The sequence below is a fragment of the Tetrao urogallus genome (assembly GCF_951394365.1).
Source record: "Tetrao urogallus genome assembly, chromosome: 1".
NCBI lineage: Eukaryota > Metazoa > Chordata > Aves > Galliformes > Phasianidae > Tetrao > Tetrao urogallus.
Genome location: NC_136813.1, coordinates 29,617,026 through 29,689,114, shown reverse-complemented (window position 1 = coordinate 29,689,114; position 72,089 = coordinate 29,617,026). Strand labels below are relative to the sequence as shown.

General features: G+C 39.7%; 1 protein-coding gene across 1 annotated transcript; it reads right to left on the bottom strand.

The window, feature by feature from the left end:
- Window positions 1–30,608: 30,608 nt before the first annotated feature.
- On the bottom strand, window positions 30,609–71,057 carry EPSTI1 (epithelial stromal interaction 1; the record flags this gene model as incomplete). The annotated part of the gene is made up of 12 exons (XM_079535620.1): window positions 30,609–30,707; window positions 30,795–30,900; window positions 31,887–31,960; window positions 34,810–34,893; window positions 38,646–38,739; window positions 49,448–49,521; window positions 54,105–54,188; window positions 54,920–54,993; window positions 58,650–58,733; window positions 60,305–60,363; window positions 70,590–70,708; window positions 70,962–71,057. The coding sequence occupies 12 exons, from the start codon at window positions 71,055–71,057 to the stop codon at window positions 30,609–30,611; spliced, it is 1,047 nt and encodes a 348-aa protein (XP_079391746.1).
- Between the last annotated feature and the right edge of the window lie 1,032 nt (window positions 71,058–72,089).

The following is a 72,089-nucleotide window of genomic DNA, read 5'->3' as shown; positions in this document are numbered from 1 at the left end:
GTTAACAACAATGGAGAAATTAACTATTGTGTGACAGAGAAAATAAAAGAGATCAGGAAGGCTACAGACATCATGCCAGCACAGGGACACCCTTGAGGGACTGCAGTCATGAGTGATCCATGCTGCAGCAGGGACACTCTGAGGGACATGGTCTGAGGTGACATGAATCTGGGGAAGGGAGAAGATAAATTTTGACAGATGTTAATGTAAATTAAAAAAAAACACAAATATTTCTTTCTCAATACCCAGACTGGTTTCTGAATGTTTGCTTTGGCCAGTGATAAATAAATTAAGGTCAGATTCCCCAAACAGAGATCTCTTGCCTGTGATAACTGTCCTACTGCACCTCAATCTTGGGTGGGCAATGGTATCCAAAGGTTAAGTAATGATGGTAGTAAGGAAAATGAGGACAGTATAAGAAACCATGGATACAGAAGAATCAAGATAACACAAACACGAATGTATGTACTAGACACAATATAATAAACAACCAAAAGATTAAGCCACATTCAGTCATCCATCCAGAAAGACAAAAATTCTTCTGCAGTAAAACTCACATTATTTTGAACCTTTAACTATAGTGGTGAAAGCTCAGTAGATTCCTAAAATGTGACTGCAGATTTTTGTTTGTTTCTTTAAAAAAAAAAAAAAAAAAAAAGCTATTTTTGATTTATGGTTATATATATATTTATATATGTACGTATATTCTTCTGAAAAGAGGAGAAGCTGCTCTGCAGACTAAAAATCATAGAATCATAGATCTGCTCAGGTTGGAGAAGACCTTAAAGATCATCAAGTCCACCTGCAACCTAACCATACTACCCTAACAACCCTCTGCTAAATCATGTCCCTGAGCACCACATCCAAATGGTTTTTAAACACATTCAGGGATGGTGACTCAACCACCTCCCTGGGGAGCCTATTCCAGTGCTATCCAATGATAACCAGCCTAAACCTCCCCTGGCACAAGTTGAGGCTGTAAATGTTTAGAAATTAGTTCTAAGAACCCTTATGATAAAAAAAAATCTGTCTTCCCCCCTCATATCAGCAGGTTCTGCTCCTCAGCTAGTGACAGAACTTCTGTTGGTTCCCTTGCACAAGAACCATCAGGTCAGCTTGCAACCCACCCTGCTCAGCACCTGCTGATGAATCACACAGAATCACAGAATGGCCAGGGTTGGAAGGGACCTCAAGGATCACAAATCTCCAACCCCTCTGCCACATGTAGGGCCATCAACCTCCATATTTAATACTAGACCAGGCTTCCCAGGACCCCACCCAATCTGACCCTGAAAACCTCTCAGGATGGGGCATCCCACGATGAGAAGTGATGGAGCCCTGAAGACTGCAGGAGTCTTTGGTCTGATCCCATGAAGGAGACTAGAAATGGACCAGCAATGCAATGAATCCATTAAGGGAGAAAAATTTATACCTAGGAAAAAATGACCGAGGTGACTGCTAACAATACATATGAGGAAATTTTGAATCGCTCTGCAGTGCAATGCCATTTTTTTTTAATAATATTTCTGTTCACCTCTTAAGACCCAAAGTGATATAATTCTTTAATCATGACAGTTTGGCACCACATCTAAATTTATGGCTAAATGTAACTTTCATTGAAGTCAACCCCCTGCTGGCATCCCAGTGGCCATGAAAAGAAAATGTTCTCTTTCAGTGGAGAAAAAAAGCAAAGGTGGCTGCAAGAGAATAAATGAGCTACTTATCAAACTGCATTTTAAGTAGGTATTTTTAAAGTTATAGGATATTTTAAGTGACTTACTGCCTTTCTACTCTGTCTTACTAATTGGTTGTTCTTGGTGAGGCCCCATATGGAGTATTGCGGCCAGGCCTGGAGCCCCCAGGACAAGAATGATGCAGAGCTCTTGGAAAGGGTCCAGAGGAGGACCACGAAGATGATCAGAGAGCTGGAGCACTTCTCCTATGAAGAAAGGTTGAGGGAACTGGGCTTGTTTAGCTTGGAAAAGAGAAGGCTCTTTTCCTCATTGTGTCTTTCCAATATTTGAAGGAAGCATATAACAGGAGGGGGAATGGCTGTTTACGAGGGTGGACAGTGATAGGACAAGGGGGAATGGTTTTAAACTGAGACAAGGGAGGTTTAGGTTAGATATTAGGAGGAATTTTTTCATCCAGAGGGTGGTGATGCACTGGAACAGGTTGCCCAAGGAGGCTGTGGATGCCCCATCCCTGGAGGCATTCAAGGCCAGGCTGGATGTGGCTCTAGGCAGCCTGGTCTGCTGGTTGGCCACCCTGCACATAGCAGGGGGTTGAAACTGGATGAGCATTGTGGTCCTTTTCAACCCAGGCCATTCTATGATTCTGTGAAATAAAAAGGAAAATTAAGTAAGAAAGAGCATAAATACTGACCAGAGAATTGATTTGATTTCTCACAGTATGGTCATGCTGTGGTTGGTTAGACACCAGCTCAAAGATGTGCAACAGGCAGGACTCTTAATGTACCCCTGGCACAGAGAGAACATTTCAGACTATAAACCATGAGAGTACACGCTGTTGACCATTTGGTGCTGGGTTAGATGATGAGATAGTCAAGCAGACTTAACTGTAGAATCTCCATGCCTGGAGGCATTCAACGCCAGGTTGGATGGAGCCCTGGGCAACATGATTCAGTGAGTGGCGACTTCGATGGTCTTTGATGTCCCTTCCAATCCAGGCCATTCTGTGATTCTATGATTCTATGAATCTGAGAGGGAAAGCAGAGAGCTTTCACCTGTGTGATAATGAAAAGGGTCACACAGAAGCTGTGTGAAGTGACATTGGTTAAAGTTTTGGAGTACCTTTAAATAACGTGGTCTACTGAAACATTAGAGTGAAATAACCTGTGGAGGGCTAGGGCAGCTGTATGTGACATTTCATTTCATTTCTGGATAGCAGGAAGATGAATTGCAGTGCCCCCAGCCTGTACATTTCCATTCTCATTTCTCCCAGAAATGAAATATCATGTAAAGAAACTTATACTTTATGGCTTAATTTCCATCTGCCCAACAAGCTAATCAGAAACATAAAGCAATTCTACAATAAAACTGTATGTGTATTATATAACAGCCATATAATTCTTAACTTTTCCTCTATTTTTGCCAAAGGATCGATGGATAACTGAAACACATCAGGAAATATTTTGTTTGCTTATTTCCTAAAGAAAAACAGAACCACCCAATTGATAATAAAAAATTGCATGTACTTTCCTTCGAACGCATTCTGGTGCAGCAATTAAGTATTGAGTGAACAATAAACTTCTCAAGACAAACATTTTACAGCCCAAAGATTTGCAATGGATATGGGGAGCTTTAGATTGGATACAAGAATTTTTTTAATTTTTTTTTTTTTTATGATAAGGTTATTGAGGCACTGACACAGGTCGCCCATAGAAGTGGTGGATGCCCCATCCCTGGGGCACTCAAGGTCAGGCTGAACAGGGCTCTGAGCACCTGGCTGTAGGTGTCCCTGTTCATTGCGGGAGAGTTGGACTAGATGGCTGTTAAGGGACCCTTCCAATTCAAACTTCTGTATGATTCAGTGATTCTAAGACAAGTGAGTCACAAAATGTGCCTGTATGCTAGGAGAAATCTACAACATCATCACTGGAAGAAGCATGAAACAATTGATGTGACCCTTCAATTCCTAGTGCTTTCTCAGAAGCACTGGGGAGTATTGGCTATTGTTTCAAAGGAGGAAATTACTTCATTAAAACCTGTGGAAACCAGCATTTTCAAAGCCTCTCGAGTACTCATAGGTATGAGAGCCCATCTCCAAGGTGCACAACCCTTGGGTTTCTACAACTCATACCTCACTACAGAAGCTTTCCTTGCAGCCCTGGAGTTTGTAGTGTGGCTGTAGCCTCTTATACATCGAAAGAGTCACGGACACATCAAATTGTCTGCTGGATGCTCTACTTTCTGCATTGCTTGGGCCCTTCTCTTGGGTAGTCCATTTTCATGGTGTATTCTTCTGACTGTTACTGACAATTTCACTTGGCCAGGAATAGTTTCTCCAGGCTGTGTTGTTTGCTAATCAATAAGACCAACACGGAGACGTAGTGCGGAAATGAATTGATTTCTGTGAAGAGAGAAGAATGTGACTGATTATTGTGAAGCCACCTGCCTCCACAGCCGGATTGAAACATCTCCACTATTCGCTGCTATGTTTAGCAGAAAATTACTCAGTATGAAGGCTTTTTTTGCGAGCATTGCAAATGCTCGGCATGAGAGGTTGCCTTATTCAGAGCATAATCCTTTGACTGTGGCTTTTGTAGATATACTGCCATCAAAGTAGGTGCTTCTATGGAAATAGGAGGTGTGTGGCTCACCCCACGTGTCTGGTTTTTAGGACAACCTGCAGGCCTGACACTATCCTTATTGTAGACATCTTGGGTGTATGCTCTAGACATGGGAAATAGTTTTCAAAGAGCATTTGTCCTTGATGAGCCTCAAGGTGCTTAACCAAGGCTGTCACAGCTCTCCTTTCTCCCAGATGGGAAAACTAAGGCAGGGAAACCGTAGTGACTGCCTTTGATCGATCAAGAGAGCAATGCAGAGGCTGAAATTGAATCCAGGTCATTTGCAAAATGCTTTCTAGGTGCACTGTTTCCCACTGTCTGCCCTTGTTTGTATCTTCAGTTCTTCTGGGAAGTCATCTGCTCTAAGAGAAAAGAAATGATGGATCTCACCTGAGACATTTTCAAAGCTAGTCGTGTTGTCTTCCTCAGTCCCAGACCTGCCTAGCTGAGGATGTTCCTGTTCATTGCAGGGGAGTTGGACTAGATGACCTTTAAAGTTCTCTTCCAACTCTAAGGATTTTGTGATTCTGTGAGTCTACCAAGCTGAGCCAGATGCTCAATGCAGCTCCTCTAGGCCACAGTGCGTTGAATTGCATATTTAGCTGGTTAATATTAGAGTGAATGATAGTTGTGCCTGTAACAGATTTATTCATAACATCTTGATGCTTATTTGCATTTTCTAGAGTCCTCATGGTTTTCAGACAAATTCTCCCTTCTTTCTCTGCTCACTGAAAAATTAAGCTTTTAGCTTTTTTTCCAGGATCAGCGCATGTCTGGGATTCCCTGAATGCACTGAATAAATCAGAGTGATTTCTCTAGTGTTTTCAAGCACCTGTCTCTGCAATATGATTGCTATTCTGATACACAGAAAAAGTTGCCACCTCAACATTAGTCTCACAGTTGCTTTATTTTTACGCAGGCTGCTTACCTGTCAGTCTGGAGAATACCCTGTTTGCCTGTCACTGTAAAATATTTGCCATCTTCCTTCTCCTCTTCCACACATTTCCAAACAGACACACAAAGAGACAGGAAGAGCTTCACTTGCTTAAGTGAAAATATCTGGGACTGTATGGGGAGGGAGTTGAATACCTCACATTTCAAATAACTTACAGCTCAGATTTCCCTGCCTGAAGTCCCTTTGAAGTTCTTTTTTAATTGGATTGGACTCAGAAATTAATTATCATGATTCTCAGCAGTTAGAGAGCTCTTTTCCGCCTCTGAGCCTTGCTCAGATGTTAATGAATTAAGGACAGTTTGCATCTAATTTGGAGTAGGTGACTAAACAGCTCCGAAAAAAACAGTGTTTCTTCATACAGTGTCTCATTTTGTTGCTGCCGGGGGAAGTTCCTGCTGGGGGACGGCTGGCATTTAAGGTGCTGTGCAGCGAGGATATGTCCTTCTGCAGCACAAAGCCATTAGATTTTGCTCCGAGCGGGTTTTTTTTTTGGCAGGATGCTGGAAACAGTTGAGCTCGGTCTGTTCCCTCAGCGCAAAGGCAGCTGCACCGAGTCACTTAGAGAAAGAGCCAAAAAGCACGGCTAGCATGTACCAGGGTAAATGGGCATATTAAAGTGCTAAATATATTCAACCATAGACGATGGCTCGTTGCTGGTGGGTTAAAGAACCTTCTGCTTGCTGAGGGATTTTATTTGACAGCAAGGTTATAGTGAAACGCAGAAATCCAATATCCTTTCTATAAAATACAGAAGGAGGGGGAAAAAAATTAGGCGGACTAAAATTATGACTTAATATCACATTTAGTTTGTCCTTTGCTGGGATTGGTAGGCTGCGTTTCAAAGCTTTATAATTGATATTGCTCATAACACAAGGGAAAAAGAGAAAGAGGGCAGGCTATAAACTAAAAGATTGGAGCTGTAAGACAAGCATATTGTAAAGTGACAATAGGGAATAAGGTGGTTAAAGGGATCACTAGATGGCAGTCAGCTCTCTGGCAAGGATAATTGAGGAAGGGAGCTCCAAGCTTGCGGAGATGCAAAAAAGGCAAAGGAGGAGAGCAGCTGTAATGTCATACAATTACTGAAATGATGTCAGATTTGCTTTTCTTTGCACCAGTTGCCCCAACGCTCTCAAAAGTGATCTCACTGTGCCAACAGATTTACTCACATGAGAGAGCAGGTGTGATTTCTCTATGCACACGCAAATAAAGGAAGAGAACGGAAAACAGGTTGTGAGGTTTTTGTTTGGTTTTTTAAGGAGGGAAAAAAAAAAGGAATGAAAATTGTCTCACCGAGTATTTAAGGCTTGCTCTGGGATGTGAAAATATGGCAGTTCTAACTCAAGCCCTAATGAATTTTTAGATACAGACTGCACGCATTAAAGTTACTTATTCACACAGCACAAGAGCAGGAGTGCTGTATATTATAGCCAGGCTGAACACAGTAGAATGTCTGCCCGCAGAGTTTATTAATGTTTTTTTTATTATTTCTTCTGCATTGTTCGCGGTGCTTAAGGCTGTGTAAACTTCTGTGGAGAGGGAGAGTTATCCCCAGTTCGTAAATCAGTATGAGAGAATACATTAAAAGGAAACTGAATTACGAGTCACCACAGCATTTCCCTGCCATGCGCTTGTCTGAGAAATGCAGGGATTTGGAAGGCAAGGAGCACCTATCAAAGAACAGCTATGGTTTAGGTTATCTGCTGTTTTCCAGTCCATACAACTGTTTCTTCCACATTAACATTCCTACAGAAATGCAGCAAACATAACCCAGTTGATCATAGTTTTCTGAAATAACTCCTAAATGTAAGGAACCCAGGATCATGTGAACTCCTATATACAAGCAACAACCCCAAGATGACATTGAACAATGTGCTCCCTCATCTAGAGCAAACATTTGTAATGTTATCGAGGCTATATTTTCTAACTTATGGGGTTATGACTTCTATTAGATGGCTGCAGTTTGAACTGGGAATTTATCGGTCATGCCCCAAATCCTCCCAGTTGGCATTGCCATGTATAAATATCTACAAATATAAATTTGTTAATATTAGCCCAACACTTTTTACTGTTTTAAGACCAATCCTGCTTTCCTCAGTGAAGTGAGAAATAGTTCTTTTTAGAGGTCCATTTGCTTATGCTTAATGACTTAAAATGATGGAAAGCTTACACATTTGTCCTGTCATTTCCTTCTTCTGCATTACTCCGATAGGCATCACTCTGAGACAGTGATTTACAGGCAAAAGGCCTGAAATCTGCTAGCACCTTGAAGGAAGAGTACACGGAGAAGACATGTTCCTGAGAGCACAACTTTCCTCAAAGGTATTATTTTGGAACTAGGGGAAAAGCTCTTGACTTGCAATATTTGCTGGCTCTTTCTCCTTATTTTTTCATCATGGCTATCCCTTTCTTTCTTCTATCCCTGGCAGTGTGATTTTTTTCAATTTTCCTAATGTTTAGTCCTTGGTTCTTTTTTATACTTTACCAGATGGCTCACACGTACATTCTCCTTATAAAAGGGCTTGTTGAATGGGTGCTAGTTCACCACCTCAGCTCCTCAACAAACAATCAAGAGGGTAAACCATCAGCCTGTTACGAATAAATTTTTCAGACTTTATGCCTATCACATTTTGTTCCTCTGAGCTTTGACCTTTTTAAATCTCATTTTCTCAAACACAGTAACTCCACGATCAGACAAGATATCCATGACATCTTTTCCAATGCTAGACACAGAGATGGTAACATCTCCCCACACCTCTATGCAAGGCATCCATCAGTCTCCCCATGAGGAGCCAGCCACTCAGGAGTTAGAAGGACATCTCGAGGAGATAATGCTTTGCTGTTTACCCAACACAGACAAGGTCTTCTTAAACTTCCTGCTGTTTAAGACAACTATCTTGTTTCTTAGGGCTCCGTTCTGTATTTCTAAAGAGATGTCTTTGTCAGTGTTTAAATAATTAATTTGAGAATTTTCAGCGCACATTGAAAAATCTTGCCTCGAGGATTTGCTGTGGTCTTTCTGTGTGTGGTGAAACTCATCCCTGAAATTTATCTGATGTCTTGACCACATTCCCATTACTAATTCCAAGGAATCCTCTGTGCTCTGTCAGTTGAGAAGCCTTGATATTCTGCTTCTGTAATTCCAGGGAGCTCATTTCATCATTACAAAAAGAACAAATCATTCGCAGTGTTTCTGACATAAAATGCTGTTGAACTGCAATTCAAAGGAAAAGGAAGAAAATGCTTTGGCTCTTCATTCTGACTCTGCATGAACATTTTTTTCAAGATGTTGAGATTTTCAATGCAATTGAAACTCTGGGTGAGTTTACATGAGTATTTTAATTCAGATCAGCATTGTACTTTTGAAACAAATCTCTGTGTGCCATTCACCACACTTCCGCTCACATTTCATAATGGTTTTGGAGCATGTTCTTTTGTGATGAAGCTAAAATGCAGGAGGCACTCTTGTAGTATCTCCAGCATGCTCCAATCACGAATGGGCTGTCAGTCTGTAAGGCCTGTAGTCTAACCTCCTGAAATAAGGATAGCAAGATCAGCAACTGTATTGCTCTACAAATACGATCCTATTGAGCAAAGCTCTTCCCTGATGTGACATGGCCATTGTATCCTATCAAATCTAACAAAAGCATACATATGAACACACCCAACTTCTCAAGTAATGTCATTGCTTGTCTTTATTTTTATATTACTGCACACACAAAAAAAAATCCTTTTCTAACCCCAAGCAGGCATCTTGATTTTCACAAAGTTAGGTTCCCTACAGCTTAATCTCACTTTTATGGATAGCAGTACGGAGTCATCTACTTGCTCCCATTGAAGACAAAACAGAGGACCTGAGAGGACTAGGAGCATCTGGACTGCTAGATACTGCTGACATTTCTGGTGCATTTTCATCATTCTCCATTGGCACATAAACAGAAGAGAAATATCAAGGTCTCAGGATTTTCAATGGATCCATGTCTGCCTGCTGTCACTGTTTAGCAGTGGACATCCAAGCTTAGCTAATCACAGGAGACTCTTTCCAGAACCAACAAAAGACATGGTATTCCAGAAAGCATTTAGACTAGTTTGCATTGGAAACTCATCTTTGGATAAAATTCATTGCCCAACAGATTCACTTTTTTACTACACTAGAAGGAGACAAGAGTGATTTTATGAGAGCTACCTATCCTGGTTTTAGAAGCAGGTAAATTCTATCTGTAGTCCAGGTGGAAAGAGATAAAATTAAGGTTTCAGAGAAGCAGAAAATTTAAGTTTGAATTTAAATTACTATGAATCTCGGCATTAACAAAATAAAAATGCCCTCAGTGATGAAAAGCTCTTCAAGTAATAGGTCAGGAAAGCAATTTGTTTATTTTTTCTATGAAAGAATTTAACTGAGATGAGTATTGTGCACAATCAGAGTAATATGTATGTAACAAGCAGTAATCAGTTAGGAGCTCTGTTCCTCGTCTCATTACAGAGAAAAAACATACCTAGGGCTAGCGCTTAATATCATTTACTTACAGTGACTTTCAGCTTACTGCAGTCATGTTAAAACAGTGAGTTCTTTTATCTCACCTTTCTCCATTTTATGGTGAGGATAGGAAATTTGTTTTCCTGGTGGTGTATCATCTATTTCATGCCTTATAGTTCTCACTTTTGCCTGTACAGATGCTTAGCTGAGCAATAGCAAAGCAGCTCCATCTCTTCCTTCTTCCACATTTCTGTAATGGAGTGAAGAACCGGGGATAATTCTTGTCATGGGACTGGGATTTGTGCATGTCAATATATTTTATTAAAAACAGTAGCTTGCTCCCTCTTATTCTGCAATAAAGTTGAACCATATATCTCAAACTGGTAAAAGCAGACGAGGACATTAAGTTTCACTCATAAAGGAAAATCTCACTGTTGCCTTTTTTCTGCTTAGTGGTATGGTTTCCAAATTATATCGGGTACCAATTCTTTGCTGCCAATATAAATACTGCTCCTATCTCTGCCAGATATCTTTTTTCTCCTTCCTTTGTCCTTTGTCCTCCTGTAAGTCATACAGATGAGTTTGTAAAGCTTTCTACAGCATTTTAACCTGCATCACAGAACTTAGTAAAAAACTGCAATTCTGCTAGTTGGTGCTGTGGGTAAGTAAAACAAGACGAAGAGATGCCTTGTGAAAGTATATGGGCTTTTTTGACCAACTTCTTTTAGTGCAAGCATTTTATAAGATCTCCAAAGATAGGCTTCGGAATGAAGTTTTATCTCCCAGGGATACAGAAAAGTCATGCAAAAGCTCTGAGCCATCCTGCTCATAGCTATTGTTATTAAGGGCTTGAAGGGCACTTAATTTTCATCTCTATTTAGTTGTTTACACTGGCTCCTTTTTCTTTCCTTTGTGTTCTTAACTTTCATTTCTTTGTTTCTTACTAGAACTTCCTTGATAAATTTAATATTCTTCTTCCTGATCTCCTTCTCATGCTATTATTAGGTTGGAAGAGCACTTGTTTCTTCTAAGCATTTTACTCAAACCATAATACACAAAAATCTGATTATTTCATTATTCTGGATGTTTTGCACTCTAATAATATAATCAAATTGGTTGCTTGTTTTTTCTTTCTTTTTGTTTGTTTCTCATGATACTGTTCCCAGATGGCTTTTATCCCAAGATACAGGTGTTTGGAAGCAGGTTTCCTAGGTTATGCATCTGGTGCCTCCTTGTCACAATTTCAACACAAAGCTGCTCCTTGTGTCAGCTGAGGTTAAGCTTCCATACGCTGTTGGTCTTGCATTTCTGCAGAGCGCCAGAACAAAGACAACCAGGTCCTTGTGCTGCAGATCAAACTAAGAACTGATGTTAAATCTCTGCCCTAAAGAGTCAATCAATAGCTGTTTTTTTTTCTTTTTTTCCTTTTTTAAAGAGCAGAGGCAGAAGCATTCAGTGCTCACTGATTGGCTCAGTTTCCTGACATATGGATGCCTCCTAGCTACCCCAATGGCAGAGTGGGCTGGCAGAAGACCTAATTCCAAAGCCATAGGCTCACTGATGGCACAGGCTCTTCCCTGCTTTGGGGGAGCCCAAGGGGTTACAAAGACCTGCGCTTCCACCAAAAAGCTGCCCCTCAGAAGGCAGAGCTGTATTTAAAGGCCTCTTGGATTAAATTGGTCACTGTAATCTCTGAAAACAATTGTTGTCTCTGAGCTGAAAGATTTTGACAAGCTGTGTTCTTGGTGTTAAAGCCTCAGCAACCAGTAATGAACCATTCACCGTCAGCAAAGATGAATTTATGACTGTAATAATGGTTATACACTTACTGTTAAATATTTCTAAATGGAACTTGTGCACATATGGAATAAAGTCAGTTTTGTGACATCTCTTAGCTCTGGTCCAGTTTCATTAACTTTTATTTTCCTCACCTGTTTCCAGGGCCATTATTATCAGCCTGGGGGCAGGCACTTTTGAAACATTCACTGTAATTACAGCACAATACGAATGCCGCCTCTTGTGATATTTATCTGCAGAATACTAAAAATAAATAAATAAATAAATAAAAATAAATTAATATATTGAAAATAAATTCTGTTTATAGCATACCGCTTTCCCAACTGTAGAAGATTTCAGCAGTTCATATATCACACATTTACCACCTTTTTAACATTTAAACAGAGCCTGGAATTTATACCCTTTGATGACTCACCAGTCCCTGCTGCACAGATGTAATCATCACTCAATAAGAAGTGGAAGAACTGAGCGCATACAACCAGTGCTGCAGTGCTGACCTCAGTGGCAGAGCTGAACAAAGTGGATTAATAAATACCAGTGTGATCTATTCCAAGAGACAGACGTGGGCACTCTGCAGCAGGCTGGGTCTGATCCGCACACGTGTGAAAGTGAGACTGACAGATACTTGGTATAGAAGCTCATCATAAAGCTTTATAGCAGACTTCTACCAGCCCCTTAACACTTGAGGAATGCAACCTTTGATAAATGAATGATTAACCATTTGCTGGGAGCCTGGGGAAACCACTGAATAAAATATGTTTTGGATGTCTTTAGCTAAGTCTTGGAACAGAGTATCACCTTTAACAGGTGAACTGTACCTTACTGTAGTGGGAAAACAGTTCATAGGTCATTAGCAAGGAAATGTCTGAGGAAAAGAGTAACTCTTCACTGCTGGGAGCCACTAGCATTCAGAGCTGCTGGCCTTTTTCCCTGACATGTGGAAGGGTTGTATGTAACAGCCAAATATTTGGCTCCATAGCTCTGCAGTTAATGTCCTTCTGCAATTAAACACAGTGAGTGGGTTGTCTTCCTCTGTGGGCTTTAGCTGTAACTGAGATCAGGCAATGGCTTGGCAGATCACTGACCCTGCTGGGCATCTCCATTATCTCCTTCAGTGGTGTGCGCAACAACAGCTTTGGCTCTGGTACCCACACCAGATGCACAGTTGGTGTGTCTAGGAAGTGTGAGGAGAGGGGATTAGAAAAGCCAAGGCACAGATGGAACTGAACTTGGCAAGGAATGTTAAAAACAACAAGGAGGGATTCTATAACTACATTGGCCAGAAGAGGCAAGCCACAGAGAGCAAACTTCCCTTGGTAAATGAGAAAGGAAAACTGGCTATGACAGATACAGAGAAAACTGAGGTACTAAATGAGTTTTTTAGCCTCAGTCCTCACTGGCATCCAGGATTCTTGTATTTCTCATGTCCCTGAAGCTCACATCCCTGGGCCTCTCGGAAGGAAGTGGGAGAGTAAATCCCCCCTGCTGTAAGGAGGGAGCAAGTCCAAGACTGCCTCATGCGAATGAATGTGTACAAATCTATGGGGCTGGATGACATGCACCCTAGCCTCATAAAGGACACTCATCTCATAAAGGAGATGGCTAATGTGGTTGCTGAGCCACTCTCCATCATATTTGAAAAGTCATGGCTATCAGGCAAAGTCCCCAGGGACTGGAAAAAAAGGAAATATCACTCCCATTTACAAGAAAGAAAGGAAATGGGACCTGGGGAATTACAGGCCAATGACCCTCACCTCTATGTCTGGGCAGATCATGGAACAGATCCTCCTAGAAGACATGTTAAGGTACATGAAGGTTAAGCAGGTGACCCGAGACAGCCAGCAGGTCACGCCTGACCAATCTGGTGGCCTTCTATGATGGGGTGACAGCATTGGTGGACAAAGGGAAGGTGACTAGTGTCATCTACCTGGACTTATGCAAGGCCTTTGACATGGTCCCCCACCAAATCCTTATCACTAAATTGGAGAGGTACAGATCTGAGGAGTGGACTATTCAGCGGATAAGGAATTGGTTGGAAGGCTGTAGACAGAAGATTATATTGAACGGCAGTATGTACAGGTGGAGGCTGGTGATGAGAGACGTCCTCCAGGGATCTGTTTTGGGAGCAGTGCTCTTCAACACCTTCATCAATGACACTGATGATGGGCTTGAGCGCACCCTCAGCAAGTTAACCAATGACACCAAGCTGAGTGGGGCAGTTCACACATTCGAAGGAAGGGAAGCCATCCAGAAGGGTTCCAGCAAACTCAAAAGGTGGTCCTGCATGAACCTCATGAGGTTCAACACAGCAAATTGCAAGGTTTGGCACTTGGGTTGGAGTAACCCCAGTTAGGTATACAGACCGGGAGAAGAGCTCCTTGAGAGTATCCCTGTGAAGAAGGACCTGGGGATCCTGGTGGATGAAAAACTGAACATGAGCCAGCAGTGTGCTCTTACAGCTCGGAAGGCCAATGGTATCCCGGGCTCCATCAGAATAGGGGTGGCCAGCAGGGACAGGGAGGTGATTGTCCCTCTCTACTCTGCCCTTGTGAGCCTCCGTTTGGAGTACTTTGCCTATGTCAGGGACCCGCAATACAGGAAACGTGGAGTTGTTGGAGAGAGTTCAGAGGAGGGCCACAAAGAGGATCCTGGAGCACCTCCCCTACAAAGTCAGGCTGAGGGAGCTGGGCCTATTCAGCCAGGAGAAGAGAAGGCTGTGAGGAGACCTCATTGCAGCCTTCCGGTATGTAAAAGGGGATTATAAAAAGGGGGTCAATCCACTCTTTACTCGGGTAGATAGTGATAAGACAAGAGGGAAAGGTTTTAAGCTCAAGGAGGGAAGATTTAGGTTGGAAATCAGGGGAAAGTTCTTTACTATGAGTGGTGAGGTGCTGGAGCAGGCTGTCCAGAGAGCCTGTGGATGCCCCATCCATGGAGGTGTGCAAGGACAGGTTGGATGGGGCCCTGGGCAGCCTGGTCTAGTGCCAGATCTGGAGGTTAGTGGCCCTGCCTGTGGCAGGGGGGTTGAAACTTGATTCTCCCTGGGGTCCCTTCCAGTCCAAGATATTCTATGATTCTATGATCCTATGATTCCCAAAAGGATGCACTGAATCAAGTCTGTTGCCAGCCCAATAAGCCAAAAGGGTGGCTGCAAATTCCCCCAGCCCAACTGGAGCCAGGTGTGTGGTTCCTTCGTGTTGGATGCAACCCAGCTGCTGAGGATTGCTCGCACTGAGATATGTAATTCGTGTAGAGTTTAAAGGACCCAATTCCACTGTGGCTATGCTGATTTACCCCTCATGATGATCTGACCACATATATATTTATTTAAAATGCTGTCAGATTCAAGGTATCTTAGAGCTCTGTGTGGTCTATATCACCTTTAGGATGAAATAGGGTATCAAGTGACATAAACCTTAGTACTGGCAGTGGATATTTATGACTGTTACCATCTCCTTCAAACAGATGCCTGGCCTGGAGTGAAGAAAGGTGGCTCAGTGGTAAGAAATACTTTCAGTTATTGCGAGATGATAAAGTCTGTGTACATCATCTTCTCCAGCATGACCCTGACAAGATGCCTGGTAACTGAGATGTGTCAGAGACATCTCTGCAGGCCAAACAAAATTGTCACTTCGGCAGAGTCCCACTTACTCAGCTGGATGGTGCTTCTCCAACTCCAGCACAACCACAATAACCTGAACATTTATTTTAATGCATTTGGTCCACGGAGTAATTTCTTTCTACAACTCAAAGTATGTGGAGGTCAGTTCTAGGATGATGACACCTTCCTGGGGCCAGAGAAGCTTTAGAGCTGGCTGGCTGCTCACATACTGTTCGCACAACCACTTCACTTCAGCTTCAGGCTTCTGCCTTTCCCCTGCTGTTGTTTTCTCCACACCAATCACCCTCATTCTACTCCAGGATTTCCTCCACTTTTCCATATTTCCTTTGTTTAGCTAATCCGCTCTAATTAACTCTGAAATAATTAAATAATTAAATAATCACATAGGAGATTTAGCTTGTTGTTCGCCAGTGATCACTGTGTTCATATACTACATCCCTTTTTCCCTTACCCTCTGCTTGGTCTGTTCAAACAAAATGTTCTCAGGTCTCTAATGAATAATGACGCACAGCATTGTGTGCTGAAACAATGGGCTTCTACTCAGTTGACCCTTTAATACCCTTAAGCTACACTGTCACAAATATCAATGTTTCATTTCAGCTGGTTGCAGGACATTGTGCTAAGCAATACCAATGAGCACTGAGAGCTCTACTTTAAGTTGTGATCCTCGTATTTGCCTCAAAGGCTGATCTGTGATAACTGGCAGTGAACTGTGGAGTGTAGGTACTGTAACTCTGTGGAAAAACCCTGTGCTTGTTTGAGAAAGCAAAAAAAGGCCCCAGATTTATAGTTGGTACTATGGGAATATACTGCAAGTAAATCACTTTTCTTGGTGTATAGTCTCTTCTGTTTGGGATTCACATCAACTGTAAATTTGTAATATTGTGGTGGTCACTGGACTTCTCTCTAAAGTGAGCAAAGAAAGACCTTCTGAGTGGCTGGTCCATCTTGGGTGTGAAAAGTCCCCTACCAGAAGGCTCCATAGATCCATTCATCATACAGTTGAAGTGTAGGAAATCAAATCTTCTCTCAGTGAAGATGCTCTTAAGGACGTAATATGCACTGCTTTTATAAAACTTGGTGATCTGTAGGATTTGTCTTCTCTTTTCCTTTCCACATGCAAATTACAAACCTAATATGAATTCAATTTGTACCAATTCCATGTTTGTGTTCTACCTGCCTTTTCAGTTTGTTCTGCCTCACAACATGAAGAGATTGCTATAAAAAGTCCTGTTACCTACGTTAAACTGAAAATTTAATTTTAACAAGCAAAAATAAAAGATTTCTCCTGTGAATCAGTTTTGCAAAATCTTGACACAGTGGCATGGTTTTGATACTTGTTTATGTGCCCACATCTCCAAAGTCATAAAAGATGTCCATTTTGCATGTCTACTTGGTGACAACACCTGAGAGGTAACTTTCTGAAGCCCCAGGTGCTGCCTGTCCTACTCAAAGTCAACAGGAGCTGCAACTTCTAAGGCAGGAATCACTTGTAATCTATTTATTCAACTGTTGAATGATTGAGTTTCTTTCATATCAGTTTAACTTACTTCAATTCCAGTGTTTCCTACTGCCTGGAGACAATTGCTGGGGTACAAAGAGCAAGCAATGCATTCTCCCAGATTAACCAGAAGAAGCAGAATGAATCAACTTCATACACTTTTTTTTTTTTTTTAAAGGAGAGCTAAGAGAGACATTGATTTGAAGAGTAAAGCAATTGGCACTTAGAGTTTTGATCTCACATACAGAAAGCATAAAAGTTCAAGAGAACAGATAATTCATCAGAATTGATTCAGTATGACAAGGTAATGCAGAACTTCTGAAAAGTCACATAAAAAAGGTTAATACCCAAAATTCTCCAGTCTATATAGTTGTTAGACTTCAACCTTTCCTTCCCTCTGGAGGAAGTGAAAAAGAGTTTGTTGGTTTTTTTCCTCTCCATTTTATTCAGGGTAAAAGAAATTGGAGAGAAAAGGTGGAATTTACCTAAGAATTTACCCTATGTTTTACAGCTTTGTAGTTTCAGTCTGTTTAATTTATTCCTCTTTAAAAGATTCTGATTAGTTCAATGTATCAAGTCTTTTTGATTTATTTAAGTGGGGCTGGGTCAAGTATACGAATAAGCAGTGCAACTCCTGGGATTGAAGGCTGAAGTCCCTGCTTCACTGAGCAGATCAACAAATCAAATACAAATTAAGACACAAGCACCCTTTTACATAATTTTTAAAAAAGAGAGTGCATCAATAGCAATAGAGTTTGCTCCCCCCAGGAGCTGAACAAAACTAATAGCATAGGGTACCTTGCATTAAGGATACAATTGTAGGTTCTCAAGGTGGGAGATGCCTTTTTTCCCAGTGAAGGTGTTGGAATGAGTAAATGAGAAAACTTTTGGCTGTAAGAGAGAGGATGTTCATGAAGAGTAGTACTGACTGTTTTCCTCCTGGCTGCTGGGCCATGGTGCTCCTCGAAGCTCTGAAGTGACCACAGGAAGACAGCTTTGGTGTTAGGGACACACCTTTATTGTAACTTTGTTTTTACTTTTGCAAACAAGGGTCTAACCTTTTCCTTGGTACAGCAGATACGGAGGGTTGATGCTAAAAGCTTATCTGTTGTTAGGATCAAATTGTACAAACGTGAGATACTCAGCTTATCAGATGGTCACCGGCCATGTACCACAGCTTGTGCAAACAGATCCTCTGGGAACATACGTAACACAGGAGGTTTTGGGAATCATTGGCTTTGTAATATGTCTTGGTTTCACTGAGGCCCCAAAATGCTCCTGCAGGGTATCCATGGGCTGTGCCTCCTTCGGGCCTCATCCACTGTTGCACCACTGGTTTCTCCACGGATGCACAGAGAGATAGCAGGAGGGTTGAAACTAGATGATCATTGCGGTCCTGGGTTGAACCCAGGCCACTCTATGACTCTATGATCTGCTCAGTGTGGTGCCCATGGGCTGCAGAGGGACAGCTTGCTCCTCCATAGGCCTCTCCTGGAGTGCAGGAAGCTTGGCTCCATGCCTGGAGCACCTCCTGATCTCCTTCTGCACTGATCTTGGTGGCTGCAGGGATGTTTTTTTTCCAAGTCTCTCTCCTCTCTCTCAAAACCTTTCCATGGAAGTCTAAAACAGTCTCCAGTTAAGGGGCCACAGTCATTACTGAGGGCTGCTGCAGCTCAGTGCTTATCTCAAGGGAAACACCCTACTTCATGCAGAGACCAAAGAACCTAAGACAAAAAGCACCAGCAAAGGAACTCTGCCATCTCCACAGATTATCTCAACAGTAAACACGGTAACACAGAGGATGCAAGAGTGCAAAATCCTCATTTTTGGTAATAAAATAAATTATTATATATTTATGGGAAACTGACAGATGGCTATTTCCCATTTAGAATTAGGAAATATATATTTTTTATTCCTTTAGTAAAGTAGAAAACTTGGAACATTCGGCTGCAGAAGTATTGACTGATGAGATTGTTAAACTGCTATTTTCAAAGCAGGATACTGACTATGTCCTCTGAGATATGGTGACTGTTCAGAAGATTGAACAGAGAAGACAGGAAACAAATATTTCAATATTTCAAATGGAGAATGTGCTGAAAATGTAAGTATAGCTCTGTCAATTCAATGCTTACCCAAGACAAAATTTCAGGAGGGCACAATGTATGTATGTGCTCAATAAAGAATTAACACTGAGAAGCATAATTGATGCCAGAAACATGGCTTAATTAAAGATAAAACATTAAACAGAAATCAGATTCAGTTTTTGTGAGATTTCCAATCTGACAAGATGTGATTTTTTTTTTTAACACAGCAGTTGCATAAGGCCATATCATTTTCTCATTAAAAAGGACTATTCAGAATTCAGAATGTAGGTAAGCAAATTAAAAATTTATTAGAGAGATTTTAAAATATTAAACAAGAATGATCTTTCAAAAAGGAACATTTCTGGTATAGTTTTCTATCCAAATTTAGTTTAGTGAATTCATGTGTTGGGAACAAAGGCAAGATAAATTTGTGGTAAAGGCTGCGGTTGGCACTAAATGAATGAGAAATAAAGATAGCTTTTATAGAGATGTCCAGACTGTGGAAGAATCTGGGCTTACGTTCTTTTAATTAAAGAGCTAGGTACAATGATCAAACAGCTAGAAATGGGGAATGTGGGCTGTAAGTGAAATAAAAAATGAATTAATGTTGGCAAGAAAAAAAGAAAACACTGTCTTCTTTAAAATTAGAACAGACTGGAGAGAGTTCAGATAAGATCCCTACATTGATGCGAAATTTGGAAAGCCTTTAATGAGAAACTGTATGGGCTCAAGCGAATTTACTCTTATCTTCATGCTTGCTTTACTATACAGTCCCAGCTACAGTGAAGTTCTCACCATACCAATATTGCCAGTACCCACGGAGCTCCTGCCAAGGATTGCTGAGATGGCTCATTTAAGGCTAGGATAAGAAAAATAGTTTATTCCAGGTAATGTGAGGGTCTTAAGGAGTCCTCCTCCACAGGTGAGAGAGAAAAATGAGCGGTTCAGATCTCTAATGCACTAAAGCTGGCATCCATGGCTTTGCAGAGCTACCCAGAAGTGCCCCAGGAAGCAGTGAAAGGAGAGCCTCCATGTGCAGAGCTGGAGAGGATCAGGACTGAATGTTCCTGACAAGAAAGGAGGCTGAAGAATATGTGTTGACTCCAAAATCTAGCCCAAAAGAAATAATATGAGATACTGATTCAATCCACTGCAGGGACAGAAACCATTAAGAAATTTCAGAAATGCAGAATTGCTTTAAATAAGATAGAAAAAATGAAATAATGTTGGTAGCAGTTAAAATTAATTTGGGCGTTTTTTCATTATCTCTGCAGAATGACAGAGCTCTTCCTTGGTTCATGAGTTGCAAGTGGAAAATGAGGAATGAGGAAAGAAAGGAATGCAGAAGATGAAAATAGCTATGGACAAATTAAGAGCTTACAGAGTCATAGGAGAGGTGAGATCATTTGGAGCTGAACTAGTTTAAATCCCCCTGCTCAGCGCGGTTACTAAAGGAAGTTTCTTGAGACTGTCCAACTATATTTCGAATTTCTCCAAGGAGGGAACTCAACAGCCTCTCTGGGCAAACTGTGACAGTATTTGATCACTCTAACATTAAAAATGTGGGTTTTTTTGGTGTTTGTTCGGGTAAAATTTTCTGTAGATTAACTTGTGCCCATTACCTCTCATCCTGACACTGAGCACATTGAAAAGAGCTTTCCTCTAGTCTTCTTTACTCCTCTTTTTCCAACACTTACACACAGTGCTAAGATTCCTCTGAGCCTTCTCTTCTCCTGGCTGAACGCTTCCAGCTCTCAGCCTTTCCTCGTATAAAAGATGCTCCAGTCTCTTCACCATTTTCTTGGACCTTTGCTGTGCTCACTTCAGTAAGTCTTTCTTTTACCGAAGATTCCAGCAGCCCAGATGTGTCCCACCTCTGCTGAGTAGAGAGGAGTGATCACCTCTGCTGGTAATGTTCTTTCTAACACAATCTCATACCAAGATGGAAGGGGAAGGGACAAGTAGAGTACAAAGGGAGGAGTCGGGAAAAAGCACCTGCCTCTGGGAATGATGACAGAATTAAAAATAAAATAATAAAGTGAATCAGAAAACAGCAATCATATTTTGTCCATTTGTTCTTGGACAAAGTGTAGTGAAGAGAGTCCGCTGGTAACTAGAGTCAAGAGTGCCAAAGAAGAATCTTATTTAATCATCTGGTGAAGTAGAGATTTAACAAGAGAGGTGGCTTGACTGAAGAGAAAGGAGAAGGAAAACATAACAGAAGGAGGAAAAGAGATTTCTGCCAGACAGCTTGTTCTCAAGAAGACAAAAATATGTGGAAGTATAAAGCACTGAGAAGGGAGCTCTCACGGAAGAGCAGAGTGGTGGCGTGGGGAAGAGCAGGAACATCTAGCTCTTGGGATAGGCCATGTGTCTTCTAACTTCCCGTGAATTTCTATTTTTTCATGTAAAAAAGAAGACATCACAACACAAATGCTGAGAACTACACTAAAGGGCCTGATGGTTGAGATATTCTCCAAGAAGAGATCTTGATTTATTCAAGAAGAAGTGTGATTTGAACACTGGGTACCATAAGATGTAATCTACAGATTAATTCCCTCTCTAGCAGAGAGTAATATTCTGCCTCAGTTTCAAAACAAAAAGATACACTTAATAGCAAATCCTAGAATAAAAGCTGAACAAAGACTGAAGGTTGAATGAAGCTGTCCTACTTCAGTGCACACTGAAAAAATCAGAGTCCTAACAACAGGAAATGCTTTAATGCACTAGGCAGCTGCGTAAGAAAATTCAATAATGAAATATTGAAATTTGGCAAGTGTCAACTAGGAGTCAGGTAGATACTTTTGCCAGTTGGGACACTGGAACAACTTTTAGAAACTTAAACGGAGAATCAGTCCTGTAGGTCCTTAAATAATCATTGCATTTCTTCATGGGAAGGTAGTTTCTGATTTAGACAGACCATAAAATCTAAACATAGGAATCTTGCTGTCAGCTTGTATTGAATTTTAGAACAGCTGATTGTAATGGTTTAGTCATTCTGTTTGAGTAAATTTGTCTCAGCATGGAAAAAGCAAGTGTATCTTGTAACTTCCAACATCACACCATTCTCTGTTGGAAGGCTGATTTATCAAAGTGCAGATTATCTTCAGGCAACAATTTTCAAAACAAACAAACAAAAACCTTCTATTGTCTGCTACAAAGTAATAACTTTTATTTCTACTGTACTGCATAACAGATAATTAATTTTGTCAGTGTACTTTGTAACTAGAACAATCTAGTGTTTTCATCTGAAATCTTTACCAAAGACTTATTCCGACAGATTGATAGCAAACACACCCAGCTATTACTTCCTAACTCTTGACTGACATGGTGCCATTTTTCCAGCCCAGAGTCTCTTGTTTCATTATAACCCCTTTAAAAATATATTTACTTTCCAGATTTGTTTTTGTTAGGATGTATGTGTGGGAAGGTGTTACTTCTGAGATACTGAAAGCCGTCCAACAGGATAAGAATTGCAGATTCCAGGTATCTTGTTAATATCAATTTGAGGATAAATGTAATTTCTTATATCTCCATTGTAGGCCATGGCTCTCAAAGACATTTCACTCTTCATACAGATGTGTCTGTTTTGTTCAGAAAGATAGAAGAGGGAAAATTGAGATACTTTGTCATTAAAAAGAGCTGGAACAGTTAATGTCTGAAATTATAGCTAAAGTTTGTAGATATCATTTCAAATAAGAGACTGAAATGCTGGATAAGGGTACGCAGTTTGTGATCCAGTTTCTTCTCTGAAGACGGTCAAAAGAAAGCAGACAAGCTTAATGGAAGAGGTTACGCAAGGTGACTTGCCATTACTGTTCCTGAATGTGAAAGTAGCAGATGAATAAAAAGTTCTTCTTTCTCTTCAGAAACAGAAACATAGCAACATAATCACACTGAATTTTAACTTCTCAGTGACCGCAGTGACTTCCACTCAGCAATTCTCAATCAGATCTAGGGCTATGGTAGTCCAAGTGTGGAAAGGCTGCAGGTTCACTACTTCAACAAGACCACCTATAAATATTAGTCTAATCAGACAACAAGGATCTGATTTAAGCAGAGGCATGTCCTTTAAAATATATGTGCATGCATATATCCTACTCTACAGACATCTAGCCCAAGACCTAATAACTGACAAAGGACGTACTTGGGAGTGAGATGTGAATTCAATTTTCAAAGCAGAAGTCCAATAGCAGGGAGAAGTACCATTTGCAATTGAGAACCATTCTTTAGGTATGCAGAAGTTTTTCTAAGGAAGTTTCCAGTGTCAGGTGCCTGAAAAATGGCTAAACTGCAGAACATTAGGGAAACCTCCTGCACTTTGAATCAACCTCAGCTAACTAGTAGTATGAGAGGGTAGAGTAATTCCCTGAGGCAGAGATAACCAAGGGCAACAACAGAGAATCCCAAAGGAGAAAGAAAACACAGCAACATCACAGGTTCAGAAGAAAACTTCAGGTGACGTATTATGACATTTCCATGTTGCAAGGGCTATGGAAAACCAGTGTGTGTGGCATGCCTGAATACTGAAAAAAATATTGCTTGGGAAACTTTTAATTTTGCATAAAACGTACTTGTAAATGCAGTGGATGCTTCTTGTCTGCATGGCCCATCTAACACACTGTGGATCCTTCTTTTTCATCAGGACTATCTAGGTCGTGAGTCTGACTTTCAGAAAACATTAAAATGTTGCTGTTTGCAAAAACAAGAATATGGAAATAAAGTTCCATTAGACTAGAGAGAAAAGAAGAGTAAGAAACTAGAGATAACTAGAGATTGTAATACTTCTCCCCATTCGTATAACAGAAGTTAACAAGGTAAAATAGGGAAAGTGAAAAAATGATGCATAAAAGATTGAATGCAGTGTAAAAGTTTCCAGTATTAAAGTTTTATTTCTTTAATGTTGTACTTTTCTAAACACATTTTCAAAATAGCCCATCTATAATACACACACTTGCTTCTCCTTGACTCTCTACTGTTTAACATACATTAAAAAGTCCCACAAAACCCCCAAAACACAAAAAGCAACATCAACAAAAAAGCAGCAGCACTTTGCTCCCACAAGAGAGCACTATTATTTTTTTTGCTGTTCAAGTCACTGGAAATTTGAGGCTGGGCACAGTAAAAAAGTAAACACAGATATTTCTGCAGCTTCTGCAACATCTTCTTTTTGTGAGATCCTAAAGGCTAGCATAATTACATTCTGCAAAAGGCAAAACAATTTAAGAAGGAAAAAAAAAAAAAGACACATTCACTTATTAAAAATTAATTAGGAATTTCATAACCAGTTGCCTCAAATATGTGTGAATAATGACAGCTAGAAACCAGTCTCTGCAGATTACTCACGAAGTGGGTGTGAAGATGCAATCAGGCTAGGAAAAAAATCACACGGATAAAAGAGGGCTTTCTTGGAGCTTTTATAAGGTCATTTGGCCAAAGCCAGATAAAAGAGAATATTTCTCTAGTATTCTGTAACAAGAGGAAGAAAACAGAATTAAAAATTATCTTTTGCAGCAAAACCAAAAAAATCAAAGTCATACCAGCCTAGGATTAAGTCCACTGGAAAATAAAGTCTCCATTTTTTTTTTTCTGACAGGTTTTAGCTTTTAATTCTGTAAAGCACTCATGAAAGGATTTCTACCTTTTTGTAAATTAAATTCACAAAACATCCCAATTATCTGCAGACGTATTAATAACTCTTTGAGCAACATATTAACGTAGCAAGCTGAAATGTGTTTTCAAAATGTTAAAATAAAGATTTAATAAGTACATCCGTCCATAATTCTTATACACTTCATATGTAAATATATAATTGGTACTGTAGATATTGTGTAAAACAACAAAGAACTCAGTATGTCTGACTCCTTCAGCTGTCCACAGTTTCCAAAACCTAACAGTATTGTGGGCTGCCAGAGATGGTCATTTTTTCCCCTGTGGGGAACTGAATTTATCTATTGATTGTAATTTCCATGGCGAATTTAAGTTACTTTTTAATAACAATTTTACTCTTCATAAAACTGAAAAGATGACTCATGTGAAGCCAATTGCATTATTTAGATACTATTTTTAGGATACAACCCTGCTACGAAAACACTAACTAAAATAGTGTTGGAGTGGAAAATGAGGAAGAAATTGTACAGGAAATTAAGAACAGTCCTTTCACAGAAGAATCACGGAATCACAGAATCACAGAATGGCCAGGGTTGGAAGGGACCTCAAGGATCATGAATCTCCAACCCCCCTGCCACAACAGGGCCACCAACCTCCACGTTTAAGAAGGGCTAAAAGCAAGTGGTTTTTAAAAGTTTATTTCATTTTTTAATTCCTCTTTCAAAGTTCTAGCTTTCAAACAAAGTTCAAAGGCAATTCGAGTGCCATATGCCAGTACCTTGCCTTAGAAGTCCTCAAGACTACAAGTGAAGGCTTTGCACAAGTCTTTAAATCAGAACTGGGAATAAGGGTATGGAACCCCTTTCAGAAAAGTACATACATGCGCTGAGGTTTGTGTAAAGGTCATTTCTTTGATGCAATACTGGTGTTTCACTGACAGTCTTTATTGATACTAACAATCTCCATTTTCATGCATGGGAAACAGCAGGAAGAAGTAGCCCAAAACAAAGCTTTCCCTTTCACTGTCTTTCACTTACAATCATAATTATGTTGCAGAATCACCTTCTGCATTTCCAACCATATTCCTCAGCTGCCGAGTTTTATCCACTCACAGTCCACAACACAGAGAATGTGACTTTATTGAGGTTTTGGCACTAAATATCACCATATCCTGAGCAAACACTTTCAATGGCATCAGTGCTTCCTTTGACTTGAAATACACGTTCTGCAGTTCTTTATGAAAGAACAAGTTTCAGATTTGGTACGCACCATTGCATAGCTCTATGCACACAGTTGGAAAGCCATTATTTTAAGATGCCCTCTCATAATACTTGAGAATTAAACTACAAAAGCCTTCACAATGAAACAGCAAATATGAATCTAAATTAATACCAGCATTACTACTGACAACTAACAAATCTTGTATTCTTACCTTCTGGCAACATTAATCTGTTATTCCAAGTAGTTTGACCCCTAGATGAATAAAAATACATTAGTACAGTATAGTAGAATGAGACACTTATGTTAGGAACTAAGGTTACGTGGGTCTTTCCTGATTACTTGGTATCCTTTGCTGTCTTTTAAAACTCTATTTAAAATATAGTGTAAGTTCTTACGTAAGAAGATCCCAGTTCCAGTAATAAATATTTATTTGATTTGAACTACATATGAATAGTGGGATATACTGACTTGGAAGATAAGCTTGGTTCTGCTTAAACAAATCAATCTAAAAGTGTTCTAAGTATCTTAGATGCCTTGATCCTTTCTCAGTCTCACACAACTTGAAAGAGTGAGAAGTTTCTTTTGCTCCTCCCTAGACTCCCAATAATCTCTTTCAGGATGAAATTTTCAGAAGAAAGAATGATTGAGCTCAAAGTCGAGCCAGACAGAACACATCTGATTATGCTGATTGACTGCTTTGTCAGAGGCAGGTCATTAACTCATCTACCTGGACTTACTCATCTTAGGTCCCTCAGCTAATGCTTCTGCTGAGCAGTTTTTTATTTTCCTTCATCATTCTGCTTGGAAAGATTAGCATATTACTCTCAACAACTATCACAACAAAAAATAGTTTTAAGAGAAAAATCAAAGTCTTTCTAAAACATACTGCATATAGACTAAGCAGGCTAAAGCTAAATTAGCAAACTTTTCTTTGCAAAAAGATATTTAACCATTGTGGATGGCAAGCCTGCTGGCAATAGGTAGTAATTACATTTATCTCCATATGTTGAGTTTGTTTTGCCCATTCTAGTAATTGGCAAATATTCTCCTTATCTCAACCCTTGTGTCTTTTTTCACCATATTTTCTCCCCGTTCTTTTGCAGAGGGGGAGTGAGAGAGTAGTTTGGCAAATCTGAGTTGCCCATTGGTGTGAAACCCCCACAACAACATGCTCTCAGATTGGTAGCAAATACCATAAATCTTGACACTCTCGAGTGATGCTCCCATGGAGCATGTTGGAAGAAACAAAACAAGTGCTATTGCACAAGCCATGTTCATTTAAAACAGTTGTATATTCAAGCTGTGTTATCTCTGTCCAGCATCCACTGAATTTCTGTTCTCTGTAAGGGAAAGGAAGAGAATGTCCCATTGCCCTGCACCTATGTATTCAGGCCACAGTTGTTTCCCCTTCTAGATATCTATATTAATGTATCAACTAAAGGAGTAGAGTCAGCATGTGAGAGAGCATTTCTCACTCATATGCCTGACATGGGGTTTATAAGAGACATGGAACAGGAATGCGCAATATGTCACGTTGTCTTCTAGATTCTGAGTTTACTAGAGCTTAGAGAGTTCCAGCATGACATCCAGTACTTCATTAAAGAAGAGCAGGCACATAAATTTCATCTACTCACCATGGGAACTATCTCCATTAACAGAGTAGACAAAAGAGTCCTTCACATTGCTCACTTTCTACTCAAAAAACAAACAAGGGCTCTGTTACAGGCCTGCCATGCATTAGCACTTGGCCTCTGCAAATGCCGCAGTGCTCGAGCAAGGAAAAATCTCAAGGGAGTAAATATAAAAACATGTCACTGTTTTAGTTATTCTTTTGTAAAAATAGAAGTGTTTTCATATTTAAGTAAAACTGTTCATTTATGCCACCACAGTGAACAGATATTGCCTCAGTTATATGCCCCAGCTGAGTAAGGACTCAATCTTATTGATTAAACTTTGATGTTGAAATGACAAACATTATCTTTTCCTCTCCTATCCTAAAAGGTTTATACTTATGTTAGAGTCAATGGCTGCACAAAAGACATCAATATTTTCCTGATAGCATACAGGAAGACTCAAGACTTTCCCAAAGGTGCAGTAGCTCAACACAGAGAAGTGGAAACATTAATTTGGCTTCTCATTAAAAAAGCAAAACACACAACCACCCGGAGAGCACCTTGATATTTATAACCAAAAGGTGAGAAAAGAACTACTTTCATGAAAATACTTCGTGAAATAACAACATCAAAATATTCCTAATAAAACAAAATCTGTCTGGAAGGCAGAGGAATAACGAAAATTGGTTTGTTAACGACTAGCGAACAATGGGGCACAGCAACTGCTCTCTTCTCTCCTGGACAAACATACAACAATAAATTTACCCTCTCCTCTCTTTCCACGCCAGTCCTGATATCCGCTGTTCAAAAACTGCTACAACCAGCCACTGTTTTTCACAAAATGCAAATAAACTGAATTATCTGTGAGACTTTTACACTCTTTTCAAATTCAGTCAAGATTGGCCAGCAGGTTGGAGACCTAACTACATGTATACAGAGTGATCACAAAAAAGCCATTTCCATAGGAAACCAGGCTAATAGAAGTAATAATGAAAAATATAGCAGTTACATCAACAATGGCACAACATTCAGCTTCTGTAAGCATGGAGCTGTTGTGACTGTGAAGAGCTCAGTCAGGAAAAAAGAAGCAGGAAAGAACAAATATTTCCTCTTAGGTGCCACTACAAAGAAGGAGCAGGCTCAAAACTTACCTGCAGGTCTTAACTTTGGGAACCTTTTTCTTTTCTTTTCATCTTAGTTTATAATCTGAACTGCTTCAGTTAGCTCTTTTGTAATGCAAAACACCATGTTTCAGGCAACGATTTGTAAGGCACCTTTGGAGTTCAGCTCTTTTTGCTTAAAATCCCAAGGGAAGGGAGAAGAGCCTGTATATAATCAAAGACACCGAGGTTGCAGCCTCCAGCCTGTCTAAAAGAGATTCTTGCTCTTGTTACCAATACTTATTTTAATTCTTCTCCTTTATGGCATCTTCTTAAGTACTTTATTCTTTCCGTACTTTGTTCAGTCTTCTGAACATTTCATAGTGAGGTATATATGAAAAACACACAATCTAAGTGCTACCCAACATAAGGCAGGCTCCTTGAGAACTATTCAGTAAACACGCAGAGTAGGAAATCTATTACTTCTTCACATAAGGATTTGTTGTAATTATGTTGATGCATACATATTAAAACACATTAAAAAGAAAAAAAAAAGATTGGCTGTAGACTTTTCGGAGCTGTCTGCTATTAAAACTATGCCTGGGCTGAGTGCACTAGTGCAGTGGTACTGCCACGCATCTTGGGGAATAGCACATGTGGTAAAGCACTAAAGGTACAACCTCACTCCTTCTACACCCAGAGAAGCTCTCAGTAGGGACAGCGGATGGATGGAGATGATGGAGTTCAGAGATTGGAGCTGTTGGCTGTTACAGACTTTATTTTACCAGGCAACAGTTTACAAATTGTGATAAAGGATACAAAGTAAAGTAAAAAGTACAATTTCCACCCTTGGCTAAGCAGGCACCATCCAGCAGACTTTACCTTTCGCCCCTTTCTAGGCGCTACTTGCTTCTGTCCTACCTGAAGTCTAACACTGCTATTTTCAAAAAAATCACTCAGGCCTGCTATATAGAGTACTCTCTTATTCACACTCTTTTACTATGCCTGGATATCTACAGTTCAGTTTCCCAGCAAGAGCCAAGACCCTAGACAACTGGTTCTTCCAGCAACTACCATCAGACACAATGGGAGACTGAGCTGACAGATCCTGTCCACTCTCAGCAAGACCAAGAGAACTGCTCTGCACAGTTCTGGCTTCAGTCTGAGGTTTCTGAGCCCTCCACCAAGCTTGCCCATAGGTTTTAGTGAATAAGAGGCTCCTTTTCCTGTTTCAGTATCTGGAAACCTCTAGGAGCAAAACTATCTGCTTCTCTGTCATGCTTTGACTTTGTAGATGCTTGAAACCAAGGTTTTGTAGCATTCATCTTCCAAGAAACAAATCCACACTGAACAGTCCATCTCAAGCTAGGCAGTTTCCTCTGTAAAGCCATATTCACTAAATTTATTTAGACTTGTATCATTTTGCTACTCAGTCTTTGCAATTTTTAATTTCTACACTTTTGTCCTCTCAGCAATGGAATTTCACCCCAATAGAAATTTCCATAATGGAAATAACTGCATCAACTCTGACCGTTACATCACAACACTGACTAAGATGAAGGCTCAAACTTCCAGAGTCAGAACAAAGAAAACAACCCTTCTCTTGCAACACAGTAATGCCAGGTCCCATATCATTTTGAAGATCGTTGCCAATCTTGGCTGGACTGTACCACTACCCCCACTGCATAGTCTGGATTTGTGCCTTCTGATTTCCATCTGTTTGAGCTGATGAGAGATGACCTGCAGGGGCAACATTTTCCTAGCAACAACATCATCAAAGCAACCATGAAACAGTGGGTCATCTCCAGTGGTGCTGAGTTTTACAAGCACAATATGCAGACTCTTGTTCATTGCTGGTGAAAATGCACAGCTATGGTGGTGACTGTGTTGAAAAAACAGTGTTTTGTAGCTGAGAATTTGCTCTATCAAGTAGTGTTATTGTGTTCTTTGTATCTGTTGTAGATTCCATGGAAATAAATAGGAGGTATTGCTTAAACTGGGTATATAGGAGGTATATAGGAGGTATTACTTAAACTGGGTATGGTCAGGTCTTCCTTCCTTGCCATAAGTTTATTCAGGAAGGAATGAACAGCTATACTTCTCATGGCATTTTCCACCTCTATTTTCTATATCATATTAAAATGTTTACAGCCTTTCCAAATTATTAATATGAATTTATAGATCTCATTTAAAGATGTTACAAAAAAACCCATACAATTTCACTACTCTTGTTCTGAACTTCAGGAAGTATGTTGGATTTGGATCCTTGTACTACCTTCCATGAAAAGCAACCAAACTCTGCTGCAAGAACAGCTGTTACTTCCTCTTCCCATTTGAACAGATTATATTTAAGACAGGATTTCTTTTTGAAAGCTGCTGTAGCTGGCAGCCAACCTGGACTGTCATGCAGGCTAACTGTGCACAGACACATAACAGTATATGGAAAAAAGTCAATTTTTAAACAATCATATTGCTTTAGTGCTCTGCACTCAAAAAATTTACCCAGGCACCATCACTGCAGTAGTCCAGACTCCCAGAATATCCAGGTTGGCTGATGTTATTAGATTGTGTTTTCTTCTGAAGTCGGTCCAGAAAAGCATTATTTACTCTTGAAGTAGAAAGAAAAATGAACAGTGATTGAAGGTAGCTGAGGAGCTCACAAACTTTTGAAATGTAGCATTCTCTAAGGTGCTTTCCCTATTCTCAGTTAAATATACATCATTCTATACTTTTCAAGCCTGTGCTGAACAACCACAGCCTGTCATGAGATAGGATGCCTTCCATTTTCAGTTCACCAGGTGCATTCTTATCCTGTGATCAATCCATCATGATTAAAAAGCATACATCTATTGCTATGAAAAATGGAGTAAAAAGTCATCCTGCATACCACTCACTTGATCACCCTAGGTAGTCTTTCAGCCTTCATTAAACAAGTTTCTGTAAGTAGTGATTCCCTAATGAAACAACCACTTAAGCTTGTTACTAATATAGCCAAGCTGTCAGAAAGCACCTCTAGCATTTTCTTGTACTGCCTTCGGGGCTCACATTCAGGACATCAGGAAGAGGCTACCAAGTATGATAAAGCTGGAAGACTACCACCTGATTGTGCTCTTTCAAGGCAGGTCACAGGAAGCCGCAATTAGGAAATTATAAAATATTTTAAAAGACTTTGCATTCCTTGTGAAGATGTTGAAGGGACTGGGAGAACAGGTAGAGTTCCCAGCAGTATTCTTAGTTGGAGACTGCGATCCAGACAGAAGGAGAAGAGCAGACCAGTTGAATGAATAGCTGCACATAATATTTTACACCTATTTTTCTCCAGCTGTCTTTAAATTGTCTTGAATCTGCTAATAGTTCCTACCCTGTGCTGTACCCTGTGCTGATAAATAAAGTGAAAGAGGCACTCTGGGGCACACATTACTTTGAGCAGCTGTAATGGTGGATATTAGTGGTTTATCTGAAGACAAAGTTAAACCAGAGGCTATAACAGGGATCTTCAATGCAATAGTCTTCTTAAGCATGAATGCTTGCAATTTTGAGTCTCATTCCAGATAGAAAGTAAAGTAATGTATATTCTGAGATTTTGCATCATACCTCCTCTGTTCATCTTGATGTGCTCTTATCCTGGCTTCTTCCTTCTGCTTTTGTTTTGATTCCATTAATTGAGCCTGGGGATGACAAAAGAGAAAAGCAAACAAACAAACAAACAAACCCCAAAACTTATTTTTAGTTAACATGGCAATGTTGAAAATCCAACTAATTCCACATGGAGTTAATGCCAACTAGAGCCATGTGTAATTTCTGCAACTTCATCCAGTAGCATTTTATTTGCTTATGTGGCAGCACTGAGCTCAGAACAGACCTCATTTTTCTGTACAGCACTGCATAGGATTAGATATGTGAATTCAGACAGCTCCAGTCCAACATTTGAGTACACCAGCCTGCATGCAAGCTCTGTCCCTCTAGCAAAGTCCCTCTTCTTCCAGATAAACCGTTCCTCTGCACAGCCAGTACACATCAGCTCCACCTGTCCACGCAGAGCAAGGCAGAGGCATGCAGCACCCTGCCCAAACAATAGCATGCCCATAGCTCCTCTACCCTCCAAAGTATTGTGAAGAAACTTCCTAGTCCCTTCAGTCTCCTAGTCTGGAGAATAAAGGAGGCTCAGAGGAGACCTCATTGCATTCTACAACTTCCTGAAAGGAGGTTGTGATGAGGAGGGATTTGGCATCTTCTCCCAGGCAACAAACAGGACCTGAGGAAACGGTCACAAGTTGTACCATAGAAGGTTTAGATTAGATGTGAGGAAGGACTGTTTTTCTCAGAGAGTGGTCAGGCACTGGAATGGCTGCCCAGGGAGGTGGTGGAGTCGCCGTCCCTGGCAGTGTTCAAGAGGCATCTGGGTGAGGAGCTGTGAGATTTGGTTTAGTGCTTGTGGTAGCAGTGGTGATGGGAGGATGGTTGGACTAGATGATCTTGCAGGTCATTTCCAACCTTGTGATTCTATGATTCTGTGATTCTATGATAGTGAGGAAAGGACAAACAGTACCTACTGGTGTGGTGAAAGCATGTGCAAGCCCTAGTGTTGAAGCCTACAGTCCCTACATTATATAGTTTTAAGGTACATAAACAGTCTCAAAGGGACTTCTCTGAAGAACAGAGTTTGCTTATACAATTCTAGCTAGACCTGCTAAGGAAACATTGCATGTTTCCTTGTTTGTCTGCCTCTTGATCCCTGTAATGTGCTCAAGGACTGAAGATGAAGATTTTTTCTGCAGAGAATTTGGCTTGTAGGGCAAAGGGGGGATGGATGGGAACAGACTCATACTTCATATTTTCCATAAAAACTGAGTACCAGTAGGAATAGGAAGTAAAACAAAATGAAGTGGTTAGATAAAAGCTTCAGTAACAGAATGGAACTACAAATGTAAAAAAAAAAAAAAAAAAAAAAAAAAAAAATCAATTTAAATGGAACATTAAATAAAAACTATGCAATAAATGTATGAAGAAAATCAATAACTGTGAATGTGTTGTGTATCAATATTTGTCTAGCCCTAAAAGAAGAAACAGGATTAAGAAATAAAAAAGCCAACCTTTATTTTCACTGTTTTAAATAACTATTCAACCTGAAAATTAAAACCCAGTATCTGACTTTCCAATATGCTGAGTCCTCTCTTGGAGTAATGTTTTGAAATACACTGCGTGTATGTGATGCTGTGTTCAAAGTGTACTGAATATTTTTAAATCAAGCAATACATACTAAAACCTGTTCTGAAGAGAGAAAAAAAAATGCAACTGACAATACCTATACATTTTATAGCTGTGCTATACTAGGAGCTTGCACACAGGACAGAATTCACAATTACTTTAATAAATATTAGTTTGAAGTAGAAATAAGCCAATATAAATTGGAGGGACAATTACTGGAGCCTTTAAAATACATATTATTTACAGTGGGTTTATACACAGTGCATCACTCTGTGCAGGATGTAGCAGCAATGCTGAATGCAAGGAGCACACGGTGTTGTGTACCAAGACAGAAGAGCAGCCCTAGAAGCAGTCCACATTTTCTTGCTGTCCTACAGAAATCAGTATGACATCTAAAGCTCTACACAATACCCTCGAACCAAGCTAAATAAATAACCTGATCTCATGGGAAGTGTCCCTGTCCATGGTTGGGAGTATATTAGTGAACAGAATCATAGAATGGTTTGTGTTGGAAGAGACCCCCACAAATCATAGAATCCAAGAACCTTGGTGAGGTCCCTTCCAAACTAGACCATTCTATGATTCTATTTGCTAATAAATTTTTAAATGATCTGTAGTTAATACTGCCTTCTGCACATTTGCACAGTTAGACCTAGGTAAAGAACTTACTGCAGTGTAATAACTATGCTTTGTGTAGATTATCTTTACATAGATCTAGTACCCAAAACCATGCCAGAGGGATGGCAGTGGTTGACGTGCCTTACAGGCAATGCATGTTGCCTATGCAGAAGATGGAGTTGTAATTACAGTACAACTGGACAAATAAAAACCCTCCATTTATGTGGTTAGCAAAGGAACATAGAAGAGTACAGACTTGATAGCAAATCTGAGTTCTTCCACATACTTGTTTGAGACAGCAGAGCACACAGACTGTTTCACTATAAAGAATATATTCAGAATCTGAGATCGTGAATATATCAGTAAGGTTACTTCCACCTGAAAGACTGGTTGCCTTAGTCTATGAAATTTTGGTCACCACAATCCAAAAAAAATGCTTTGCGCAACTGTTCAAATGGAGAGGCAAGCAGGAGCTAGTCATCCAGATGCAAATAGCCATGAACCCAGAAGATACTTCTGTCTGTCCAAATTTTACAACTTGGCTCATCTCTCTCACAACATTTGATAACAGTGACTACATCATTTTCCCTAAAGAGAAGCCCTGTGCATAGGCTACAAGTAATCAATGCATTTACTTGATCGCACAGCATGCAAAAATGACACAATGTGAAAACTGTTAATGTATAATTACCTTCCTCCGTTGTTCTTGCTTCATTTCCTCCAATCTTCTGTTTTCATCCTCTCGAAGAGCTCGCTTATATATACGGCTTCTAGCCTGTTGTTCAATAGAAAACATAGACATACTGGTGTGGGTAGAGGGAGGATCAACATGCCAAACCTCATTCTCAATTCTACTTACAAGTAATTAACAAATCAGAACTGTTCAAAGGATTACAGTTATTAAAAAAACTGATGAGTTTGAAGACTAGTGTTTAACCAAGGAGTGGCTTAAAACTTTTCAGGCATTCCATTTAGCTGAATGTTCACCTGCACATTACAACTAAGCAGCCACAGCACATTTTATTGCTTGTTCCAGTGGCATACATAAAGATATTCTGAGTAACTGAAAAATGCAATCAGGATATAAGACAGTGAGATGGGATGTTGTGGGAAGACAGAAAAGCACTGGAAGCATTACTAATATAACAAAACAGAAGGGAGGCCTGGTAGCAGAGGGAAACACTAGTAGAGGTTCAGGTTGGAGTAGGAAAAATTCCTTCTCAGAAAGAGTGGTAATGTTTTAGAACAGGGAGGTGGTAGAGTCACCTCTCCTGGAGATTTTCAAGTAGATGCTGCACTGAGGGTCAAAGTTTAGTGGACATGGTAGTGATGGGTTGATGGCTGGAGTAGATGATCTTGGAGGTCCTTTCAACCTTAAGAATTCTGTGATTCTATGATTGTTTCCATATAAATATTGGAAAGGAATGTGTGGTGGTAGGGCAAGAGAAGCTCAGAGATGAGGACTGCTTTCTTAGTTGGGAGTCAGGCAAGAGAAAATCTGAAACTAGACATAACAATGAAAGTATTCACCTGCTTCCATTACAGTAACTAGCTCTGGTCTTTTACAAGTTACAGTTGTCTTCAAAGGGCCAGCATACCATTAGGATTTTATAGGATCCTTAGGAACTTATACTGTAAAGTCCTCAAGCAGGTACAGAGCATAGCACACTAAATAATGAGCCAATATAATTTAAAACAAGAAATGTGCAGGTTTGACTTCAGTGAAGAATTTGTTGCAGGTCTACACGGTGTTCTTGAAACTTGATATATGTGTGCAGAATGACACCATTAAAACGACAGGCACATAATTTGCTAAAAAGACTGAATAGAGAAAGCAATTATTAATAGCTCAATTTTGAGCAGGGAGGAGTTGTTACATGTGTCCAGGGAGACTCATCCTGGGTCCAATATTATTCATTACTCTCTCTAACGGCTTGGAGAATTGTGTGGAGTGTATGTTAATCAAGCTGAAAGACAATAAGACTCTATACCGGACTGGTAACACTTTGAAGACAGGATTAAAATTAATTATGAGCTTAATTAATTAAGTGGGCCAAAAAAGTCACCGATGACAGAGTCACCCCAAAAAAGTCAAATTTGTTCACATGCATCAAGTAATGTTTGACACTGCTATTTGAACTAGATGTACTGAATTAGTATCATTAACAAATAAGTCCTGAAAGGGAAAAAGAATTCAATCAACATAACATTGTCTCAGATTTGTTTTAGTGCATTAACTTTAAATAATAAAAAAACCTATATGAATATGCATAAACCCCCTGCTCCTTAACATTCTTATCATGCACTTCCCAGTCTTATCACACTTCCCTGTTTCAAATATATTGTTCCAGAATGGTTTAGCTACTCTAGACAAAGGAAAAATAAAAGATAACATCAAAATTAAGAGTACAAGACTCCCTGGAGGTTTAGCCTTTTGATACTATGCCAAGTTCATTTAGATAACAATTTATTGGTTATGTGCTTCAGATTCTTTACAAAGAGCACAGAGGTTCTGCGTATGCCTATATGTAGTCTGCATCTCATCCAAGTTGGTTAAAAAGACTTCTTACTAAATGCATTATATGCAAATGATAAGTTGATTCACTGAGCTATAGAAAGACTGCTGCAAAAAAAAGACATAGAATCATAGAATGGCTTGAATTGGAAGGGATCTTAAAGATGATCTATTTCCAACCTCTTGCAACCCTTTGCCATGGGTAAGGTTGCCAGCCATAAAATCAGGCACTAGATCAGGCTGCCTAGGGCCCAATCCAACCTGACCCTGAATGCCTTCAGGGATGAGGCATCCACAGCATCCCTAGACAAACTGTTCCAGTACCTCACCACCCTCTCAGAGAAAAATTTCCCCAATATCTAATCTAAATCTCCCCTCTTTGATTTGAAAACCATTCTCCCTTGTCACAGAATGATAGAATCATGACATCACTAAGGTTGGAAAAGACCAGGCGTATCTTCCACAGGATCACACGTGCATAATATAAGCTGGTATTAATAAAGAACAGTATAGAAATACTATGTACCCTATCTGCTTGGATACTGGCTAAGCAAAAGTTGAACTTAAATAATTTGGCATAATTTATTAAGAAACTCCTCCAAAACTGCAGTGAGAAAGAGACACGTATGTAAGTGAAATAAATGGCAAAGGTTAAAGGTAGGACTACCTGAGAGAATTCAGTGTTACCTTAGGTATCCACCCACCTACACACAAACATCACACCGAAATGTTGAAATCCAAGCCAATACTGGGGCTATGAGCTCGCTTGTGTTCATAGTTCCCTGCTCACAGCATACAGAAGTCTGTTGAGCCTGATCTTCTCTACCGAAGACCTAGCTCCTCACCATTCAGAGCATAGCATGCTTCAGAGGCATGTAGAGACTGTTTCAATACATCTTTTCTTCCTTCCCATAGTCCCCTGTATTGCTTGTCTACTCAGGACTACACAACATAGCCTGAAAGGCACTGTGTTACAATTAAATCTAGCCGACACAGCACTGCTGGAAAGAAGTTGTCTTCTTAAAGTTATAACACTGCTCACATGTTAAGATTTCTTCATGCTTATCAGAGACAAAAAATGACCCGAGGAATCAAAGGGGAAAGCAACCTTCTTTCAGTAACGCCTTCCCTTTTCAAGCAATTGAAAATCAGAAAGAGATACTAGGGGCAAGACAGGACTGTCATATATTCTGTTCAGAGCAATTTCTCTGTAAGGAGGGTCTTGCACATTTCCAAGGCTTCTGAGGAAATATACAGGAAAATTTTTAATTTTCTTACTCAGCTGTTGGTGTTCAAGGTTGTATCTGTCACCCAGATTAGATGTTTCCTGTTTTCTGCTGACTCAGGACTGTTGTTCATAACAATAATTTCTGCCTACATTGTCATCCCCAAGTTACAAAGGGGAGATTTCTGTCTTCAGGGTTGATATTCCTCAGTCTAAGTTTTCATATCAGTAGGAATGCTTGGTTAGACATGGAGAGAATAATCAGAAGTGCAAAAGGCTTTTTGAGGCAATCAGAATAATGAAACTTTTGCAATACTTTATCTATTCCCTAATTACATTGATACTTAAGAGGCTCATTCAAACTGGGACAAAGTCCCCAAGCAGTCTACAAAATCACTTTTAGGATGCAATGAGAAATAAGCTTCTCTTCTGACTAGATTTTCAATGCAGCAAAGCATCTGCTGACAGGTACTAGTTGGGATTCCATAAAAGCTTGCCTCCAACTGATGGGTACGCAGCGCATTTAAGATTCTGATCTGAACACAGAATATAAATCTGGCTCATATTTATCAGGAGGGGAACTGCAAGTGATAAAGGCAGTATCCTACTATGTCAGATACTCTGCCAGTATATCAGACAACACAGGCAGTTCACCCAGAAAGACTCCTTGGTATTCGCTGAGTTATGCATAGGCAATTAAACTCAATTAGAATATTCTAATATCACACTATTGACAGCACCTGGAAAGTTGACAGAAAAATATTGCACATTCCATGGTTTTGCTTACCCATGCTGTTGATTCTGGGCCACCATTAGCAGTCTGACAGGAATCATTCTTTGGCAAACCCAAGTCCAATCTGTTCAATAATTCATTGGTTTTGCTACAAAGAAATCCAATCCAAATAGAATTGTTAGTGCTTCCATAAGAATAAATATAGCATTTTTATACCACCCTCAGAATCTAGCCTAGACATTTCATCATGTGACTACTGAAAATATCACAAGTGGAACAAAAGGCTACAGGGACAGACAGAATAAAAGGGGACAGAGAAACAGAACCTATATAGTGGATAAAACATCGGCTGGGGAGATTTTTAAGCAAATAGTTACTGTCATTTGCATATTTGGGGTCCATAGAGGTTATTCTTTCTTTCAGTATGGCAAAGCTCCTAAAATACAGACTCACAAACCATTGGACTTCATCAGAACGCAACTGCTTCACTGAATAGTTGCTAACCTTTCTACCAAATCCCTAAATATCAGATAAGTAACTTAAAATATTATTTTAAGCCATTTTCCTTTATTGTTAATAAAATACACCCTTACAACAGACTAATTAATCCAGTAGAAAGACTTTGAGCAATTTTGTAGCATTGTAAAATAAACACAAATGTATCTTTAGTTAAAAAATACTGCACATTATAATTTCTTATTCTGGCAAGGGCAATTTTTTTTTTACAATTGCATCCTTTATAAGCCATATTTTCGAGATACCACCTGCTATCTCACAGATTCAACCAACAGAGTCAAACAAAGTCACAAGGAACAACATAAATGCTAAAAGCAGGAGTTGTGGCGACATGATCTGAAATCAGTTTCTTAACCTGTAGACCCAGGCATATCTACTGAAGTTTCTGTTCAATCAAAAGAACAGAGTGAGAGGAAAGAGCCAATTTTATTTCTGTATACATCTTTGGAAAGCATTAAGGTAGTTCAAGGGGGATTCAACACAAGGATTTACTTTACTAACAGGGCAGCCAACTAACTCTGTGGGGAAGAAGATGCCAATAGTAAAGACATCTATTTAACCTTGGAGAAAAAGCCTTGTCTGTCAAACAGTGACAATGACTAACTACAGAAACAGACTGCTGGTCAGAGGGTATATTGAAGAGAAGTGCAGAAAAAGCAAAAGAGCCCACAAGTTCTTCTGTGCTACTCTATAGATATAAAAACATGTTACCTATGTAAGTACAGAGTGCTTGCTCAAGCTGTGGCAAGCCGTGCTTTCAGAATTTCACCATTCACAGTTCACTCCCTCTCCTTCACTACCTGGCAAGTTATGATAGATCTCAACCAAGACAGAATACAGAAAGAACCAAGTGAAACCCAAAATTCCCTGATCTACAAAACACCTCTACATCAGAGTTAAATGAATTAACAGTCTCCTCTTACTCAAGATTTAACAAGACACTTTTTTTTTTTTCCAAGTAAGGTAAGTGGTAGAGTGATGAGGTTACACGGAATATGGGGAAATCGAAGCTTTACATTGCAGACTTTATATTTCTCTACCTATAATAAAATATCAATTTATTTCTATGCTAGAAAGACTAGCAACTCCTAGAGAAAACCTAGACAATGAGAAGGTTGTAGCTCTGAAAAGAAGTACCTGGCCACTTGGGGGTATAGTTGGATGTCCTAATTCCTTGTGGACGGCAAAAAAAATGACCTGGAGGTATGTGGAAGTTCTCAGTAATTGCATAAAAAGGAAATGGAGAGCAAAAGACATTGCCCTTTCCAGATCAGTACGCTTACACATGTAGAGCGAACTCAGTTTCAGTATTAGAAAAGATGATTACTAAATTGAGTATTGCAGCAAGAATGTGTTCTGCCTTTGTGTACTGCATCACATGAAGTTACACAGCTTTAAAATTTTCCTATCAAAAGAAATGGATTCAGGTTCCCAAATATGACTGGAGACTAACGTAATAAAGACAGTCATATAGGGTAATTCACAGTGTATCATCTCTATGGAAACCCAGCAGAGCATCTTGAGTTGCTAGACTGTCAAAGCGTTGTCTGAAATGTATTTTTCATAATATCAATCCTAAAGCCATAATAATGCAAAGTATAGTGTAAGCCACGCTGCAGAGAAAGGGGGAAGTCAGAGATATGACAGTTCAATTAATGTTCCAGAGAGGAAAGCATTATCTCCAAAAGGAAATCAGTACATCAAAATGTCTAGAGGTGTTTCACATTTGAATAGGTGGAGCAACATCTCACTCTCGCTCGCTAAAACTTTAGAGACTAATCAAAAATACTAGTAAAATGTGGTCCTCTAAAATGGTCAGTGTTAAGGAAAGAAAAGTTTAATTTAACAGAAATTAATCTGCATACAACAGCCTAATGGTATCCTTCAAAAAATAATTAGGCAGAAGGAAATACAAAATTTAGACAAAGCAAGAAGATGATATCCTCCTTACAGGCTGCTAATCTGAGTTCCTAATGCCCCTAAGCATAAGGTTGGAGGGAAGAGCACTAATTGGAAGCACTAGTTAAGCTGAGGTGTTCTTATTTTGTGTTCCTCTGTGGTCCTGTTTCTTGTTACACAGTTGGGAACAAGACTTTTACTACGCTCATTAAAATAGGTTACTCTCATACTGGTTTAATAGCATCAGGCAATACTCTTAGCAATGGGAACTCAGCCATCTGTATTGTGGTAACAGTTCCTGGCATAGATTTGACCTGTTCAAAATAGCACTTTCCCAGAGAAATCCTGGCTGCTGTCCAGGAACGAATATTAACCATAAATATCTCCCATTAGACTCTTTGGATGCAATTGCCCCATTCTGGGAGGTGAAAAAGTTTGCTAGCAATGGCAGCAGGCATTCTTAGCCCTGTTGGCCTCAAAAGTGACAGTGATTGACAGTGTTAAATATATTAGTAGAGATGCAGCTGTGGTGGAGTGAAACACTCAAGATTGGGGGTTGAAAAACTCTTAAGAGCTGTCATGGAAAAATAATGACTCTCTTGCCAGGATCTTTGATTAGCATGTTAGGAGGGGACAGTGCATGACCATGGAAGTCAGTTCATATTGTAGATGCTTTCCGTGGGCCCTTAGCTATAATGCTTTACTTTTCACAACTGTTCTTCAAGCAGAGTCTTTAATTGCACATTTGTTAAAAGCTGTTACTCAAAAACTTGTATTCGAAGTGCAACAAATGAATATAAAATGCAGAAACATGAATCTGCTAGGTGTTCCACTGAGAATGGTGTAATTTAGGGACTTAAAGGAGTACACTCTGTACTCAAAAACCACATCTAATCAGGGAATCTACTTGGATTTAATATTTTTGGTGACTAAATGCATATGCTGTCCACATTCCCACTGGGATGAGACAAGAAGAGACAAGGTTCTAAAAGTCTGAGTAAGCCTAGGTTCCTCTGGCCTAGGAAAGAGTTCCCATGCTCTGACAAGATCCCCAGCCTTGACGGGAGGGAATCAAAAAGTTTTGCAATTGACTCCAGCAAGGCAACTGTGGAAAACCTGAACACTGATCTTATTGTGGACAAAAGGATGGAACTCCTGTGCAGAATAAGGACTTTAACTTCTTGTGTCACTTGGGCTGTAACTACTCATAGAATTACACAGTGCCTTGGGTTAGATGGGACCTTAAAGACCATACAATTCCAAGCCCAATGTCATGGGCAGGGACACCTCCTAGTAGATCAGATCACTCAAGCCCTATCCAATCTGGCCTTGAACACTTCCAGTGATGGGGCATCCACAGCCTCTCTGGGCAGTGTGTTCTAATGCCTCATCACCTCCGCAGTGAAGAATTTCTATCTAACATCTAATCTAAATCATCCCCTGTTCTGTCACTACACTCACTGATAAAAAATACCTCTCCGGTTTTCTTATAGGTCCCATTTAGGTACTGGAAGGCCGCTACAAGATCTCCACAGAGCTTCCTCTTCTGCAAGCTGAACAACCTCAACTCTCTCAGGCTCTCTTCATAGGAAAGGTGTGTCCCAGTCCTCTGATTATCTCTGTGTCCCTCCTCTGGACCTGCTCCAACAGGTGTACGTCTTTCTTATGTTGAGGCCCTACATCTCAATGCAGTATACCAAGTGGGATCTCACTGCTGTCTATTTGGATCTTAATTCACGTCATACATACAAGGCAAAAAGAATCACAGAATTTTAGAATGGTCTGGCTTGGAAGGGACCATAAAAATCATCAAGTTTCATTCCCCCTGTTGTAGGCAGGTTTGCCACCCACTTGATCTGGCTGCCCAGGGCCCCGTCCAACCTGGCTTGAACTCCTCCAGGGATGGGGCATGAAAGAAGCAGTCCTGAAAAGCATTCACCTTTGGGGACATGAATGAGAATATGGATGCAGGCCCCAGTGTCTTCATCCACATAAGAATTACACACCATTTCTTGCTAAGCTTGTCACTGATGAGAGTTACTTTCTTTTATAATGAAGGAAAAAAATATTTTTTCTTGCTGCAAATGAAGTTATTGGCTTTAAGCTTGTTTTACAGACTAACATTAAAAATGTATCAATTAAACAGGGCTTCTTGTAATTTCATTACTGCCTCCCTATGAAACCAGAGGCAGTTAATTGTTTTGCTACAATTGATGGATATTGAAATGCCAGGATATAGTAAAATATACCAACTTTAATGCCAGTGCTTTAAAAAACAGTTCAATATTGTTCTATGTATCATAAATCAACTTATACCTCTTGACAATTCTTAAAAGATAATGGACACTTATTACTATTGAAAACAAGATAGCTCCTGAGCTCTTTATTTACTTAAGCTACAGGATCTCCAGCATTACACAAGGACATAGAGCTGTTGGAGCAGGTCAGGAGGAAAGACACAAAGATGATCAGAAGGCTGGAGCACCTCACCTATGAGGACAGGCTTAGAGAGCTGGGGCTCTTCAGCCTGGAGAAGAGAAGGCTCTGGGGAACCTTATAGTGGACTTCCAGTACCTGAAGCAGACCTACAGGAAAGCTGGGGAAGAGATCTTTTCTAAGGGCATGTAGCAACAGGACAAGGGGAAATAGCTTTAAGCTGGAAGAGGGTAGATTTAGATTAGATATAAGGAAGAAATTCTTCACTGTGAGGGTGGTGAGACACTGGAACAGGTTGCCCAGAGAGGCTGTGGATGCCCCCTCCCTGGAAGCATTCAAGGCCAGGCTCGATGGGGCTTTGAGCAGCTTGGTCTAGAGGGAGGTGTCCTTGACTACAGCAAGGTGTTGGAACTTGATAATCTTAAAGGTTCTTCCCAGCCCAAACCATTCTATGATTCTATGACAGAAGTGAAAGTAAATGTCAGCTATGTGCAAAGTTGTCAGCATGAGTTGATGAACATGTTTTAGTGCAAGTGTGTGTGTGGGGATTCTATTCTGCTGGAAGTTAGGTACATGATGAATGTCTGCAGTGTGAAATGACTAACCCGTTAAATTCCTGCATGATATAGATGGCTCTTCCCCATTGTCATTTAATGGGAAGAAGGGCCATCCTCTGATTATGTTGTTCACTTGCTTTCCAGCCCAGCTTCTTCCAAAAGCTACATATCAAGTTTCAAGAAGTATTCACTGAATTCACTGGGAGTAATGTACAAGTTTGCGAAGCAGGACTTGCACAAACCTAATAACAGTGATCAAAAGTGAGATACCTTTGGCTGTTAGCCAAAGTCCTTGGGCATGAGTTCCCCTTTTAGGGAATAAGGACAAAAAATGTGGCACATTTTAGATATAAGACTTCAAAAAAGTATAAAAATAGTTTTCAAAAAATAGGAACTTTCTCAGCAGAATTATTTTCATCACTTCCCACTCACACCCAAAACTAATTTTTCCTGTCAAGCTACTTGCTTTTTTTTTGTTTTCCTGACTGAATGAAATAACACTGCTAAGCTATTCTTTCCTCCCACCAACTCATCCAATGTTCTTGGAAGTTATTTTAGACATCAAGTTCCATTTATTATCTGAGGCAATAAACATAAATCCAGTTTTAAGGAAAATGCAGTTTTGTATAAGTCTATTGCATAGATCTTCCATTCTGTGTGCTCCATCTGTATGTGCAATCTGCTTCTATATTTTCAGCCAGCTTGCATGGGCAGATTAATGTATACAATTAGAAAGCAACCTCACAGGCATTCAATAAACTGCCTTCATTATTACACTCAGGAGAGTCCCTTTAGATGTCTATAAAAGCCTAGTTTTCTGCCTGTTAGCTAAATAATTGACAATGCTTAAAATAATCAGGAGCAAATGAACAAAACGGAGACCATCGTGGTGGAAAAGAGCAAACAAAAGATTCTCAAGGCTGCAAACCTTTTTGTGTGAGCCCTCTTTCACTCTCTTTAGCAACCTATATTAAAAGTCTGGTCAGGTTTACATTTGCACTTCTGTGGGGAAAATTTGTTACCAGCCTGCTGTTTGAACCACACATCATAGAGGACTGAAAACTGGCAAGGACATGAGTATTTATCCTGTAAAAATAGAGAAATAAATAAAAATTCTGCTTTGATTCAGGTTTTATTTTCTTGCATTTTATGACTTTGGAGAAAACTGCTTTGGCAGGCAAGTGTATATCAGCTTGGTTTGGTGAAACTCCTGCACTATGTTTGGAATATGCACTCAGAGGTACTGTGGCAAACTGTGTTTCCAGCTCCAAATTCTGTGTATATCAAGTGCACACATGTACCAGAGTGCAACAGTGCCAGAAATTTCAACAGGAGTACAACCTTCATAAAAACAGGGAGATAAGCATGTAACAAAGAGAAGGATGAAGCGATACAAAGGCCATCATGTGCCATTAAAAAAAACGTATGCACTAAACTGCTTTTCTCTTTACATAAATCAGTATTAGATTGCGGTGGTGTACACCCAACACCACAGCTTCTGGGAAATCAAATCCAAATTAAGCAAAAGCACCTTATGAGAGTTGTGCTAAAACCTTGTGGTGAGATATCCTGCAGTTCAGGCTCAGATTAACGTAGCTTGGAAAGAGCACTCACACAAGCCACAGAGAAAAGCAAGCCATGAGGTGGCTTTCCTTTAAAAAGCAATTTGTTTAAAAAGCAATTTTTGTTCCCTGAGTAAAAGGGACATCCTGAAAAGTCCTGGGCCATCTAACCATCTAACCTCTTCTTCATTCCCATTTGGAAATGTACACTCAGTTCTTTCCTTGCAAGGATTAGGTGATTGCTAAGTACAGGCTACAAAAGCATTTATTATCTCTTAATACAATCTGACAGAAATACACTTTCTACCACAGGTCATCAATGTAAAATGCTTCAAATAAACTATTTCTGAGAATAAAGGAATCCATTTCATATATAAGCTTGCAGCAGAAACACGTGCATGTGCTTCTTAATTTCTAGATTTAATACTTAGAGAGGCAGAACTACAGCAATGCTATGACCAAAAAGTCCCTCAAGTTCTTCTCTTCTTTAAGCACCAACCATAGCAGTCTTGCTGTGCAGCAGCTCCTCAGGCCAAAGTCTACTCCTGCATGTAGCTCAGACTTTTTATACAAAGCTACTTTAGTACAAACTTTGTGAGTTTTATCCAGTTTAGTTGCCTGATAGAGCCTGCATTCACCTGAGACAGAGGAGCTGCTGATCTCAACAGGGTGAGACTTGCAGTTTTTCCATAATAGTCTGCATGTGTGCCCAGACCTCATTCTCACAAGACACCAACACTTCATCAAGCAACTGTGATAACACATACAGCTGACTTTCAAAGGCCATTTTTACATAAGGAAGCTAAGAAAGGTTTCAGGAGATAGGAAATACCTGCATTTTGTAGGCAGGGGACAAGGCTGTGGGCAATTTTTCTTTTTGGCATTTGCTCATTTCACATTACTCTTTGAGAGGGCATTTCACTAAGAAATTCATGTTTTTAATAGTGACAGGAATTTCATCTGAAAAAGGAACTTCTGGCCAGTATCATACTTTCTTGATAGAGTATGTTAATGACACAAGAACCTTAACTGCTTTTCCAAATCAAATAGAAGTAGCACTGCATACCAGAGAGGGACTCATTTGGCTGTACCCTGTGTATGAAGACACAACTGAATGTGCTGATCAATTCAAAAGGTTTCCCAGCTAATGAGACCACTGGTAGGCATTGATCTCCTCAGGAAACAGTGATGTTGCTGCTACAGTGCTTACAGAGGACAGACTAATAAGGCAGCTTACCTTTTGAAATGGCTCCACAGGCCATAACTTTGCAGAGGTCACTGCTTTATATGCAGCCCATGACCCTCCTTGCCCCTTTCCGAGCAAGCAGGGAAGGAGATCAAACTATTCCTAGAAGAGACAGCGAGGAAAGGGGCACAACCTCATATTTGTTTGTTTTGCTGCTAGACATAATGATATAATTCTCAAATGACATAATTCTCAAATGATGGAAGTAATGAATCTCTCTATTTTGCAAAGTATGCAAAAGCACACAACTGCTTTAACATTTCTTTGCAGACATGTCTCTAATAACTAGCAGTTTATAAATGGAGTTACTTTACAAGATCCAAGATGTCACACAGCATTTTCCTGTTACTACAGGATACTGTATTCCAAAACAGAAATGTATTTTAGCAATATGACCTCAACAATATCTGATGGTTAATCCATTGCCCAAGACCCTCCTTTCTCTGCCCCCAAGAGGATTTAATTGGACCACTGAAGGCAGTAATAGTATTCTCTACAATATGAAAGGTTTTTGGTTAACCGAAATTGCATTAACTGTAGGTAGGCTTTCAGCTCACCTCTTTCCATATCTACATCCAAATCCATATTGACTCTCCTGATATAAGTTTAATAACTTAGGCAAGGCAGCACACACTCCTTTTTTAACATCAAAAGTATCGGTCAGTTTAGTTTCCTGGGACAGCTCCAGCTGAAGGCTCATGAGATTCTCTTACATCAGTGGACAGAAAGTTGCCAGCCAGTGCCTTGTCAGTGTAAGCCCCTACACCACCTGGAGACTGACTAATGGCCAACATGAAGATGTATCATTTGAGATTGCTTTTGACAAGACCAAGCTTACTTGCAACAGAAAAAGCATCCCAGCAGAATTCTTTTCACCGTAAGGAACAAAAAGTTACAGACGGGGAAGATGAGAGAAAGGAAGGGATATATCTCCATTTGCAATTGAGTAAGATGTAAGGCAAAAAACAGGCTAAATGGGAAGATAAGAACCCTCACAATCCCCATAGAAAAGATTCTCAAAATTGAGGATTCTGTACTGAAAGATCTGATGAGTTTGTGGTTGGGTTAGGCTTAAAAAGCATGAAGGTGTTATAAAGGAACAGAGATACAAAGCTGTGCATGGTCTTCAGAAGTCATAGAATCATAGAATTACCGAGGCTGGAAAAGACATACTAGATCATCCAGTCCAACCATCCACCCATCACCAACAGTTCTCACTAAGCCATGTCCCTCAACACAAAATCCAAATGTTCCTTGAACACCTCCAGGGTCGGTGACTCCACCACCTCCCTGGGCAGCCCATTCCAGTGCCTGACCACTCTTTCAGAGAAGTGGTATTTCCTATTGTCAAGCCTAAATCTCCCCTAGCACACCTTCAGGCCATTCCCTCTAGTTCTATCACTAGTTACACTAGAGAAGAGGCCGACCCCCAGCTCACTACAACTTCCCTTCAGGCAGTTATAGAGAGCAGTAAGGTCTTTCCTGAGCCTCCTCTTCTCCAGACTGAACAATCCCAGCTCCTTCAGCCACTCCTCATAAGACTTGTGCTCCAGACCCCTCACGGCTTCCTTGCTCTCTCTGGATGCACTCCAGGGCCTCAATGTCTTTCTTGCAGTGAGAGGCACAAAACTGAACGCAGTACTCTAGGTGCAGCCTCACCAGAGCTGAGTACAGATCCTGATAAATGAAGGTGTGCTGAGGGGAAATCTATACTGTGAGAAGGGACAAACTGCAAAATACCAGTAGACAAACACTGGCAATATATTTTAGGAAAGTGCCCTACCTGAAGATAAACAGGAAGAAATAAAATAAAGATGTCAATAAAGTGGTCAGTGAGAAAGCTCCAAAACATCTGTAGATTAGAGGCTCGGCAAATGATGAAGGAACTGGAGCTTCTAGCATGGGACAAAAGTTGTTCCTCCAAAGGTCACAGAGGAGGAAAGAGCAATCAATCATGCTAGAAACAAAGGTGAGTAATTTTAGGAGTAGAAGATAAAAAAGGTAAAGGTGACTGAAGAGCATGGTGTGTTAATTATGTGATAGAGTTGGTTTGGATCAGTTAAAAATAAATAGATAGAGCAGAATGAACTAACAAGGCAGGAACCTTACTGCCAATAGAATTAATTATAAAGACTTAAGCCGTATCTAATTCTTACATAAAGGAGAGATTATTGGGAAACAGATTTTCACAACATATCTCTGCACTAAGCTGTAGAAGAACTATGCTAAATATAGGAAGTTCTCATTTTTTCCCATGTGGATTAGATTTCTTTACTAGTCACTAAAATACATGGGTGGGTATGTAGATACTGTTTGGTTAATTAGTCTTGGATTGAATGATCACATATTGACTCAGTTAGAGAAAGAAAACACTAAGTCCTACAGTTTTCATTTGAAAATGTATATTTTGAGAAGCTAAGGGAAATTTACTGAACCAGAGCTCACAGATTAAGGTATGTAGTAGGCTTGGAATATTTCAATTCAAAAAAGTGGAAAAAACAACAGAAGCCAAACCCTTCTTAATCCTCAGTCTATCCAAAAGAAAACAAACAAACAAACAAACAAACAAGCCCAAATCTCCCAAATTAAAAGAATAAGCAAATGAGGGAATTTAAGGAGGAGCTTTCAAATTTCACTTACTGAAATTGATCTTCAAGGAACATCTCTCTTCTTTGCACTTCCTGTTGCCTTTTTTTAACTTCAAGTCTCTCTGCCTACAGCATTATAAAAAAGAAAATATATTTGAGATTTCTAGTCAGAAAGAAACAAACTGATTTTTTCAAGTATTTCAATACTTGACTCTAAAAATACTTGATTCTAAAAAATTCAGCAGTGATTGGGTACACAAGTGACTCCACCCCAAATTTTAAAGTATTCAAACATGACCAGACGAATAACTCCTAGTAAGTTCATCAAAAGACCAGAATCAAACAGAAAAATACACCATGGTCCTGACAGGCAGGTGTGCCCTCATCAGGGGCCTCACAGCTTCTCAGCTCTTGTGCTGTTGTTAGGACCATCTCTTCCAATGACTGATGAAATGCAGGTTCCAGCGAGAAGCGTGAAGGTAGAGGATGAGAATCAGAACACAAAAAGTGATCATAATCCTGCAGTACTGGAATTACAGTGATTCAAGATCATAGACATATGGCCTTCAGGAGCATCACATACTGGCCAATTTGAATAAAGGCTAAGGTTGATGAGAATGAGAGTTTATGCTTGCTTATCCAGTGTTATTCCACCTCAGATACCACATGCAGTGGAAGAGTCAATGAAAATATTGACACGATAGTCCTGGGAAAAATCTAAATATCACAATAGAAATCAGGTCCTTCAATGTAAAACTGAACATTTTCCAATGGAAGGGCAACTTGAACTCCTCCTCAGAAGCACCAGTATGTAGCTCATGAAATTTCAGTCAAAAGGAGGCAAATCAATTCTTTTTTGACATCTTTTTAGACTGTAGATAGGTCCAGTGGGAGAGCAGCCAAAAGACAGTTCTGGGTATTAAAAGCAACAAATCATAAGTGCTAAGCCACGATTTTAGTTCTGATACACTATGAGGACAAGATCCCACTTTGTGGTTGGTGAGAAGTTGCAAGGAGAGTTCTGTGAGGAGCATTAGGTGTAAAGCATATCACTCCACAAACTGGGTAAATTCTGACAGTGTTCAAGGAATGAACATCTTCTTTGCTCCTAACCCCCCAGTCAGAGATGAATGATTTTCAGGCAAAAGACTCCCACTTATATGTGCAACTCAACAAGGGAAGAAAAAAAAGACAAAAATTCACTGGCATCTATTATTGGCCAGTAAGAGACACCCTCACGGCAGCACCGATAGTTCCCATGCTTTGCTCAATCACTACTCAATCATGAAAGCTGGTACCTTTATGCCTGAAAGAGCATTCGACACAAGATCCGCCATCATATTGCAAGCCTCCCTTAAAGCTCAAATCCAAAAATCACTGCTCCAGCTTTTAATAGAAAACTGTTATTAACTTGGACAAATGTAATCCTTTCAAGTATCACAGTATCACTCTCAACTCCCACTACATTAAAAAAAAAAAAAAAAAAAAAAAAGGAAATATCCTATTCCCTTCCCATCGAGACGTGGCCTGAAGAAAATTCCAGCATATTAAAATGGTGGTGCAATTGCTTCCTAATGTGAATGTTTACCCTGAGACCCTTGTTTAGGACACATACAAATGATGGGAAATGAGATTGCAACATTCTCTAACTAATGACAATCTATCAGTAGAGGTTGCCAAAGCACTCCACATTTGGCACAACTTTCAGAAACAAAGCCAAGCATGAAACAGCTGTGATATTGAAGGTAAACATGTTGAAAAGCACTAGCAGAAGGTCTGTAAAGTGCCTGGTTTTAACAAATTCCCGAAAAAGGCCATCCATGATGATTAATAAAGGCAAATTAAAGAGCACATGATTTGATAAAGAATAAAATTAAATTACAGTATGTTATAAATAGGACAGGTTCTAAAGATGGCAGAACTGTTACTATGTAATGTAAGTGCAAAAGTGAGAAAGTTCCATGTGGTAAAATTACACTGAGCATTTTCACTTCAAATCTTCTAATCTTTTCATACGTTGCCAACATTTAAAATATATAGAGGAAATGCCAAAGGCAGGATAACAGGAACATAGATTGAATGAAATGAAATAAAAATGTGCAGCACACTGAAGTTAAACTGTTTGATGTACAGCAGAAATACATGAAGTTTAAAAACCAAGGAACCAAATCTCAACCACTTGTTTGTTTTTTTGGGAACTCTGACAAGTTCTTTCATCCAAAAGACTCAAAGGAAGTTATGGCTCAATCTGGTCAAGATCTGTCATGTGAAGGCTAAAAAAAGATACCAAACTGCAGATGCCTGCTGCTGATGAGCAAATTATGTTGCTTCTCCTGTATTCCTATTTTCTGAAGATCAGACACACATCTCAGCACGAGGGAGAAATACAGAAACAGGAACTCCCTTGCTAACATTACAAACTCTCTGTAAAATTCTTTCTGAGAGCTCTCTAACTTAAGGGTAAAGGAAAGCCAAATTTATGCAGTCTGGGGTTAGGCTGTAGACAAATCAAACCAGTTGCAGGATGAGATGCCTGATGATGCCTGCACAAGCGATCCTGAATTCCACTCACTGCTACACACAGAGATTTGCAGATTTCACACAGACTAGTCCTATGGAATATAAAACGGTGAGGGAAGGATCCATCTTCTGTCTGGGAGCTGGAGACAGACAAAGTCAATGCCAAACGTTGTTATTCCAGCAACTAACCTCATGGACAATTAAATAATTCCAAGGACAGGCAGGTGAACTCTTGCACACAGTCACACAGACCTTCCACATTTGAATATTGCTTTGGCAGATGCTCATTTTTTATCACACAGATAAAAGAAGAATAGATGTTGCTTTTCTGTGCAAAACAAGTATTTAAGCAATGACACAAACAGCTCTAAGTCCGTAGGGCTTCACCGCTTGTGTTTGGTGGCAAAGTAGCTTTCCAGTTGTGAAAGTTTCAGGGTCTTTGTCAATAAAGTCAGCTAGTCGCTGTCTACTTTCAGACTGTTTTTTGTTGAGCAAAAAGACTGGCAAAAAAAGCAAGAAGAAGGTTTGTGGAATTGCAGAAAGACTTGCTCTTGGAAGCCTATAGTGCCTATAGAACCAGCTGTTTAAAATTCACTTTCTGTCATATGTAGGTCTCTGGAGCCTTTTATCAGGAGGCAGGGTCTAGCATACTTCTCTTATACAAAGTTGACTTTTTAATATACTAGTATATTCTAAGAAGGAATATGCTAATTTCATCAGTCAAATACTATTATGTCATCAGTTCAATCACTGTTATAGAAGACAATCCAAATACACAAATTAAGGTTAATGGTGACATTTCATGCTTCTTAGTTTTGTTAGCTTGCTTTGTGGGTGTAAGTTTATTTGTTCAAATTAAACAGTTTGTTTGGCAAAGATGTGCACTTTCCTTTAGAAGAAACTGATAGTTACAGTTTTACTGTCTACAACATCTATAAAGATTTTATAATCTGTGGATGTGAAAGTAAGAAATTAAAGAGCATGAAAAGAAAACAGATACATCAATATATTTTCTAGGTATAACTACAAATTATTGCAGTCTTGCAACATTCTTCTTGTCCAGTGCCCATGGGCAAACAACATATATTTAATAGCTGAATAAAATATAACGAATCCCCATTCTACCATTGCTATTGCCATTGCTTCTGGAGCTATACATGAACTGGTAACTGGTAATGACATTTTCAGATGTTACTACTTATTGCCCATGAGAGTTATTGTGTATGGGCTTATTACCAAAAACTACTACTGACCACAAAAAGACTGGGAACAGAGTGAGCCGCATCCAGAGGCAATTCAGGTTATTTTTGTTTATGTACCTCCTTGCACAAAATCTAGTAGTGATGATTTGGGAATTAACTCTCAGCCTTCAGCTTCCACACAGAATATCATTTTTATTGTTTTGCAAACCTGAAATCTCCCTTTCCCTCATTACTACCGTACGCATCAGTACCATGCTTCTCCTCTTTTTTCATTTAAATTCCATGTTACATTTTCAACCAAGTGCTACTTGGACTCCACCAAGGAGTAATGAATGAATTTTTCCACAGGCTTATAGAGCACAAGACAATAAATCATTGTGGGAATTACTCAGAGACAAAGAAACGTAAATAAAACTGAAGAATTGGAAGTGAGCAGTCACTAGTGTCAATATATGGCCAATACTAGCAGTAAAAGTGATCTTACATTTTAGTAATGCACCCGAATGTGCAAGCTACATAGGCTGGAGAGGTGTCAGCATTTCAGGGAGTGCTCAGCACAGTGTAGTTATGTAATGACCTTTTCATGCTTTGAATGCATTTCCCACCATGACAGGATGAATTTTACTCTATTCTTCCTATATGTACAGCAGGCAATTAAGGATTACTATGTGCCACCTGCCACAGCCAAATCTTACAGAGAAAAGTTCATGCTAAAATCAATTTTATAAGCTGTATCAATATTCACAACACTTACCCTGACCCTAGTGCTCTCTAACTCCTCAGGTTGAGTTCAACCAAAAGGCTGAGTTTCTGAAGAGCTAAAGGAAGTCAAAAACCCAAAAGAACATTAGGTCAAATATTCTTCATTGAGCTACTAAGAAAAGGACTGGATTTTCTAACTGCATGATGCTATACAGGACCCATCATTTCATTTCATTTAATGAGCATATGTTATATGGTTCCAACTCTCTAGTAACTATGTTTTACCTTTTCTCTCTGAATTGCTTTCTTTTTCAGGATTTCGGCTTCTTCAGCTGCTTTTCTTGCTTTCATATATTCTTCTCTCTTGTGCTATGTGATGTAAACATAAAAAAATATTTAACATATAAAGAAAACATAAGGTAACTTCACTTGACTCTCATGGTTCATAGAATCATAGAATGGCTTGGATTGGAAGGGACCTCAGGGATCATCCAGCTCCAAGCCCCTGCCGTAGGAAGGGCCACCAGCCTCCACATTTAATACTAGATCAGAGTTTCCAGAAACACTTTCCAAAGTGCTCAAAGTTTCCAGAATTTTTTCTTAAAATAAGACACTGAATAAGACAGACCATGCAACCATTACTTCAAATATTGGTTTTAGGAAGGCTGAGAAATCTGGCACTGATAAATGGTCATCCATGAAAGGAATACAAAGATGACTGGTAACTTTCAAGCATTTATAACTTTTATAACAGGAACTACTATGTACTTACAGCACTGACTGGGGGAGATGCATTGATTAATTGAAATCAAGTGAAATTGTAGGCAGCATGCTGGAAGATACAGCGGGGTAAGCAAGTGGCTTTGCAATTGCACAGGTTATCGTTTTAGATATGATCTGTGATATGGCTTGCTACATATTTATGGACAGATTTCTCATTTTCTTTCGTGCAGATCAGTTGTTTCTAGTTTTCTGCAGCTTTCTTTAGGTTTCATGACTTTCTTTTGTTGAGTAGCTGTAATTTTATAGTCATATGAAACAGCTCATGAAAAGCTTTTTTTGAATTCTTAAAGCAAACAAACAAATCTATTCTTACAGACCTTTTGTTGGTATTTAGATTGTGCGAACATCATTTGCTGTTTTTGCCTTGCTTGAGCCTCTGATTCTTTTCCACCTTAAAAACAAAGTACAAATTGCATTTTGCACGAGTATTTAAAGCTAAAATGTCAATCATTTCAGAGCAGAGCAACATAACAGATTGAATGTATGCATATACAGAACGTTTTTCATAATTACAGGCACTGTCTGACATTAAAGAGAACAGGCAGGAGACCTTTTTGATCATTTTAGCCATCCGTCAAAAGCACAAGCTTGTTATTTGCAGAGCATCCACTGTATCATCCACTCTACTAGCAAATATATCCTTCTGTGTATGATCAGTTTACTGAAAAACTATTCGACTTGCAGAAGATCTATCTTCTGCTTTGCAGATGAGTCTTGATTTTCAGACCTACCTCACCCCACCTTTGTGCAGTTTGTCACGCATGCATATAGAGTCAGAAACTCTATTGCCAAAAAGATTCTTCCTTATCATATTTAGGGGCATGGAGATTCTGACAACTGCAATGGGATGCTATCATTTGAATATCTTAGCAATGTCTTGGGGCTTGAAGAAGAATCCCCTTTTCAAAATGGAAATCAAAACCTTTACTTACAGACCTGATATTCATAAGTTCTTAACAGAAGGAGCTCTTTCCAAAGGCATGTGCTCTCTTCTGAGAGCATCTAGACCTCTAGTCATGATGTTCAGTCTTCAATTATAAAATTAAAAACAAACAAATAAACAAATAGAAATTGATAAAGCATAAAGGATGGATGGAGTGATTTTGTTTCAATTATTCTGGTTTATTGTTTTTCAAAGGATTTTCTTGCTTTAGGAAAGCCAGTAATTTATTCCCTAGGTTGCTGGAAACAAACAAACAAACAACAACAAAAAAACAAAAGCAGACCCCATCTCATTCTGAGATGGAGGGCTGTACTTTCACCTACTGATTTCCTGTGAAATTCCCCACTATGTAACTATTAATTCAATAGAATCTGTCCTGAAACATTAAGAAAACCACACTAGATCCTTCAGAATGGATCATCCCAGACTAGAAGTAATGTTCTCCACTTACGTGCTCTTGTAAATTTCAATAAATGGGAGATCACACTCCTTAAGTGTGGAAACATTCCTATGCATACAACAAACTCCATACAAGTGCACATTCTAGAAAGACTTTCCATGCATAATGCAAGCAACAAGCTTACAGTAGCAACAAGCATACAGTTGCCGTTGTGGAATGTTTCATCCCCAGGTACAGGAAATAAAATTGCTATTATACAAATCCTGAAATCTTCTGGATGCTCAGTATTTCTTTCTTTCTCACCTGTTATTGGCAACATTAAACACGCTTGTATTCATTGTGTGGTTCTGCATATACTGCTGGGCATCAGCTCTAAATAAATACCTATGATTATCAGCCATTGCCTACAGCCTTTCAGACAAGTTTAATTCCTTTAAGTTGGTTTGACTGCAGTATTCTGACACTGCATATTCTGACACTGAAGTCAGAATATGTTATGATTGGCTTTGTATAATGGGAGAAGAGGCAATTGCATTTATTAGGCATAATCTCTTTCTCCACTTACTGCTTGTGGAAGAGGACAGCACTTGCATCACACATTGCTCTCATCCCTTCACGGCACATTAAAGTTTGCCAGTCAAATACTACAGAGGTGAACTCCAGAATACCTATTTCCCTATGGAAAGCTTGAATATTAAGAAACTTCAACTTTAAGAACTCTGGTGATTTCAACTAGATGAGTATTATAACTTTGAGTAAATAACATAATTTTTTACCTTAATGAGTACCTGCAGTTGTGAAATTAGAGATGCTACTTTTTTTTTTTTTTTCCTTCCTTCCCTGAGCTCTCCTCTGTTCCAGATTTCTTCCTCTGGGAATCCTAACATCTAATAATCTTTGCACCTTACCTCTTTCCAGAGGCACTGAATGTAATGCACGTGTCTCAGTCTCTAAGGGTCTTTCTAAGTGACAGCTAGACAGTGACTGAAGAGCTCATATAGCCTCCTTGAAGTCTTTCAGAAGCTTTTTGCTTTCTTTCACCAGAATATTTTCAAATGTGGTGAAATCAGAGGAAGTTAATACTCCCCACATCCTTAGCCACTGAAGCTTTTCTGCTGTGTCCCCTGTCACACAGCCAATCTGCACACTTTCTGAACAGACATTACGCATAGACTCTCTTTTTTTCAGATTTCTCTTTCCTCAGCAATAAGCTTTGTGGTCCTCTTGGGATGCAAACATGTGAGCATATTCTAAGAACTGCTCACAGGTAGGAAGCAGCTGTTATGCATTAACAAAGTCCACATCTGGCCACATGACTGCATGGGGAACACAGCATGACACCAACCTGCAAGGTAGGCTTCTCACTGCCAGCTGGGACTCACACTGCAGGGTAAAATAAATGTAGGACTAATGTCATCTTGATCCCAGAAAAAAAACTGTGCTGTGGAAGCAGTTCAAATTTCTTCAACTCCTACCTCATATCAATGTTTGCATGCAGAAAATCACACTGAACTGATCTTAGGTAGCATGGCAAAGAACACACTTAATTCCCAGGAAGCCAAGCCAGACAATGGTCTGTCAGTACTACACTTCTCAAAATCCCCTACGACAGCCAAGAGAAGGAAGAAGAGCTCTATGGTTACAAAACTGATAAAGGCATCACTGTAATCATTCACTTTATCACAGTGAATGTTGTCCCATTTCTACTAGTGGTGGCCTTCAAGGTCATCCCTTTTTTCTGCCCAACTCCTCACCATGCTCTATGCAAATGATGCTTTCAAGTTTTGTCTTGTCAGCAAATTTCATCAACCCACTTCTACTTTTTATGCTAAAGACATTAAATAAAGATATTATGAGAAGATAGGTCTGAACACAGATACTTGAAAAGCATTTCTATTAATCTTCCTGCTTCAGCACACCTTGCTGTCTTATTCCATGTAAAAGACTGGGGGTGAGTTGTTTAATTCGTTAAAAAAAAAACTAATTGCCAGAAAGGACTATTAAATGCTTTATAGTGTTTGCAATCAAAAAGATCTACTACAGTTCCTATCACATGTCAAGAAAAAAAGTAGTTGGTTGTTGTACCAAATGCATCATTTCAATTCAGATGACCTAAGTTCATGCAGCTTTTTATCCTGTTTTTCACTTACCTATCTCTGTTCGTTATTTTAAATAAAATCAGTAATAGAGAGCTTTGTGCACATGCAGCCTGCAAAAGCCTGAAACTGCAGGGATCAGTTTTGCCTCCTCAAGAGCCAGCACGCGTATTGGCCCTAAACCCAAAAGAGTATTTTTTTATGGACAACCAGAGGGTCTCCAGCAAACGCTGTCCACCTGCACGCTAATGCCATATGTGCATCACCCCCAAGACATCAACCAGACAATGTTCCCAGCAGGCAGGCTCATCAATCTCCTTTTTTCCCCAAAAGCAAGCACAGATTTTCTACAATAATGTTGACAGATTTTTTGAGTGACATTCCATGCTGTTTTGCTTCAGAAGCATCTTCATTGCCATGACCATCAAAAAGCACAGAGAGCAGTTAGCAGGCTCAAATCAACCGTTATTGACACTGAATCTCATTAATTAGCAGCATGTGAGAAAAACAGTGAAAGATGTCTTACGTGCTAAAGGACATACATGTATGGTATATATATTATACAGGAAAAAAAAAAAGTATTGATTTTGCAATTCGTAATAACTTACCCAGTCTCTGTGGAGCCAACTTAATTGGTCCTGGCCTGTGCTTTTCCTTCCACTGCTCCAGGTCATCTAGTTCTTTCTTAGCAACTGAGTGGGTACAAAAAAACCCAAATACATAGAAGTTAGAAGCCATCCTAAAAAGCAGATAGCATTAGCTGCGTGGAGCAATTACAACTCATCCAGGATAGTCACTCTTGTTCTCAAGGAATGCAGACAGCCCTGCAGCATGTTACAAAATTACCGGAGAAGCAAAATTTTTGCTAACTCAAGACCATATGGTAAAAACTTTTTCCTTCCCAATCATGTTTCTTAAATAAGAATGGGAAGTATGCATGGTTCAGTTACAAACTAAGACATGTCAGGATAGGTGTCCACAAGCAAGCTGAGTGGCAAGCTCCCAGTCTAGTCAGTGGGAATGTAGTCAGTGCAGCTGGTAGTGTTGGGAGGCTTGTGGAGTCAGCCCTATGGGAAGGCTGGTTGATTAAACTGCTGTACAGAATCAACTGACAGAGAAAAAGGCAATTTCCTTTAACAGTAAAGCCCAAAAAGACTACGGAAATAAGATCTGTATTTCAGAGTAGTACCTCAGTTGCTCAGTCCTATTAACCACATGAACTATATTTTCTAATGCCAAGCTACAGCAAACAAATGCTCTAAAAGGATAAAGCCAGGCCATGGGCAGGTCTCTAAAGAGCCCAAGACTGACACCAGCTTCTCATTCTACGTCTAAAACAAGGCCTTAGGTACAGATGGACTCAGTGAGGCCTCATTTTCTACTACTCCCTAAGGTAGAAGAACGCTGCATGCTTGAGACCTTGCACATTGGCAGCACAAAGTAAAAGCAGACCTTTATTAAAGCAACAGTACCTATGCTCTTAAAGTCAGTCCTAAGATGATCTGCTTTAATTTCTCCTTCCAGGGGGTTATGTTTTCATTCAGGGGAAGCTCATTTTCTTTCTTGCAATGAAAGGAAGCCCTGCCAATAAATCACTTCAGGCAAACTCACAATGTTTAAGAAGAAATGCTTTAATTGCATTATTTCCTTGAGGGCTCACAATGTGAGGAGTGCTGACTGACATTCCCTAGCTGTCATATTCTGCACAAATAAACAGCGAGGAGTGCAAGACTGCAGTGTTTGGTCAGGTCTGCACATGGAATTTCTTTCATGGCTCTTTTGTTGTAACTTTGGCCAATGAAAGCTTTTTAACATATCTCATCTAATTTAAACAAGAATTCAAGAATCAACAGATAGCGTGGTTCTTCTTCCTTTAGCTTCTATATTAGAATGCTTTCAAAAATATTTCATACATATATTTTGATTCTTCCTCCCTATAACCTAACGAGTCTTCAAAGCTAAATTCAATCCTGCTAATGTTGTTTTGATCTAATTCCAGATGAGAATTGTACAAGTCAGTTTGAGTAGCTACAGCACTGCTATTACCAAAAACCTCTTCCTGAAGAAGCCCTACTTTGCATGCAGTTGAGTCAGATGAGACTTTAATCTTAAGAAAAGCCTACAGGAAGATGCTCATAATCTTGACTTCACATTCACAGCTGCACACACAAAAATAATTGAAAAGTTGAGGATAAAAGTTGCAAGGGCAATAAAGCACACAACTTATTCAAGTAGACACAATGCATGAGACAACTCAACTTACTTTGCTGCAACCGATTTCTTCTGCTTTCATTCGGAGTTATTAAGACATATGAGTTGAAACTAGAATGAAAGAAAACATTCTCTTATTATTCTTGTTTACAAAAAAAAAAACAACAACTGTACTGTAAGGGGTTTCCTTGGTCAGTGAGATTGGTGCTCTGCTTTTGAAGCAAACAACATCATATCAACACCAGGGTTTGCTTTGATTCAGCTCTTCAAGAATATACTTGGAGTTAACAGCAAATACCAAAGATAACATTTTCAGAAAGTTTTAGCATAATTTTTACTTTTCTTATTTAAGTCTCACTATAGACTGCAGACTTCAGATCTCAGCCATTACCAACCAAACCACTTCCTCAAGCTAAGAAGTTCTTCAGAGGACTACTTCCCCAGCATGGCTATCAGCGCCTTCCAGCACGGCTATCAGAGCCTTCCAGCACAGGTTGCTCAAGCACAGAGGAAGACTACAGTCTGCAGGGAAGAACATTTGTGTTGGCTGCCACATCCCATACCTCAAAAGTACTTGGGATCTCACGTATTTAGGCAGTCTGTCCAAGAGTTGTTAAAGGTGTGCACAACGTCCTGTTCTTTGTCATGGTCTTAGGTGACTTGCTGCCAGATCAAGCCTCAGTTTTCTTGTCAGACTTGTGTTTGTCTGGCACCAGGAATTCCTTGGGCATATTTATTTTACTGTCATAGCTAAGGTGTAACTCACTGAACAAGGGCAGAGGGCCTGTTTCGTTAGGCTGAATTCAAAACACAGTTGCTGACTCAAAGAGCTATCAATCTAATGTGACAACAAAGAAACAGGACAGGCTTTGGAGTGTATTAGAGACTGGAGGTGATCAAATGAGTGATGAAAGCATGTCAGTTCCACTTGGAGGAAATGTTTTTTATCTACACAGAATATTGTGTGGATAGAAGTTTACACTGCCAGTTCTCCAGTTCAGCAAAAGCAAAACCTCAAGAGTATAGATTCACCAGGCATGCACGGAGCAGTGGCAGCTCCATGTAGCAGAGTACACTCACATCTCTACAGTATTCAGCATGGTTTTCTCTGCACTGTTATTTTATTTCATGCTACCATGAGGAAAGCAGAAGAAAAAGGGCAGAAAACAAAGAATAATAAGGGATGAAGACCAAGTTCTTTAAAAGAGAAAAGGGCCACAGGGGGTGGCTAGAGGACAAGGTAGGAAGCAGAGAGAGCTCAGTTGGCTCTGGAAAAGTAATGAGAGAAGGAGGTCTGAGACACAGGCTGCAAACAGGAATGAAAATCATGCAGAGATCAAAGGGCAAAAGCTGTCCGCTGTCATATCACTGTAATTCAGAGTTTGGGGAGGAAAGTATTTATATCCAGTTACTTCTTTTTCTTTGAAGACTTGCTCTAGGATGATGTGGATTAATTTAATTTATGAGATTAAATTAGTAAAGATTGAGCTGTGAGCTTTAATGGTGCCGTTTAATGTGGTCCCTTCCCTGCTTTCCAACTTACTCTGGTGCCAGTGAGGCCAGTACTGGCATGTCCACTGAGCTGCAGGCATGCAGAGGACCCCTACAGCATTCATTGTACAATTTCAACTCTTACTTAAATAACGTTATGATGGTTTTTTCAGATTTCCCTTTGTTTGACTGAATAGCAACTTACAGAATTTACCTTAAATTACCCACGCAAACTGTTATACACTTTATCAGATTCAAGATTTTTTAGTGCTTTGAGCTTTTTTCTTAGTTGTTTCTAGTATTAACACCACATTTCTCTCCAGTTCATACACAAAATAATGTACATAACATTCACAGTGTTCTGTCTTTGCCACTGAAAAAAATGGCCGGAATTGTTAAGTTACAAGACTACATACTTCTCCTCCAAAAATACATCAGCACATTTAAGACATCCAACTGATTTGCAGCATAAAAGACCAGTAGAGTTTTTATGTCATCACACGTACTTTGATACCTTAAACAGATTTTTTTTCTATATTAGAAATCCAATTAAAGAGACAACAACTCTGTGTGTCTGCACATGTTTAAGAATTATGACATCAAATCAAGCCTTTATGCAATGAATCATTTCCTTTGCCTGCTTCTGCTTTTTGGCTGGAAGGCTTCAAGTCCAGGAGGCCACTTTTCTGATATCAGAACATGGCCATTATCCAGCAGTTCAGAAGGATGGCACATGAAATACAGTAAAGATTAATCAGTTTATGAAAGAGATGGAGGTGAGAGCAGCAACACAGAACTACACTTACTGAAAGAAAAAGCTCAGCTCTGTTTTCCAAAGAGCAAAGTAAGAGCCACTGTGGTTAAAAGTGCTTGTTTAAAGGCCCGTTTCATTTCCATGTTACTGGAACAAAAAAGAAAGTTCAAACAAAATGAAGATTTCAAGTCTCCTGTAGGGAAAGGAAAGGAAAGGAAGAGCAGAATATCAAATTTCTGTATTCTAGTATTTAAAATCTAGTATTTAAATGACACATTCTGTTTAATTCCAAGTTAAAAAGAAAAAGAAAAAAAAGAAAAAAGAACATAGCATTAGTAATCCTATCTAATTTGATAGCATTCACCTTTGTCTCTCTGGAAAGATAGATAACTTTGGGTATTGGGATCAGGGGAAGGAAGAGTTAGAATGTTAGTTATGAAGTCCTACATAATCCACTAGCAGAAAAGATGTCAGAGAATTCAACTTCTCAGTTCCCAAATGCTGGTTCTTACTGTTCTATGGCTTAAGTTTATCTTTGAGGTATGATTGTTTGATAAATAAAAATATGGAAGTCACTGGGGATGGGAAGAACGTACTGACCAGGTATTCATAAAAGAGAAATCCTCTTCTACCTTTATAGGTGATATTTATCTTGATAAGAGTCTTTTTGGTTTATTTTCTCCACAGAAAAGGGGAACGTATTGACTCAGACTGAGCAAATATTAAAATTTTTAAAAGTTATAACCCAGTAAGACAGTGCAGAGTATGAAAAGATTATTATCTATTTAACAGTATATGCAAATAGACAGAAAAATCTTTCAGCCAGGAGAATCATACACAGAAAATTTGCCAGGATAGTTTACAGTTGGAATTGTCATCAACACAGAGAACACTATGTCTGCAATCTTAAATTCATAAACTGATGGGTAACTCAAGACATTTAATTTACACTGCCTAAGGACTAAGTCTCCAATATTTTCAGGGTGCAGACCACAGAAGCCTCTGCTCTACTTTCCTTTGGGTTTGTATAAAATCGATTGTTTCTAAAGTTGAACAAATGCATGAGAACTGCAGATCAACAATAATGTTTTTTGCAGAGCTGTGCTCTTCAGTTTTTTCTCAAGCCCACTCCAGCTACCACGGGGGAGCCTTCCAAATGAAGTGTGAAATAGTTTAAAGAGTTACAAAAAAGTAATGGCTGTTATAAACTATTTCCAGTTCCACTGTGTTTTATACTGCTGGTGCATCAGTACATGAATACCACAAAGTTGAAAGCTAAATATTTCGCTCTGCTGGGCAATATGCTGCCTGCATTCAATAAGAGCCAGAAACCAAGGAGTGCATAGGGGAGAGCAACACAAATGAATAAAGCTTGGGGAAAAAATGGGCAAGTTCAGCCTAGAGGAAGGACTCAAAGGAGCCAGCACAGTTATCTGCATATGAACTACTGAAAGGAAAAGGATCCTTTATATTCAGCAATTGGTGAAGAAAGTATCACAAGGGAAAAATACATAGGCATGTAGACATGTACTCTCACATGTTGTATGGGCATTTCTGAGCATATCTTTTCCTCTTTCCCTACACATGTGCTTTATATATATGCTTAACTTACTATGGGAAAGGTATAGATGAAGTACTACATCAAATAGTATATTAAAAATAACAGACTTTTAGAGGAAAAAAAGGAACAAATTGCCCAAGGACAATCACAGTCTTCCTCAAAGACAAAGACATTCTCATCGATGCTCCTGTAGAACTATAGAATCATAGAATTGCTCAGGTTGGAAAAGATCTTCAAGGTCATCAAGTCCAAAAGCAACCTAACCATACTACCCTAACAACCCTCCACTAAATCATGTCCCTGAGAACCACATCCAAATGGTTTTTAAACACATTCAGGGATGGTGACTCAACCACCTCCTTGGGAAGCCTATTCCCATACTATATCTCATGGAACAGCCATATTCTGCTAAACACCACGGAAGCTGCAAAATCAGTAGGCTACAAGGAGACCAAATGCCATCAAGCAGACAAAAACTGTGCTGTTAGTATTTGTGATTTGCAGTACATGGGCAGCCAGATGCTAATGATAACCAGCAGCCCCAGCAACAGATTTGTTGTGTAACATGCTTGGTGATCAGGAGTTGTACAGCTGTCATGTGTAGGTTTGGGTTTCTGGCTTTCCAATTTTATTAGCAACAGAATCTTACCAGTTTACAGCTCAGAAGCAAAAGTGAATTACTGAGGCTTAACATTATACACTGCCTGAGTAATCCTAGCACTCTTAACATGAGAGACTGAAAATAAACTGCCTTAGCAGAAAATGTTTATCACCAAAAATTTGTGTCCATGGGTTTGGTCCTGTGGTTGCCACAGGCTAGGATTGAGCTGCTGCTCAGCTGATGTCTGGAAGCTTACTGAGTTAGGATAACTCAGTTCTGCATCTGGTCCCTCTGTTTAGCTAAAGCTAACGCTAAAACACCATTTTTGACATAGTGAGGTCTAAGGATAAAACAAAAGGTTATATCCTGCAGAAGTGAACCTGCCCTGGGAATAAATGGGAAGGAAAAAAGAAGCAGGGAAAGATTAAAGAGAAGGCTTGAGTCAGAAATAAGCGCTAAACTACAGACGTGCATGTAAGTATAAAACTGTAATACCCACGAGCTGAGAACTTCCTGGTCCAAAGAGTAGAACTAAAACTCAGAACTGAACTTCTAAGAGTGAAGATGGAGCTTAGACTCAGCAGCTTGCTTTGGGCTTGGCATATAACAGCATCGCAGGAAGAACGCAGGTGCTTCACCATCAACCCATTTGGTGCAGCAAAACCATCAGTGCTGCAAGACTACCTCAGCCACCTTCTAAAGCTGCAAGGAAATTGTCACAGCAATGAATCAAACCAGGCAGCCAAAGTGTAGCTCTCAGCCTAGACTTGGCTTGCAGCACAGCTTTGTTGTGTGCATACACTCGTGGGCAGATTAAAACAACAGAGATACGCTGTTGTGACTGTGAGGCTGAGCAATGAATCGGGTGAGGAGACTAGAAAACAAGATCTATGAGGAGCAGCTAAGGAAACTGAAGATGTTTTGTCTGGAGGAGGCTGAGGTAAGATCTCATTGCTTTCTACAATTACCTGAAAGGAGCTAGCAGTGAAGAAGCTGTTGGACCCTGTTCTCAGGTAACAAGTTATAGGACGTGAAGTAACAGCCTCATATTGTTCCAGGGGTGGCTTAGATTGGACATTAGGAAGAATTTCTTCTCTGAGAGAGTGGTCAAGCATTAGATCAGGCTGCCCAGGGAGATGGTGCAGCTCTATCCCTGGATGTATTTAAGAGGTGTGTGAACATGGCAGTAAGGGACGTAGCTTAGTGATGGGATTCAGTAGGTCAGGCTGATAGTTGGACTTGGGAATCTTGAAGGTCGTTTCCAACCCACATAAATAGAAAAGAGAGCACTGGAGCCCAAAAAGTTCATGAAGTTGGATTCTGTTTATGCCATCTGCAGATCCCAAATCCGTTCAGTTCCCTTAGTGCAGTGCAGTGCCAGGATTGTGGCAAGCATGCCAGAGCCAGCTGGAGCACCTGGAAATTCAAAACAGAGTATCCCTACTAAAACAGGCCATGCACTGGACATGGAAACATCAATGCCAAGATGAGCAAACCACAGCAGAAGTGTTCATGTGCTACTTCTTGTGTTATCCAGCATGTCTGGAGAGCTGAGCAGGTCAGACTCTACCAGAGGAAGATTAAGAGCTAAACCAGTGGAATGCTCACCTCCACTCCGCCACTTTATTTTCAACAATATTCACAGAATCATATTCTTTCTCTTCTTCTCCCCTTCAGTACCATACCTGTTGTCCATTTATTGCCCCTGACCATGTGTTAGTTGCCTTACCACAACTCTTCATCAAGTGATGGATGTTAAATCTGGCACAAATTAAGCTCCTCCTAGAACATCTTCTAATATAAAGTTAGGAGGACTTCCTCACTGCCCTACACACATGATGAGAACAGCAAGCTCCAAATCTTACTGCAGTTATTCTCCTACTTGGCCTCAGCCTTCAACACTTGGCTGAAGGCTGGCTACACAGAAATGGGAGACTTTTTTCCATGCAGCAAATGCAGTGATGAATTCTAAACAAAATTGTTTCCAATTCAGATTATACATCTGCAACTCCCACCAATGGGTAAAAGAAGAATGTTGAGAAGAATCCTCCACCAGTTTAGTAGACTAATTTTGAGTTGTTAAAAGAAGAAATTCCATATTGTGAAAGAAAATAAATTTTTTCAAAAGAACTGCTAAGGACAGGCACACTATGAGCAAAAGATTGAGAAGTACTACATTACAGATTTTTTTTTTTTCAATTCACAATGAAGATTAGAAAGAGAAGGAAAAAAAGCCCTGATGGATTTGGCTTCTGCAGTCACAGAATAAAATTTTTCAAGTCAAGCATTCTAGTAACAGTTCTCCTTTCACATCGGTGGATAAAGGGCTATTAGCAGCTGTATGGCAATATATCTCCACATTCTATTACTTTGAATTTGATTTTTTTTAACAAATATATTTTACCAGAACCAATATCATTTCCAGGTTTAAAGATGCCAAGGACAGGATGCTGTTCCTGTGTGGGGGCAGGGACCATCAAAATTTTTTTTTTCAAATGCTAGCTATTGTTCAGCCTCTAATTTCCCCAATTTCCTCCACCTTTTCTTCAGTGCAGACATTTGTTTCTGAATAGATATGAACAGGGATAATTTGGGAAATCACTTTCTACGAGTTAATTTCATGGTACTTAGCAGACAAAGTGAAGTAACTTAAATGCAAGCATATTATTATAAGCAGATTCAAGCACTTGTCATCATGGTCTTTTTCTCCATAGCCTGAAACCATATCCTGTTCAGAACTGGAGGAACCAATGTGCAAAGCTTCATTTCAGTTTTTCATTTGAACAAGTATTTTTCATAACTTAATTAGAACCACTTTATTATCACCTTCCAGCCGTATACAAGAGCTTATTATACAAAGGCTTTTCTAAAGCAAGAGAAGAATTACCATCTAATACCAGTTGCCCATCTCGCACTTTTTTTGAATGAGTCATTTGAATCTCAGCTACTCGGTGAGGCTATAACATTCTACGTCCCACATGTATTTCATGAGTCCAATTTTCATGAAACATCACCTAATCCCACACTAAAACACTACTAAGGTGTTTCCTCACTTCCAAGCACTCTGAAGCACAGCCCAAGCCATCTCATGGAATACAACACACCCAACCTAGTCACTCACAAGCTTCGACAGAGGCTCAGACTCCTCTTTTGGCAACAAAACCAGATCCTGGCTGTTTCTGAAACACAGTGAGCAACACATCAATTGGAACAGAGCCACTTCTTGGCAAAGAGTTATCTTTCTTCTGCCCCTCATGTTTCCTCTACTACACATATTTCAGAAAGCCTTCAAGGTTAATGCTAGAAGGATCTTTTCTTCTGCTGACATCCTACAACATAAGCTTTGAAACTTCTCTGCTCAACTCTTTGCTATCCTAAAGCCTAAAAGCCTGGACTGCTCTGAGAGTGTGTTAGCAATTTAGTTTCAAGGCTAATTTTCAAAGGGACTGAGGGACAACAGGATGAGTCAGTTTTGCCATTACCAGAATGACATTTTAATCTGAAATCTTGCAATATAACTAGCAATAACAAATAAAAATGAGCGTTATAGTTTTTGTTTCAAGAATAGAGGTCTCTCCTTGTCAGCTTCAGCATTTCCAATACCTTCTACTAATTTCATCCAGCTTCATCTCATTCATAGAATTGTAGAATCTTGTAGGTTGGAAAAGACCTTCAAGATCAAACCCAACTACCTGTTTGACCTACCAAATCCCACTAACTAAACCATATATGTCCCCTACTGCCACATCCGTGCCTCTTAAATACACCCAGGGATAGGGGTTGCACCACAACCCTGCGCAGCCTATTCCAATGCCTAACCACCCTCTCCATGAAGAAATTCTTCCTGACTTCCAGTCTAAACCTCCCCTGTTTCAACTCGAAGACACTACCTTGTGTCCTGCCACTTGTTACTTGAGAACAGAGACCAACAGCCTGTTTGCTACCTCCTTTCAGGTAGCTGTAAAGATTGATAGGGACCCCCTCAGCCTCTTTTTCTCGAGACTAAATAATCTCCATAGCTTCTCCTCGTAGGTCTTATTTTCTAGTCCCTTCACTCAATTTGTTGCTCTTCTCCCCAACTGTAGATAAGAAACCCTAGTCTTGTTCCCTTTTTTAAGTGTTTGTTTCCCTCTTGTATTGTCTTTGATCCTTCCTTTTTCTCCTTCCTCTTTCTCAATACCTTCCTACTACTGCAGACTTTGATTTGTACATTCCTGTTTTAGAATGAATTCTTTCTTTCATCTTATGAAGACACAGAGAGAATCTTTCATATCATATAGTGAAAAATATTTGTGCAATCCTTGTAGTAAATATGTAGCAGTTTTCTCTCTGCAAGCATCATATAAAGACAAAACAGGAAACAGGCTTTAATTATTCTTCCCCAAGAGCTTATCTGGTTTTATAGAGGAGTCCATCATTTGGTCATAATCTATATGAATATATTTGATCTATCAAGGAGCTCAGTCTAACCAAATGATTAAGCACATACCTAACTTTTACCACAGGGTTGTACACTAGACCAAATTTTGGGCAAAAACAGATATGCCCATGGAAAAACTTCCACTCACCACCCTCAGGAAAAAGAAAAACAGAAAGGAGGACAGGAAGGAAGGAAGGAAGAAATGAAAGGAATGAAAGGAATGAAAGGAAGGTAAGGAAGGTAAGGAAGGTAAGGAAAGAAAGGGGGGAGAAAAAGGAAGACAGAAGGAAAGAAAGAAAATATAGGACTAGTAGCTAAGGTGCTTTCACTGTACTGTGGATATACAGCAATGTGAAGAAAGGCAAGAGAGAAGCTTTCATGCTTGGAAGTGGCACAAAATAAATACAGGCTGTAATTTAGAAAAGGTGGTTTACTTTGCAGAAAGTAATGTGTTAAAATGCCCAAGAATTTCATAGCAGCTTAGCTCTTAATCGTCCATGTATCATTACTACCTAGTAGACCGCCACAGGTTACCATGGAAAGCTTCTGATTGAAGCTCATGATCAGCAGGCAGACAGCTCTTGCAAAGCCTGGCTCCACCTTCTTCTTCCAGAAAGACAGGAAAGGAAACTGAAATAGCTTTTAGAAGGTGGAGCCAGTTTCCACCAGCTGCAGTTTGAAAGACTAGGGGAAAAAGCAAGCTAAGCAAACTCAGTGCATAATAATAGCACTACAAGCATGGTTACTAACAGCTTAGAAAAAGCTGTTTGGGGAAAAAGAAGTGTAAATAATTACTTTTAGTCAGCTAAGCACATGTTCACAAAGTACACATGGTACTGACAATTTCTATTCTGTACTATATCTGTAAATTAATGCTTATACTAGGTATCAGAGACTGTCACACATACACACACACACAAAAGAGATGGACGGAACACAGATGCCAGTAAAAATGAAATGAAGCTTTGGTTTTACTTTTGTCAGCATGAAGTTGTTAGAAGAGAAGCTGTTCTGTATCTTGGATTGCATTCAGATCAGTGCTGGAACAGAGCCTACATCCATCTCCTCAGCCAAAAAGAAGTATTTTGAGACTTCCAGGATGAAATATTAGTGGAGAGAAAACAGGAAAGTAAAACCGGATTTGAAATTCTAGTTAGACAAAGATTCCAAGAAACAGATGCCATGTACAGTAATATCAGATATACAGAACCAGCTGCTGCTGTTACGTGTATTGCCAATGCTATCAGCACACACATCGCATTCAAGCAGCCCCAGGGGTAAACCATAATATCATAAAACCTTTTAGAAGACCTCAGGTCCCAGTCAGAAAGCATTGCTCAAAAGTGGGCTTCTCCAAGAGCAGCAGAACATGTTGCTTATGTGTTCAGTCCCTTTCACAGGCTCTCTATAAAGAATTTCTACATTTACAGGTGTACACTTTGAGTAAGGTAGAGAACAGGCACCCAATGCAAACAACACCTCTGTACCAGCTAGGTTCCTTTCTACTTACTGCCGCTCTTGCTGTTGTTGGTAAGTTGATGGTTGGTTCTTTTGCTCTTCTCCAGACCTCATCAGCTGCTGGGAATTTCCGGCCTCCTCTGTTTGATTGCTTTTATCCCTGAGGTAACCCTGAGGGGGAAATCATAGAATCATTAAGGTTGGAAAAGACTACTAAGATCATCTAGTCTAATCATTAATCCATCACCTCCATGCCCACAAATCCATGTCCCTCAACGTAATATCTATATGTTTCTTGAACACCTCCAGAGATGCTGATTCCACCACCTCCCTGGGCAACTTGTGCCAATACCTCTTTCTGATAAGAATTTTTTTTTCCTAATATTAAACTTTAACCTCTCCTGGTGCAACTTAAGACCATTACCTCTTGTCCTAAATGGGGTGCTGGAAGTGGCCGTCGTCCTGTACCTCCTGCCGTCCCATATGACCTGCCTTCCGTCCATCCTCTGACTCCAGACATCCTTGTCAGAAAGGAGGACTGCAGCTAAGGCTAGGGAAAAGATCTAAACAGAGTTCCTTTATTTTAGTTTCAATTCCTCATAAGTCCCACCCCTTGGTGGACTTTCTGCATGATCTCCAGCTGAACATTGATTTCATCATCTAACCCACGGCACTGTGTAAGCCTAGAGGTGGAGTCACTGGCTGACTGAAAAACTGATTTGTGCAAATAAAACACACAAGTAAGATTCTGTGCGATCTTTGAATAGACTGTTTCCTCATAAGTAAGGGGAAGTCTGGTTGATAGCCATATTTACAGTGATTTTTTTACCCCAGCTCTTCAAATTCCCCCTGAGACAGGGGAACAACCCTAGGTTTTTTGTTGACTTAAATTTTGCAGGATTTTATGTAGGAAGACAAAAGTGAAACTAAAATCTAACTGATAAATCCAAAGGCAATGATTGTACAAGACACCAGTGCTGTCTTTCAGTTCTGCTTAGTCAGAAGATTTTACTTTAGTCTTCCTAATTATAAGCCATGAAATAAGAACAAATATACAATCCTTTTAGGCATAAATGCAGATCCCATTAGAAAATGTTGTATGAATCAGATGAGGTACAGTGGAATCTGAAGTGCTGGTGAAAACTAGAACCAACCCTAATAAAAATAAAATAAAATAAAGGTGTTTGGCAGCAGTTCCATACATGCAGATGCTGTCACTTTTTGTCCTCAAGCTGCACTAAAAAAACAGGTTCTGTGACCAGGTTTTCTGTCTGCCCAAACTGTCAAGGTTTTATAGGTCACACATGCTTACAGAGTAGCAAGATAAAATGCCACACAGTGTCACAGATCTGACACAGATGGGGGGTAGATGCTAGTTGCCCTTACACGTGCCTGGGTCATTATTTACCGTGGTTGCTGACACAGCCTGTCCTGCTTTGGAAATTGAGAGGCCAGAGGAGGGCACAGTCCTTCTTCCTCCACGTTGTTAAAAGCTGTATACTGTAGACAGGTATGTCTGATCTGTAAAACATTGCTGGGTGTTAGCTGTGAA